Genomic DNA, 72,089 nt, shown 5'->3' with positions numbered 1-72,089 from the left:
CTATAACTCAACTGTGTGACCTCTCAAGCACCCGACACGTAATCTTCTTTTTGGGGGAAATATTTTGAAATGGAACCTAAAAAGATAAGAAAAATATGTGGAACATGTAGACATAACTGGTTAAGAGTTTAAAATAGTGTGCTCACTGTTAAATGGACAACTAGTGGATTAGGATGCCTGGAAGATTTACTCTCGTCTCCTACTCAAGTCTTTTAGTGCTTGTCCATGAAGGGGAATGGCTTCCATTATCCAGTTGGAATTTTTAAATGAGGGACCTGGGCGCTTATCTTTGGCTCAAATCTGCAAAGCCGGGGTCTCCTGTTCGTTCACCCTGCCTTCATAAACTAGGGCAATAACAGAGCTGTTAACCCCACCCACCCACACCAAGAGCAACACCTGGCCACGACTGGGGACAACTATTTTAAATAAAGAGTGGATGTATATGCCTTATATTTAGACCTGCAACATGCAGCGTAGTTCATCCCAATGTACATGATTTAATTTTGAACGGTTTAACAACATAGTGTATACCAATACATACAAGTAGGTATAGGGGGACAAGATGTGGAAAACAATCATTCACTAACTTAAAATCTTATTGCCTTACATGTATGCATAAATATGTACTTTACTGCTACAACATCAGTAGAACTAATTACACTATAAATAGGGCGCTGCACATTATGGGCTTTAATTTGAAGCGTTTCTAAAGCGTGCATCAAAAAGGGACTGAGGACTAAGTGGGAATGCAGAGGAAGCTTAAATACCGTGAAGGAGAAATGAAGGGAGGGTAAGTAAGACACAAGGGCATTGAAGTAGAGAAATGGAAGGTAGTGGAAAGGAAGAATGACTCTACCAAAGGTGGGTGAGAGAGAGTTAAGATTTTCTTTAAAGAATGTGTGCAAGGAGAGAGTTGGGTTGAGGTACAGGTTAGGGAGACACAGGGGGATTCAAAGAAAGGAATTGGGAAGTTGTGGTTTTCAAAACAATGGAGCTTTAGAAAACATGATCTTAATAGGGGTTGCTATTCATTACTTTTCACCTGTATTTATCCTTTACATGCTGTGACATACATTCCCCCAAAATAACCACCCTCATAAACGCTGAGAAGCTCTATGAGCAATGCAGTGGGGGGATAGGACAGTATTAAGACAGCCATGTTGGACACTGAACATGACTCTTTATTAACCAAAAATGATTGGTATTTGGAAAAAGAAAAGGAAATTACAAAAGCAGATGACAAAGAGATTACCATCACACGTTTGTCATTTCTCACAATGTTTCCTGAAATCAGTGTCTTAAACAGCAGTTAAATGTTGACATGCCTTCGCTGCCTGTACAGCCTACAAGTAGATCAACCATTATAAACACACACACACACACACACGCACACACACACACACACTTCATTTCTTGGAGAACTACCCTAGCTTCCACCCTCATCCTAACCCTCACACTGACTTTATCCTAAACATAAATTTACCAAAACCTTAAACCAAGTCTACACTGTAAAATGTAATAATAATAATAATAATGTGAGTTGCTACGATTTGAGTAAACACACACACACACACACACACACAAACACACAGTACATGTCCCAACAACATGCCTAATACATGCCAACATAAACACACCTACAGATACATACACAAGCAGAAATACAGTCTATTTAGTCACACGTGTGTCCTCTGGACTTTGAAAGTGACATGCGTGGAACAAATTTGCTCCCGACCTTCAAAGAAATTGGCTCTTTTCCACCTGGCCACCCCTTCTTATTTCCATTCAGCCATCTTCACATCCTATCAAGTTAAACGTTAAGATGTAATTACCTCTGAACTGGGTGAACTACCAAGTGTGTGTGTGTGTGTGTATGTGTGGGGCAGAGTTATAGGGACCCAATGAAAAAAAAACAGTAGCTTAGAATCATGACAGGTGTTTTCTCCTGGGCCAAACTGCAATGAACATGGAAATGAATGTTTGAAATGCCTTCAGCAGGAAGAGGGGAGAGAGAAAGGGAGCACGGAGAGAGAGGGAGCATCAGAGCAACAGAAGTAATTATTCTGTGACTCCTTCACCTGTGACAAGAGGCTTAGACAAGTGGGGGTGTTTTCAAAGGGAGGCATGGCAAGGCGGGGAGAGATGGGGTGGGTGGTTGCTGCTACCCAGAAAGCAATTGGCCCGAGACCTCTTGTGCTGTCCCAGCCGACTTCCACAATGACATAATAAGCATTTCAACTCTCTACCTCTCCCTCTCTCTCTCTTCAACTAGCTGATGAGGATTGTTTTTTTCTCCCCCCTGTCTTCACTTCCTTCTCTATATACAGCAAACAGTTTGGCCATTCCTCTCAATTTAAGTTTTATGTTTCTCTTTTGTTGCATGCCTTTTGTGCTATAGCCAGAGCTGCCCCCTCAGTCCAGGCTAGAAGTAACTCACTCAGGGATGGAAATGAAAGGTCAATTGTGGTTATTACAAATTGTAAGGTCTGCAATCTTGAGGCTTCACTTCTTCTTTGTCCACTTACTCCTTTTTTAAACAGCTCTGGAGCCTTGGTCTCGCTTTATGTGCATGGCTGCACATGAGCTGTAGAAGACAGAAAGCACACTAAGAAACTGGAAGAGTGAGGTGAAGGCAGCAAACACCAATCAGCCTTTTCTGGCAGAGTAGTGAGACAGTACAGAATCACATCTATTTTCCTGAAATGTCACAGGTCAATAATGTTCAGTCGGTTCTTCTTTATGAAATGATCTTTCTGAAGGAAAGATGGAGAGTGAGGGAATTAGGCAGGTGGAGAGTTATTGCGAAAAAGGGGACAGTTCTTTGAACTTGTGACCTATGACTCACGCTCCAGGCCATCTCATTCAATTAGAGAAGGACTCGGGTTGCGTTCCAAGACACAGAGGCAGAAGATCTCTTTGCACTCTGCGCAAACCTGAATTAAACATTTACGCGAACCCAACTCTGTTATTCTGGGTGATGGTCTAGCCTGCACACAATTTTATGTTCCATTTTTACTTCAAAAATGTGTCCACTAAAGACAGGAAAGTCTTGTGATGATTAAGAATTATAATATAGGGAAATGTACTTCCATAAATTTAATCAAGAGATGTAATGTGAAAAAAATCCATTATATAGATGCAAAGTCAAATTCTTAGGAGTGTTTTACTTTCATTAATAGAAATGCTGAGGCTTACAATAAGTTGAGTGGATTCATTTTACTGAAATTGTTAACAGTACGAACATAATTCAATTCCCCCCCCCCCCCCCAGTCCCTGTGCAGTACTCCATGCACAATAAAACTGATTCTCAGTCCTGCCCTGAGGCGGGCTGCAGATGATGTCATGATGCCATTATCAGACAATTACATTACAGGGCAATTGCCTCTGATATATTGGCTATTCAAAACAATCACCAACATCCACTGGGGCCATCAGGAACAATGGCATGAGCTCCCCTTGCTAAATAAATGCATAGTTTTACAGCCAAGCTTTGAGTGCATTTTTTGTATTAGATTTTTACTTGGTTTTTAGTTCATTTTAAGTAGAATGGCAATAAAGAAGCCCTGAGAGTAAAATCTAGACTGGTTTACAGTGAAATGTACCCATTCCTACTGCTGTGAATCCGAACAGTTAATCAAACGCTACACGTTGCTTTGGCTCTGAGATCATCGTGCATTATCCGCATAAATTACAGTGTCACCCTCATGTGCATCTTGTGTTACTACTGTCGCCATATGGAATGTGGTAAAATAATATAAGGCTGGATCCGAGACAGATGGACACACTAAGACGGAAAGACGGGAGTGTGATCGAATGTCCGCAGTGATTTGGAGAGTTTCTCAAAGAAGCAGGCTGGGGTGAAACTCAAACCAAAACCAAACAACAACCTCCTAGTTAGTCAGAGGATACAATTTAAGCAGATACAACAGGAGATGGCACTGCTGCTAGCAAAGAGTGCTTTTCATCCTTTCTTTCTTTGCCTTGTAGGAACAGTGTACAGTGGACTTGGAGGCAAACGAAGCTACTGAATACTGAAGGCCTCTGACCTCGTATGAAGGTCCACTTTAAAGAGTGAACCTAGTTCTATGCATCTGAGGAGTGTTAACATAACTCTGCACTTACGTGAGTGTGCCTGTGTTTGTATACACGTGTTCATGTTGCATGACCAAGTACTCGAGCCTCAGCTTGAGTGTGACACAGTGTCTGTTGTGAAGTGTGGGACCCTGTTGAACAAGACTTCAAAGAAAGTGGGAGCTTGTTTAAAATATGTGAATATTTGTCAATGTTGCAGACATCTGGAGATACTCATTTTGTCAGACAACTGTGTGAATAAAGCAAGCATGCAGAGTTTGTATAAATATGACATTTGTATGCAAAGTGTGTGAATTCCTGGCATATGTCTGGCTTTTTCCCATCCGTTTTTTTTGTTTGCTGCTTTTCGAACGCAGGCATCGGTGTGTGTGTGTGTTTCATTGGGTGGTTTTGATATTGGCCTTATAGTATCAGATAAAGACGACTCTCAGGGTGGCCTATTCTTGCCGATGTGAAAAATGTGAGCATATGATCCCATACTGATCATCCATTTTAATAACTACTTGTGTGAGGAAGAAATGTCTCGGAAACTCTCTCACAGTTACAAATCATACATCAATGAATTTGTTCTACATTAGTGATCAGGCACTGCTTCACTGACTGATAATGAAATGAAGTTGTGCATGAAGGTTAGTTCAATTAACAAGCATTCACAAGCATGCAAGCTCCATGTGACTTTAAAAAATCCTCTGAAAAATTCAATGGTTATATCTTTTTCTAGTTTTATGGATGAGCAGAATATGCTTATATACATGGCGAAATTGAATACTACATTTTAAATGAACTGCTTTCTTCATTAAGAGGTTGCCAACCTACAAAACTATTTCATTCTGGACTTTTTCTTCCAGGAATAAAATAATGAGCAAATATGTCTTTGTTTATAGAAAAAAAATTCTGAGTATTGATATTAGACCTTAAAGATCCATATCACCCGAGTATGCAGTTGGTCCAGTTCCCTCTCCTCAGAGTTGGACAGTTATTTTCATGGAAAAAAGCTTTCTTAATGAACCTCCTGGAACTTGCTGAAATCTCAAAACTGCCTTGAACTTCACAAAGGGCCTTCTGCCATCCCCCTGTGCCAGCAACTCCTCGCTGAGACTAAGGGAGGGAGAGAGAGAAAAAAGTAAAATAAGGAGCAGCCAGTGTTCAGAGGTAGAGGGGAGGGGAGGGAGGGCAGCATGAGACAGGACATTGAATGAAAGAAAGAAAGAAAGAAAGAAAGAAAGAAAGAAGAAAAGGAGAGAAAGAAAGAAGAAGTGGAAGAAGAAGAGAGGGAGCTGGAAGGCGCAACACAGACAGAAGAGATGACAGGAGCAGAAGAAGGAGTTTTTTTTTCCTTCTCCCTCTGTTGCCGTGTCTCCCAAGAGCAACAGAGGCTCTCGTCTAACCAGAATGAGGATGCTCTTAATCCCGCTTTGCTCGTCCCTGCTGTGGCCAACTCCACTGATTCATGGTGTTGGCTCTCTCTCACTCACACTCTCACACACACACACACACACACACAGAAAGTTCTGTACACACTCAGACATGTATCACATACATATATGGCCTTTGACACAAATGGAAATATATTCAAATAGACGGACACGCACACACAAATCCACAAGAGGCAGTGTCATTGTGCACAATAACACAATCATTTAAATGTACCCACATACTTTCCAAGCAGGAACACACACACAGACATGCACAACAGCCAGGTGTATGAATCAAAACCCATCCGATTCCATTAGGCTGAGCGGTTCGATGGCGATGATTACCTCTGATTGGGTATCACAACATTGGCAATGGGGAAGAACAACTGCTTCCCCATGACACACGACGCTGCCGACCATTCAATCGCAATTATATCCACCATATTAGCAGATTAGCAGACAAGCTGACCCCAGTGTGGATCGGAGCCAAGAGAGAGCCCAGGCGAGTTACGAGGCAGGTGTTATAATTCCTCCCCCCACCCGCTGCATCCTCCACCCACACACTTTGCCTGGGCTGCTGGCTTACAGCTGCAACAGAGGCGCGCCATGCGTTAACTCAGTAATGATACATGGCAGAAGGGCCCCAAGTCCCTTTATCAGCTAATAGTGATGTGAGATGACGGCACACTGTCTGTTCTCTGGCTTATTTCATGGAAATAGAGAGGAGGCGGCAATTACTTCTACCAAACACACAAATATACATACTGAAATTTACAGAATTTAGCACGTGCATGTTAACAAATGCAAATGTGGTCAAACCGCCAAAATCAGGGCTCTTTGTTTTCTAGAAATCTGCATACAGAGTTGATGTAGCGGTCATAGTGGGTGCAGTTTGTGTGTGTTATGTCTCTGGCAGATACTAGACAGTTGTTCATCTGCATATCTCCAATGATTACATGCCACAACCAATACCTTTGCTCCCGTCAGTTGTTTTCATATCACCAAAGCAACATTTAAACCTGAAATATAATATCTGCATCTGTTCTTTGGGAGTAAATATAACCAAAGTGTTACTATAAATAGATAGACAGCCACTTAAATGAAGAGTGTGTCAGGGTTCAGCTGACATTCTAGTCAGCAGACAGTGGTTGATTTGTATACGTACAAATCTTCTGCCGATTCAGTTACAGTGAAGTTTCATCACTGTACTGCCACTACGTTGACATAAATCATCACCTTTGTCTACATTATCATCACTTCCACTCTTGTCGTCATCATACCCATCATCTCGCCGTGAACAAAAACACTTTTCACCATAACATGTTGGTCCCCTATGTTAAGCAGTGAAATGTACTAATGTTCTAGCAGCTGGTACGACTACAAATGGGTTTCTGTATCTCAGTTTGATAATGGCTCCTATTCACAAACCTCCTGACTTGTCTCTCCTTGTGTGTCCATCTCGTCTTCCCTACCCACCTTAGGGTGCACCCAGGAATGTGACACACTGCTAATACAAGCGGCCACATAGACTAAGTGGGTGTACGTGCTGTCAGTGTCCCGACAAGTGACGGATGGGGGGAGTTTTTCCATATTCAGTTTTGTGTGTGAGAAACATGAGCCACATTGAATGGGGATAAAAGATGCGTTTTATGTGGAGAGCCTTCTTTGTCAAACATTTTCATTGAGGACTATTGCCTGATATTTTGAAGGCTGAATTTCATGCTTTTCTTGAAGAGTAGATGAAAAACAACTGACACACACAATGGAAGGCCCTACAGAGAGCTTACATTGTAAAGACTTATCAAGGTAAAATTGCGTCCTCATCTAAATGGACTAGGTGATTTAGATTTTTATTTATTTTAATTCAATCAACAGAAAAGGAAGTAAGGAAATAAAGGAGTAAAACACTGAATGCAGTGAAAAGCATGTCATGTCTATATTCTTGATTCATTTTCTAATAAGCAATGATTTGATATATGGCTGATACTATAAACTATTCACATAGGTCTTAGACACCTTGATATATGATGCATATTGTGTGAATATAATTCCATATACATACATAGTTTCATTGAGAGCTACACATGAGTAGATTTTGATGTTTTCCTTGTTTTTCACAGTTGTTTGTTGGAAGCCCTAAAGTCAAGTAATTAAGTGGTCTCTGATTAATTAAAAGCAACAATCTTTTTATTCTTTCCTGTAACTCAACAGAAATGTGTCGAGTTTCCCCAAGTGTAACGCCTGATAGAGAAAATAAGATAATGAACGGGTTCAATTTGCAATGCCAGTGTGTGCAAGGAAAGGGCAACATATTTAAATGACTTCTCTTCTCAAACTCTTTCAACTTCTAGAAAGCACCAAGACCAAAACTGTGTATGCATTGTAATTCCTTCTTAGATAAATAATGGTTATAACTGTATTGTACTATGCTTACACACACACACATATATATATATATATATATATATATATATATATATATATATATATATATATATATATATATATATATATATATATATACACACACACACACGTTTTTTCTCCCCGTGCCATACAAAGATACATCCAATTGTAAAAAGAAAAGTAGGTTGAGGCAAAGATCAGTAAGCACTCATTAACTCTTCAACCACCACAGCAGCCGTCTAAATTATCTGAATCTCCTTCTTTCCACAGCCATATAGGGACTCAGTCCAAGACTCAGATCCATGGGCTACTATTAAAATACTTTTCAAAAGAATCTCTAAGCAGAGTCTCATAGAGTCTCAGTTTTATGCAGAACTATTTTTCTTCAGAGCGTAAAAGGATCTTGGTCGCGATTGGTGGCACGGTTTGACACGTGAGCGTTCTACAGCAATGAGGTAGCTGCTTTTTGTCAACAGAATGGCAAGATGGCGGCTCCCATGGTTAGATACAACGTTACCGATAAAGAGGAAAACACACGTTTTTGAAGCGGCTGCGCTTTTAAAAGTCGCGTCTGGTGTGAACGGCCCCCAACTCTCGTTGTTACTTATTTCATGAACACCTGCCATGTAAGCACAGCCTCCATTGGGTGCATCCCAAGTATCTAAATTGCATCCCCGTTTCCCGCACTTGCGTCCGTTAAACTACTACTACTACTACTAAAAGACAGTTATCATCACTGTCAGAGTGGAGATGTATTCTCTGTAGTCTGCTACCTGTTAAACAAACTGCATTGAGTATTTACAGTGTGTGGTATTTATACTGTGTTCTGTGTCCTGCTCATACGCACAGGATCGATTTCTACCGACGGGTCTTATTTACGTCTGTATGGTTTGAAATTCTGATAGTCACATCATTATAAATAATGCACAATATGATTATTGTTTCTCTTCAACAATGGCATATCAAACCGACAGTCAGGAACGATCAGCCTCACGTGACTGAATGAAAGGACGATACATGTTGTAAAAAGTGTTGCAGTATCCAATCAAATAACAGGTGAACAGCGAGGGGGCGTGTCCAGTGTTAAAAGACTTCCTGGAAGCCTGCGCTCAGGGCTCCTCGATCCTCAGAGCAGAATAAGAGCTTTGGGACGGCCGACAAGATGGCGGCGCAGAACAAATTCCGGTTCAATCGAGAAAAGACAATTTAGAGACTTGGGATGCACCCATTGAGTGTTTTATTCCCCGCTAAATAATCTCACGTGAGACTACCACCATCTTGTTCCCTCTACCCCCCCCCCCCCTCCCCTCTTCTTGCACACACAGACACTCCCCTCACCATGTGATTGATAGTTGTTGTTTTTAATTTGTATTTATTTTTTAGGTAGTATGCTTGTAATTGTATAATAGAGGTTTGTTGATTTGTAATAATATAGATTTTAGATCATTATTCTCTGTTATAGTTTTATTTTGTGCATTTTTTACAAAAGTTTTTTGAAGTTGGTGCAGGCCATCATAGCATCCATGAAACATCAGCTGTTTCTAGTATTATTTGGTTGATGTGGCTGTCTTTTTTCCCCCAATTATGTCTCCCTTCAGATCCACTCTCTTGTGATTACTCCACTCAAAGGGATCCTTTGTAAATCAATGACTCACCCCTTGTTACCTTGAACAAAACTTTTTCTTGCATGCCTCCATGGTGAACGGAGAATCATATAATACTTTGGAATTACAGTTGGAATACTTCACACACAAAATGTGGGTGAAGTATTCTTGTGATCTGTTACCTGCACAAGGCCTAGAATCAAAGTGTACTCATTTAAAGAAACTGTAAGAAACCTTCTACTCAGTTTTCGCCGTTTGACCTTTTCGTAGAAGAGTCCATTTGTGTCGGCTCCCTGTGACTCCTCAGTGTGGACCCTTCGCTGCTAGTTTCATGGATCACAGCGTCTTGACAGACATAAAAAAATAACACTATTAGATAAAGCAAGCTGGCCATAACTTGCCCTGATGACAGAATCACTTATTTAGATGTCACTAATTAGAAACACAACTTGTTGTGGTGGGGAACTGTATCAGCTCATTGTTTTGAATGATAATGGTGCAAAGCTTTATAAATCATACATAGAATGCTTATAGCTGATACAGTACTGCAATAATTTTATGCTGACATCAGAACCCACAAAGTCAAGGCTACAGCTACAAAATGACATTACAGCTCATCACCAAAAACCTCAGTGTCAATCAATTCAGTTTCAGAAAATCCACTCGTCTGACGTTTGTTCTCTTCCAAATATCCCCACCATCACCACATAGGCCTCTTTAGATGAGAAAAGAAAGTGGGTGCAGTGAAGCATTTCGAGAGCAGGAAGCCTTGGGCTGGGCAGAAATCCCAGGCTGTATTCTCCAAAGCCCGCTGGCCATGAAAGATGTCGGCTCCCTTTATAGATGCCCACACTGAGCTGATGGGGCCTGACACCGGTTGGCTGCTGACCGCCTCTTTGACACCCACTAACCTCCACAAACCCAGTTGGGTAAGGGTGCCCCGTTTTGAGCCAATATGGCTGACGTGTGAAAGCAGCCAGATGCCTTAACAGAAAGAACCGTGGCATTGCTGAACTGGGCCTGCTCTGTTCACATACTGGGGGATCGGCAGGAGGGGATCATTGGGGCCAGCCAAGATCCCAGGTGACAGGCGGCTGGGACGATGTCCCAGTGGTGAGTTCATAAAAGACGATGGGTTGTTTTGTGGTTGCCGCCTACCCCAGGACATGAATGTAATTAGAACACAGTTGAAAGGTCAGGGATGCACTTTTAAGTGCCACTGAACACTGCAAGGGCTTAATGTACCATTCAGGGAAAGATTGACTGGTGCCCCATCCTACCCTCTCACCCATCACACTAGGGGAACCAACAAGTGTTCAAAAGTCTTTGTTAGCCTGTCACAACACTGGTTGAAAAGAAAAATGTGTTCAAAAGAGGTCTTTGATGATGTTACTGATGATATTGCTAATCTTTTCATTTATAAAGTTTCTGTAAGCAACAAAGCAGGCAAAAGTTGGCAATATAATTTGTCATTATACCATAAGAACATATCTATCGTACCCGACTCTTAACCTCATACATTACCCACGACTGTAGTATAAATATAGTCTTGCTAGCCTATTTGTTATATATCTGTGCCTACATGATGCTCCAGTTGCTAGGAAACGTGAACCTCTATAGTTAAATTCACCATAACAATAAAACACCTATCATTTGATTTATGTTGTAGGGCTACTACTTTAGTACTTTGAAACTACAACTTTAAAATAAATGTGATTAGCACAGTGTGGTTAATGTGCATTGCAGTTTGTGTTAAACCTATGCATTTGCATCCACTGGCAGCTTGACATGTAAACAATACACAATTTATCTCTTGGATGTGTTCCTATCATCAACACAGTCTGTTGCTGGACCTTGCCAGACAAGTAGCTCTGTTCTCCTTCATCCAGAATGCACCAGATTTGTCCTGTACTGTAGATCCATCTGGTCTGCAAAGGGATTGGGCAGAACTGTATTGGCTTTACTGTGCCGCAGCAACAACTCTGATAGTGGTTAGTGAGTGCTCGCTCATCACGCCCTTTATTGCAGAGACGCCTGTCAAACTGATCAGTCATGTTCTTTGATATTAGGCTTATTGTCACTGTTGCAGGAGTAGTGAAGCCATACTGGACAGCTTTTCATTGACTACAACAATCAAGTCAAAAAATACTATAGTGTTACCGGGGCAGAGGCAAGGTGGAGAAGTCTGAAGGAAAAGTGCTGGAGGGTCTGGCATAACACAGAGAACGTTTTGGCGGTGACTGTGAGTGAAGCTAGGGCTTCTACAACAGAGGGAGTAGGTGCAGCAGAGGGGACAGGTGAGAATGGTTGAGCTGACGAGGTTGGTCTGACTAACAGGTGCACTGAATGAACTGATTAGGTGAGCGTGAGGTATAAAGAGACCGGAAGCTGAACTATGACAGTTATTTAATAAATATTCAATAAAATATAAGTGTAAGTTTACAAACAGAATCTTAAAAATGCTTTGCGCTCGTGAGGGGGTACTTGGCTGAAAAAATATTTCACGGGGTATATCACTGAAAAAGGTTGACTAAAGGTATACTAATACACTGTGTGTGTGTGTGTGTGTGTGTGTGTGTGTGTGTGTGTGTGTGTGTGTTTCACCTTCCGTCTTTTCCTGAGGCTATATTGAATTATGTCTCTGTCAGGTCCCTAAGCCCCCTATATTTCCTCTTCTGTGCAGCAGCTCTAGATTTAGTATCAAATTCTCCTCATGCTGGCACTTTGTGCAACCCCCTGGCCCCTCAGATCTTTATCCCTGCATCCCCTTCCCTGGCCTGTGGACAATGCTGAATTCATGCTAGGGTCAGGTTTTAAAGGATTTTACCACAGACAGAACATGAAGAGACGTGCATGGACCCTGCACACATAATCAATCAAGATTTAGAAGTTCAGGGGTCAAATTGTTTCACTGCACCAACACAGCATAAACGGTCCAATCATTTTGCTGATGCCAAAAAAAGAAAAGGTGTACTTAACATTTATCTTCATGCTCAGTTAGCTTATTTAAAACCTATTTGAGTGCACTAGTGATTGGCTTTAATTACTGGAATGGCTAATTAGCACTGTAAATGTGTAGGATATATTTCCCATCATGCACTGATGAATTAGATTTTGAATCACACAGTCAATCTGATGGACCACAGACACTGGTGAATGAAAGTAGACAGAATGACGATAGAGAACCCATTCTTGCATTGCTCCATGGACCCCTGTCTGAATCATCAATGGTAGAGTAGCAGGGAAAATGGGCCCGATTGCTCCATTTTCTCAAATGAGGCAATTAAGAGGGCAGCCTGAATGGAGATCAGGCTCAGCTTCACAGTACCATGAGGAAATGAGTGAGGCAGAGAGAATCAGTGAGAGTAAGAGACACAAGGCTGTTTGCACCTGCATTGATTCCTTTTAGCCCAGAAGCATCAAGAGCTCCTGCGAAAATTGATCAAAGCAGGGAGCCACCTTTGATATCGATAAAGATAAACTGGGAGACTCCCCAACACCAAAAGTAAACAACATGGGAAAATGGCTGGATCTGTGAAGACAATCTGGCTGCCAATGCAGCTCTATAGCTAAAATGGTAACAGGCTGGTGAGAGGCGAGTACCGTACCTCACACCAGACTGTGTCCTCTAAGGAGTTTGCTTTTACTGCAAGGTCGGTCTCTCAAGTGATTGATAAAACTGAACAAAGGACTACATCTAAAAGCTGAGAAGAAAAAAAGTGTCATTGCAGCTCACACTGACAAGATGGATGATCAGAGATGTAGGAGCTCACATTAATGCTGCTAATTAACAGAGAACATATTTCAAACTACAAACAAAAGTGAGTGTGCCTGAAATTACAGGCTATAGTGTCACAGCTATAGTGTCACAGCCATGATACACTGCATTAAGAGTTGTGTTGTTATTGTACAAACTACATTTCGGGAGCATGATGATTATCATAGTGTAATATTGTAATTTTGCTATATCTTATCTTTTTATAGTGAGGTGTACATTTGCTCTTCACTTCTCATGCTAATGATTCATTGTTTTGAAACTGTTCATATTCCAAATATCCAAATATTATGGGTCTCTTTTTATTTGGTACAAATACTGAATCCTTTTTGGATTCTGGAATAGCCATGATTTGAATTGGTCATTATTTTAATTTCGACAGAAAGCCATCTCTTTGGCAGACAGATCTGGGTGGCTGGTCAGTGAAGCTCAACTGACAGATATTAGCAGTCACTCAGTCACTGACTGCTCATATGTACACTCAGAGCCAAGACTATATCAAATTGGACAAAAGCAGATTAATGTTGTCATAACCTTGATCGGTAGTATTTTTTTTTTTTTGCATAGATCCCTTTTGTGATTGTCTTCCAAAAGTGATCCAAAAAATATTTGGTTCAGAAAAATGGAAATAGAAAACCTGCATGTGCCAAACACAGGGGTCACTTCAAGACTGCAGAGAGCATCGGGAGTGATACAAACCGATGAGGCAAGTTGCTCAAGCGAGTCCAGCCTGTCTTGACTGCAGATGGGCCAATTAGGAGATGATGAAAAGCTCTGGGTATGCCGGCCTAAACTGTGTCTTTGTATCTGGCTGGGATTTCGTTGATGTAAGGGAACACCTGCTTTCCAATTTTACATCAGAGTAAATACCCTGCATCTCTAGAAGCAGGAAAGTCGTGGCGGCAGTTGGGACTATGACAGACCTTGTGGAAAACCAAATAACTAAATTCTAAACCAGACAGCTGATACACAATATCCAATCAGGTATTCCAATCTGTACTAAGTATATGTTAGTCTTTTCTTGAGAAATACATATTGAGGTACATTGGAGAAGCTTGAATAGTAAAATCACTTGAGGGCACTGACAACATGTCTGGCTCATAATGACCCACGAAAGCACTTTGACATTGGTAATAGCTTCATACTGATGAGCAGGAGTTTGAGAGGAAGCAGTTTCTTCTCCCCAATCTCGTCTTTTCTTTCCCTCTACAGTCAAGACTACAAGTTTTTTTTTCTTCTGGCAGGCCATCCTTCTCTCTCCATTTTCTCTATTTCTCACCTTCCAGAGCATCCTGCTATTTTTCATCCCTCTATCCAGCATGATGTTTTTTTTGTGGAGAAAAAGTGGGGAGCGTTTCAGCACTTCATAAATCCTTGTCTATGTTGTCTCATTTGTTATCCCTTTAGCTTTATGGTATTCCCTCTTTCTATGTGGGCAGACTAAGACCTGATCCCTGGAGGCCTCTTGGAGCTGGAGGTAACCCCTCTTGTAGTCTTCCTTAACAGTTACAGCATGCATGGCACTGAGCCATGGAAAGCCTCTACGTCCTTTATACATTTGCAGTCAAATGCATTCAAATATGAGCACTAGGTTGAGAGCAATATGTGGCTGACTTGTCTTTTTACCGTCTAACTTTATGTCCAATATATCCCCACAATGTGGTGCTGTCCATTTTATTAGTTTAGCTCAATTAATTGTCCTCTTTTCTCGCTCTAGTCAACTTTGCGATAAGCATTTTCCTTGCACATCAAACAATTAACTCCATAAATGTATCCAGGACCAGAGTCATCTGGAAATAGTTGAAACGGCTGACATATTGACAAACAATCAATCTAGATATTTCAGGCATCCTCTAACAGATGCATTAGGTTGCGCATGCTGGAGTATTGCACATTGCAGGTCAACAGCAGATTGTACGACACACTGAAAGGCTTGAAACCGCTTACTTGTCGATGATTTCTTATGATGAAAAAATCAGATGATGCCTGTATTGTGTTGCTGTGGACACATGAAATTAGATGTGCGCATATGTATGGTACGGCTCTACAGTATGCAGCAGATTTTCAGAGCAGAACATTTTGTCATATTGAAATATGACTTGGTCACAGAAACAAAATCCCACTGTTAACCATGACAGATGAAAATACTGTGCACATAACTGTTGGCTGACGGGTCAAAAAAAAGTTCAAATGGATGAGCAGGCTTATTTTTAGCGTAACTGTTTGAGTGCTTACAGTAAGTCTTATTTTCCTATAGATTACTGCCAATTCATTACTAATGCAAGTCACTTAATAAATCAAATGATTACTGCACTCATAATTATTCTGTTTGGAAAATGTTCATCCCACAATGACCTTACTGTGTTTGTTCAACTTTTATCCTTTGGACTAGACAAATTGAATTCAGAATTGAGTCTGTATCGGATTGGTTTCCAGGGATGCCACACAGGACTTTCTCACACCCCAGGACCTTGGAGGGCTGTCCAGCCATGGCGCTTGGCAGAGCCAGGCGTCTCCTCCCCTCCATGAGTTTGTCTGTCTGTAGTCAGTCCAGGACCACAGCCTGTCAATAATGACAGAGACTCTAGTGGAAAGGCTGGTAGGGCCCCATAACCGCGTGTCCGTGCATGACAATAGTGTATTTTTGCTGCTGTCAGAGTTTGAAACATTTGAAAAAGTCTCCCTGTGATTCACAGGTAGGATGTGGAGTGTAAAACCAAAATGCTCATTTAGTACTAAATTTGCCACCAGAGATCAATAAAAGAGTCTTGTGTATTTCTGGTTGCAAGTTAGAGTCTAGAACTGTCGTTAAGACTAGGTTGAGTTAATACTGCACAATATGATTTTAAAACAATGCAGTTGGCATACCAGTCTAAATCACAAACTGGCTCTGCAACTGAAAAAGTGTCCCATGCATTTCCCCGTTCTCCTAGAGAGAGAGAAATTAGAACGTGAGAGTTCTAAGCAAGTGCTTTATCCAAAAGATAGCTGCACTCACCAACACCTTCTGTTGTCCCTTTGGCTTAGACTGATTGTTGTTGTTATTATTGATGTTGTTGTTGTTATTATTGCTGTTAGTGCTGTTATTATCACTATTTTTTTGACTGATAATTATGAGGGAGGGTGCTGTTAGAAGGATCCTGTCTTTAAGTTTCATATACTGAAGTTTATGTTTTTCAATTAATTCAATTCAGTTTATTTTGTATAGCCCCAAATCACAAATTAGCCTCAGATGGCTTTACAGTCCTGTGCACATACGACATCCCTGTCCTGGGACCTCACATTGGATCATGTGTACAGAATGAACAATGTAACATAGTTACCTCCCACTTTAAACTGGTGTGCAAAGCATTCTGCAGGTTTGTAATAATTATCAAAAACATAAAGTAAATGGTGATATTTTCCAGTTTATCTGATGTATCCTCTCTAAAATGTCTCCTAAATTTTTTTCTCAATGTTATATTGGAAAGAAAGAAAATGTACCATGTCTGAGGTTTTGGTCTGTCAGCATGTATGTATGTGGAAGTCAGTGCTGACAAGTTGGGGAGAGAGAGCGTAAGACATTACAGTGAAAAAGTTAAAGAGGATGCCAACCAGGATAATGAGCCGACAAGAAAGGAAAAGCAAGGACAGAGCCTCGTAACATTCAATGTTAGAGTCTCATTCATATTCACAGTCATCTGGCTGACGGTGGCTGGGGCAACAAATTTAATCAAGGCCCTGGCATATGAGTATGAGTGTGAAGGCTCAAACACTGGGCAGAAGCTATGAGACGACATTAGCATCCCAGATATGCTATGTTTTGAGCATATGAAAAATAGGTACAAGCACAGATTCCTGGGGAGTGTGGTGCACACATTTTGCAATTTTTTTCATCTCAACCTTATAGAAATGGTTAATGACAACACAGTTTTTGATAAGCCTTTCAATTTACAACTTCTGTAATTGTGTTATTATCCAGCACACTAGCCGTCCTAGCTCCAGCAGATTATCCATCATGACTCAGCTCATGCTATTTCTCATCTCGCCTGCTTTTCCTACACCACACAAGCACATTGTATCAAGTGAAAACCAGTCGAAGCGCAACCTAAAAGAAGCAATAAGAAAATGAATAAACCCTGGATGAAATCTTGTCATGGTTTTAGAGAAACGTGGAAGTGCTACCTATAGAAACCAATTTACTGTGATATGTAAATAAATACCTTATCCTGGCTTTTGCAGTCTTTGTTGGTCCAGAACATGGCTAAGATGACGAGGCATCCAGGTACACCTAGATACTGTTATTGTCATCATGTATACAGGGATGTGAAAAATGGCATATCCAAAGTGACAAATTTGGAGGTAAAAAAAAGCAAGTGTACTGAAAAAAGAAGGCAGAAAAGTAGATTGAGAGAAGAAATATTGATTTGATCTGTGCAAAATTTAAATAGCAACCACTGTCTCATAAGTATTGGCAATTGTCTTTGTAATGATTACTTTCTTGAACATTTTGTTCCCAAACTTGGAATTGAATAATATTCAATATTAACTTCTTTTTTTAAAGCCTTTTGACAATGTCCTCATGTTATTTTTCATGAATTCATTATTTTGGGACATATGTGCACATTCCTCAAATATCTTAGACATGAGCAAATATGAACTTTTTAAACAAACCAAACTGAAGGCCATCTCCTGTAGTACGAAGAAGCCTCTCCTTTGTTGGACAGGGGGTGTAGAGAGTTTAGAGGTGTTTTAACAGGCATTGAGGGGAACATATCATAACCGATTAAGGTTCCATGGGGAATGCTAAGTGGTGCGTCTAGTATGAAGTATCGGTTACTTTAACCACTTGTCGCTAGCTAATCAGTTACACACATCTAATTGTACCGGGTATGTTCACAGATGTAATCAGCAACTCTTAAATGGGACTTTGTTGAGTAAGGAGATGGTGTTTTTTTTTGTTGCAGGAGCAGCAAAGAACTGCCTGATCTACAATCCTGATATCCCACATTCCTAACTTCTCCTATATCCCAAGCTGAGCTAAAGCATTATTTCATTGACTACATACTATATATATCCTCCACAAAATATACTTTTACCCTTATCATTCAAGTAACTAGAATTTGGGTTGAACAGTACTTGGTTAAAATAACTATAATAATGATGCTTGGTTTCTGGCCTCATTGTGGCACGGTTGCTCCTGATACTCCTATTTTGATTGCAATAGAATAGGAATATTTTAGAGGATACAAAAACAAAGGTTGTGTCCAGAGACAAAAGTGCAATAACTAAAATATATATTTTTTTTTCAAAGTTGTTTCACACCAACTGTAAGGAAATGTTTTGGATTATCGTGCTAGTTTGCAATTTATTTTTATCCCACATTTGTCTATTATTGTTAGTTTCTACTTTTCCCCAATGTTATATTGTTACAGACCAGTAGAACAGTGCTTTATTTGCCAAAAGTGAATTCTACCAGCATTTTGTTCTGAGCAGGCGTTCATTTTGGTCCTAGATGGCAGGAAATGAAAGCTGAATTATACCACAATGAGTTTGTGGCCAATAGCCAGGTTGCTTTGTGAATGTAAAAGTAGCCACTAAAATCATCATGAAAATCAGTTCTGTTTTTCAATTTTCTGGTCATGTATAGGAAACCAGGGGTGATTGTCATAGAACTGGAAACCATTCATCTTTAGCACTGGGGTTTGGTGCCGCCACCACAGCGGGGACTAGGGACATCTTCCTGTTCATCTGAACTGTACAGAGAGCAATCACAGTCATCTCGTCAATCCGTGTGCCCAGATGGCATCGAGCCCTCACGTCAACACACTTACTGCCCATTCCAGGGTTCTGGCTCGGTCTCCCCAACAGGCAGGAGCACCAACTGACCATGCCAGCGACCAGCCAGGATCTAGGGCCCAAAATAATAGATAGAATCCACTTCCAACTTCCCTCCTAAGTCCGCTTTTCCATCATCCATCAACAAAAGGAATCTACACCATGGGATGCCTTGGTTGGATTTATGACCAGTAAGGGTGTATTGTTGTTGTTAAACTTAGTGAGAGAACAAAATGAGAGAAATTGTTCCCGAAAGCAAATTTAATTTGTCCTAATAGATTCCCAGAATACAAAGAAGCTTTGGTCTGAAACGTAAATCTGTGTGTTTGAACCCAGCATATGTATATACAAGAAAGTGCAAATGAACAATAGAATGGAATAAATGTGTCATGAATTGTACATAATCAAAAAGTTAGAGGTTCTGATGAAACCACAAACTCCGTCAATCATTCTGATTAACCAGAATAGTGTTTCAGGATAGACCCATTTGTACAAAAAGTGTTGAATGCAACGTTTGAGAAACACACTCTAGATTCCACCCACCTCAATTGCATCTGGAGACTTCTGCTTTCGCCCCAGTACAGATATCTCAAAACCTGAGGAACTACTTGCATGCCATGATCGATCTTTATATTTGGCAATATAACCTTAAAGGTTTGAGAACAAAACATTTTCATCAATCTAATGGATGCCAACCCGCCCTTATCAATGCCATCTTTGCCAGTAGAATGTTTTTGTCGTTTTAACATGCAGACCAAAATAATGCAATTACTCGAATGGAAAACTAGATTTTGATAAGATAAAGACACCTTATCTTTGACAGAGCTATGGCATCACTCCCTTTTGCAAAGGTAACAGCTGCAGATTGACAGAAAACATTGTACATTCGGACATTAACAGTCCATAACATTTTACATAACAGATGGCTACTACTACAGAGCTAAGGGGTGATAGTGGGAAACCAAAATTGCATTCACTGTGTGTGTGTGTGTGTGTGTGTGTGTGTGTGTGTGTGTGTGTGTCTATGTCACAGGGGCAAGTGATGACAAACGATGGCAAATTGGAGTGAAGGCGTCCCGCTGCTCCCTCACCATGCCAACAGAGAATCGGAGGCAAAGAAGCAGCTGAGAAAATGGCTGTCAAAAACACACACATACAAACATAGACACACACCGGCAGGCACAGAGGCCGTGGTTTTACAAAGGAGAGTGAGTTGCAAAGGGTGAGGTGGAGAAGTGGAACGGTTCCAAAGAGACACTTTTCTAAAAGCACTCATATCTATATTTCCTTTAGGCTGATTGATTGCTTTTTTTTGTACTTATCAAAGCCTGAGACATCATTGTCAACTTAAACCTGGAACATACTCTGCATTTTGATTGCTACTGTATCTGGTAAGTCCTCCACATAGTTGAACAATCAAAAATCCCTTTCTTCAGGAGCAGAGATAAAAGAGCAGACAGGTTTTCCAACCAGCTAAATCGCTCAGCATGACCTAAATCCATTTCTTTGCTTTCTAAAAGATGCTAAAATCAAAGATGTACGTACACATCTCCATGGATGTGCCAGAGCACAATGCTTTGGTTGCTCTTCCTCCTTTGTGATGAGCATTGTCTCTCTAACTGGATTATTTCCTGACTCTATCCTCCCCCACAGTGAAATATATGTCACATCAGTGAGGCTCTAGGTCTCCACAGGAACCCAAAATCAGGATGCCTCTATCTAACAAAGACATGCAAGTGAGGAACTCTCCATTAAGTGTAATGAACATGCAATTCAACTATTGTTTTCTCAATGATGAATTGACACACAATAGAAGGGAATGTCAGTTGCACTCTTTATTATAATGCTAGACGCTGAGAACTGCCTGATGTGTTTCAAGACAAAGGAGATCATTTTCCAGAAAAATTAACTTGTGTTCTATTTTGTGAAGATTTTAGTGAAGATTTTAGGCAGGAGACTATTTTAAATGGCTTTGAGGACAACAAATACTATTGAACCAGCACTTTCACTCACAGCTTTTCTTTTCCTGACAAGCTGTTGACAAATTGCAACACAATCAAACGCACAACCACATCCCCACTATGTTGAACGTCTGACAAGCCTTAAAAAAAATGCTTCACCTCTGCAAACAGAAATACTATCAACTTCTGAAAAATAGAGAACTTCAAAAATCTATTGACTAGAGTCATTACATATTCCAAGCTGGGCCCATTCCATAACCCAGAGAAATCTATTTATTCAAGGAATCAATAGCAGATGCTCTATCTGGTGTTGCAGAAATCCTTTCCTTTGAGACCCGGAGCTCAATAGTCTCTTTTGGCTGCTCAGCTGCCCCCACTCTCATGGCTTAATGAGAGATGGTCGGCAAACATCCTTGAATGTGGCAGCCTCTTCTTGGCTACGAATCAGTCCATCATGCAATTTAGCACTCAACACTTCACCTCTTTGACAGGGAGGCAGCTACAAATCGAGTCTTGCTTTGGTGATTAGAAAGTATAAAGAAATGCTATGACACACAGCTGAACATTTATCACAAAAGCAGACAAAAAGCTTCAGAACATGTTGTGTCTTTGTGAAGATGAAATTAAATGTAAAAAATGGTATTTTGTTCTCTTGCAATCTAGAATTTGTATTTCAACAATTGGCGTGCACTTTTACACGGAGCTTATTGCTTTTGATTAAAAAATGTCATTACATTTATCTGTATTAAACTATGGGTTCTAACTTCAAGCAATTAGGTTTCCTCACAAAGCAAGGCCACAACTTATTGTTAATGAGGGGTTGCACCTCACCGAAAATGAATGCTTTCAGATTTCAAGGTAGGTTCAAGGCTATTTCAGGAGAGTTGACCTCCTCGGACGTTCTTGCTCACTTAAATGGCCACAAGGGAACGGTGAATCTATCTTCGCTTAATGGATATAGGAATCTCACTTCCCGCCTCTGTGATGAATGACTATGAATGGGTGGCTAAAGTATCACTCTCAGCGGGATCCACAGCTTCATTCATTCTGATAAGAATCATAAAGCCGGGCAGGCATGCTTTGCTTGGGTCAATATCCTGTTCGAGAAGCCATTAAGACACGTGGGACAATGGACGCTAATATCATCGAGGTGTACCGCTACTCTTCTGTCATTGCCTTCATCTCAAGGTGAATTATAAAGGACCCACAAGCTTCTAAGTTCTACACATTCTAGCCCACTAGGCAGATAGTGACGACGAAGTGAATCATGCTATCAATCAGTCTTCAAGACGAACATGTGTGGTGATCCTACAGTGAAAGTGGAACATTACCCATCACTCCTGACAGACACAAGAGGCAGCTCTTTACGTTTCCTATTCAGTCTGTAATAACACTACCTTTACATACAGCCAAAGGAGCTGTCACTGTGATGAAACACCGTCTGCCATGAGTTGTCAAGGAAATTGTGATATGGATTTTGGCGATACGGTCGGTTGTTGTCCTTTGCTGCTAAACTGTGCTGAACAAGCTATTTGATGCAACTAAAGAGCTGTACAGCCTCCTCTGACAAGCATATGAGTGTCTCCCAGCGAGAGTGAGTGTCCCTTTTGTGTTGTGACATTTCAGAAATGTTTGACATGAGCTCTCGGAACACAGAGGGATGATTGCAAACTGGTAAATCACTTAACAAAAGGAATTAGGTTGAGCGTTGTGACCTTTACTCTAAAAGGGACTGCCTGGACCCAAAGTAACATCCTGAAGAGTGAATGAGTCCAGGTCATTTCATTTATTCAAATGATTATTTCTACATGTTGTCACCAACAGTGAGGGACAACTCTGTTTAACCTGCAACAACGATAGCAGAGCTGTAGCGTGGAAACCTGCTGTTTACCTGCATTTGTTATTGAACTACCTGGCAGCTAGATAATTGATAGCACTGGGCCTCTGCTGTTGTTGACAACCATGTTGGTGTTGTCAACCAGGACAAGAGGGACCAACAAAATCCGGGGACTTTTTTCAAATAGAATATAGAAGTATCCAATCAATGTTGGTTACTGTGCTTTCCTTACTGTCCTCATGGTGCTGCAATATAAAAGGCCACGCTTTTTTATTTTTTTTACTGGCTTTACTGTTTGCTTTATGTGTGTGAATTGCAACACAGTGACAGATATTTTGACATGTCATGGATTAACTAAAATCTGGATTTGTTAGGTTACACTGTCGAAAGCAGATGAGAGTAGTGCACCTGGAGTGTGGGTGGGTGCACCTGTGTGGGAGCGGAGCAACGAAACAGGCCACTGTTTGTCTAGGTTTAGTCATTAACTCGGTCTATATTGCTTTGATGGTTAGTCTTGCATGGGACAGCTTTGGTTTAAGGGTAAATGGCTTGTGAGGGGAAACAGTAATAACAAGCATTTCTTTTCGATACAATTGAGTTATATCTAAAGAAAGGTCATGTTTGTGATGAACTTAAAAACAGGTTTTACGGGCTGACACCGAGGCTCAGTATGTTTAATTAGGAAAGTACAGGAAAGAATATATTTTACAAATACAGAAATGGTGTTTGTCTTTGGTAGCCATAGCCACCATGGGTAACCAGAAAAAGAATACCAACTAAGAACTACAGTTACACTGTACCAAGAGAAAATCTAAGCTAAAAAGCATGTCACAGTACTGGACTGACTGACACTTGATTTCTCAGAAGTCCAGTTTTGAGAGGTTACACTAGTTCACTAGTTCACTAGTTGTTAAGCTGTTCTAGTTGTCAAGCTTTATTTATTCAGGAAGTCTCATTTAAATCTAGATACTTTTTCGAGGAGAGAACGAGCCAAGGCAACCTGCTGGCCAAGAGGTTTAGGAAGCAGACCATGTAATTGCAATGTCCCTGGTTTGAGTCCGGGCCGGGGACCTTTGTTGTATGTCATTACCAATCTTTCTCCCCATGTTATCTGTCACTTTCTACTGTCTTAACAAAAGCAAAAACATGCCCAATAAAATACTTAAAATATCATAAGTCAGTCAAACACATTTAATGTGGCAAGTGGGAGATGAATGAGTAGTCTTTAACACCAATTTATAGTTTTGTCAAAAATGACAAATGCTTTAGTTTTCTTTTTACTTTACATTCTCATTAAATTATTCATCCAATTCAAATAATCATTATTATTATTATTATTATTATTATTTATTTTTTAAATACATAGTCTAAAAAAAATGTAAGTAACAAAGAGATTTATTTTTATATCCATAACTCACATGTACATGTGAAAGGTACTTGTGAATATGTATCTGGTGTGGTTTACCACCTGAGACGGGGCCTCTTCTGACCGTATCTGCCCATGCCATGCCCTATATCCAATTCAGGAAAACGCAGAGCAAGCACTTAAGCAAGAACTCACTGATGTGCTGCCCAACACCCATCCTTGGACTGATAAAACCTACATCCACAGGCTGTCTGGAGGAGACAGTAGCGGCAGCGGTGGGATTTTTCTCACGTGATGTCGAGGATTAAACTCGGTGGGATCAGCATCGAGGAGACAGTTTCCCCGAAAGGCTTGCTCCATTTATGCTGCTCTACCCCCATCCTAACCTCCACACCCAAACCCCCACCCTGATTCACTGGTACTTTAAATTCCACAGTATGATCTCCTTTGTCAAATTTATTCACCCTTAGAGCCCTTTCAACCAAGAAAAATGTCTTTCTCATCCAATGCTATAGTAGCTGCTACCTGGGCAGAGGTGGGCCTCAGGAAGAGGGAGCTGTCAAGATTGCAACTGTTTAGAAGAAATACTCAAAGCAGACTGCCCTCGCCTGCCTCCTCCGAGCACCTCCGAGCACCTCCTCCCCAGTACACCACCCTCAGCCGTCCTATAACTCCATTACATGGCACATTCCTCTGAAGCTCAAGAGATGAGAAGCCTCGGGCCGGAACTGAAGTTATGTATAAGTGTGCATTGGAGTTGCTTTGGTATTTCGCTTTCAATGGCTCTGTTTTCATCTGTAATTGTGGTTGTGTGTGTGGATGTGTAATTTCCACTCACTTAGTATGTATTGGTGATATTGGGAGTGTGGGTGCCATTAATGGGGAAAGAAAGAGGGTTAATCCTCCAACTACAAAGTAACATGATTATTAAGCCTTCGTTATAATCCTTCAGACCTGAGGAAGCTGTGGTATCTCGCCTCAAGGGCAGCTGGGGTGTGGTGCTAGCTGTGTGTGTGTGTGTGTGTGTGTGTGTGTGTGCGTCTACCATTCCTCATATGTGTGTGCATATTAGAAACCACAGGCTTTGACTTCATAGGCAATGCTCCCGTATGTAATATACGTCCGCATTGGGACTTAGTATGTTCTTTCAGGGTTAACATTACAACAATAAAAAAGCTTTCAAGATGAAGTGAGTAGTAAATCTCCAACCAAGTCCCCATGAATCTGGCTAGTAAATGCAGCAGAAGCATGAGACAAAGTCGGTTCCTTGGCTGCCAGGGTCTCACAGGGCCACGGGATGGAGTTCTGATCAAATCCCAGACCAAATAAAGCAGATATGGAGCGGTGATAGTGATCACTGTTAACAGGTATATGGGTTTTGAAGCTGCCCTGTAAAGTCTACATGTTACAAAGTGTCATTACTCTTACACTGGAATGAATTGTGTTTATATTAAAGCAGCAAATCTTGTTGAAACATGATCGCTGGGATGTCATTCTCAATAGAGTGGCCCTTCTCTCCCTTTTTCCCTTCATTTCCTGAGTCTTTTGTTGCAACATTCTTTCTTTCTTTTTTAAACGGATCCACACATTTCAGCAGTCTTGGGGCCATCAAGGGTTTTAATTGCCATTTAAAGATTGTGGTTGCAAAGCAACATGTTATGGTAGCCCTTTCACAGATTCTCAAGTTAAAAGCCTGTCACTCACACACACATAAGTGATTTGTTTTACACATTTATATACACACACACACACACACACACACACACACACACACACACACACACACACACACACACACACACAAATGCACACTGCGTCCTGAACAATGGACATTGTGTTCTGCTACAGCTGGATCTCTGACTTCATACATCCTAAATGTCCTGCTACCAGGGAGCTTATACAGTGGGCCGGGATGAACAAGCGGTTTGCTGAAGTCTGATTGTTACACATGTTAAGCAAGCTGCTGGTGTTGGTAGACATGGACCCCAGGTGGAGGCATCCAGACCCTTGTTGTGAAAGTTGTCAGACATTGTGTTCTGCTACAGCTGGATCTCTGACTTCATACATCCTAAATGTCCTGCTACCAGGGAGCTTATACAGTGGGCCGGGATGAACAAGCGGTTTGCTGAAGTCTGATTGTTACACATGTTAAGCAAGCTGCTGGTGTTGGTAGACATGGACCCCAGGTGGAGGCATCCAGACCCTTGTTGTGAAAGTTGTCAGCACCATTACAAGGGCCATGAATAGCCTTTGATTCAAACAACAAATATTGCAGGGTATTAATGGGGTTATTAATCAGTTCTACTGACTCAATGATTACTTCACCAGGTTTTGATTGATCTAGGTTCTCACAATATACTTTGGAATGAAACCTTGCTTCCTGCTGGCAAAATGCTATGTTCTCAAAACAAAAAGCGAAAGATGACATTTGGCCTTTTTGGTAGCTTCCAATCCAGTCAAGGAGAACAGTAAAGCAGAATACATCCAATTGTTACTGTTGCTGATACTGCTGTTCAATGATCAGCAGTCATCACGCCAGTACAATATATTTTTAAGACGTGACAAAAGATGAACTATAAATAAAATGTTTGTGACCATGTTGCACTATTATGTGGTTTCCTGTTTCCTTTGTAATACTGCACCTGCTTTTTGTTTGCATCCATCTACCGTAGCACAAGGGACGATAGAAGACACAAGACGAAGTTGTTTGTTCTGTTGTTCACCGATAGTGGCCAGTCAGGATCCCGGATGATCACTGTAGGCCACTGACAGATTACAACAGCATTACAAAGGACAAGCATTGGTTGTGGAGCAACTGTAGAATTTGTTCTCGAGCAGGAACGAGGGAATTTCCAGCACATGAGAGCGCCGTTCCGTTTGACACTGGAATGAGGGAATTAGGAGATTTATGATGGTCCGAGGTCACAGAGGGAAGCATCTGAGAACAGACCCACGCCTCCCCTGACTCCTCACAGTGCTTTACAGTCTGACAGACTGTGTCATCTCCACACACACACACACACACACACACACACACACACACACACACACACACACACACACACACACACACACACACACACACACACACAAAGACATAGTAACATCATAATAGTGGGACAAGCAATCGCAGTCGTCCAGGCAGACATACTTGAGGGAGATACGTACTCACAATTAGCCCTCAGTAGCATTACACTGTAAATTCCCAAGCTCCAAAACAAAAACTTAACCTTCACAATTCTGCCGAACTTCAACCTTTGCCCAAACCTTAACCTAAACAAAACTGTAATCTTGACCGAAAAACGAAGTATTAACCCTCAAACCGCTAAGGACCACCTTACATGTCCTCACTGTGTATGCTCTCTTGACATTTTAAATCTTGAGAGAGAGAGGATATTTGTTGCAAACTCACATTAACAGACACCTTTACTTATGTGCATATCACCATTTATTTTATTTTTAAAAGGATACTTATCACAAATAAATATGTTTGTGCACATGCAGGCATCAGCAGACGGGTCATGGTCTCTCTTTCCCACAAATGCTGCACAGACAAAGCCCGCGCCGCTCCGCTGGCCGGCAGACAGCCACTGAAGGAGCCTTTTGTCCTCAGAGCACAGACAAGTTCATAGGAAATAGTGGGAGGCCAAACAGAACGACAGTGACCGTCCTATGCCATTAGACACACACAGACACACACACACACACACACACACACACACACACACACACACACACACACACACACACACACACACATTGTGGCTTACTCAGTATGGTATTGTATGTCACAACACTTTCCTTTTACACACACATATTTCATTCTGTGACAGACTTAACCAAGTACACCCCCTCCCCTCAAACACTGCTCACCCACTTGCAACTGTTTCAGTTTTTCCTGAGGCCAGCTGAGGAAGGCTATGGAAATTAAACAGCTGCACGGAGGGGAGCTTCACACTTCTTTTCCAGGTGTACCTCAAAAGTACTGCCTAATGATGAATTTGTAAATAACAACAAGGGTCAACACTCATTACACACAGTAATTAAGCAATTAACTTGAAATAATTCCAATTTTTTAGCAGATTTTACTTATTTTCACATCAGTGTCATACTGTATGTCATATGTTAAAGGGTGAGTAAATCAGATTTTCTACCCTCCTCTCCATTACATCCTGTTAGTGAGTGAATTCCCCTGGGACCACCTCGCTCATAACGGTTCATACTGTAGCATCCTAGGAATGTTAATCTCCCCTTTTCCCTGGGAATGCAGTGTCCAGGCACCTTGCCTCTTCAGAGACAACCCACAGATACAGAAGTGGAAGTGTCAAGGGATTGGGCCGCTGATATTCCTCCTGCTCAACGGTCTTTTCCCAGCTTTGAATCCTTATTTTTCCTTTTTTCTTTTTTAACCCCACACTGTGTCCCGTTGTCTCTTCAGCTCCTCCTCGACCTCTTTTTTCTCTTGCACGTTCCTGGAGATTGTGTTACTCTTGCTGCCTTACTGACACAACTATGCAGTAATGCATCATACTCATTTACATTGCGGCATTGTTAGCAGACTTTGACATTATTATGTCCTTTGATTGATTGTTTGCTTCATTTGGAGTGAGGGACGTCTCAAATCAGTTTCCTGTGTGAATTTGGATAGCATGGGTCTACACTGTGAGCCTATAGAATAATTTAAACATCTGTTCACTTGAGTGACGTATCCCTGAGAAGGCAGATGGAAAACTCTGCACTTGGATGCTTTTGGTGAACAGCTATTGGCTTTGTTGCAACTGGTATAATAAATGTCAATCCAGTCAGAGACCTAAATGTAGCTCCCAGTCATTTTTGGGAAGAAATATTGAGGTGAGACATGTGGAAAAAGAAAAAAAGGGGGTCAAGAAGTGAAAGCTTGCATTGGCATATTTAAAATCCTCAAATCTATTGCTGTTCCTCAAAGTAGTGGTGATAGGAACACCTTGAAACACCTTGTCTGGAAGGCAACTATGGATCTATGAGGAACATGTGCATGAGGAGAAAGATTTCATAGACATCCGGTTTGGGCATATGTTCGATCAAATGGAATGATATGTTTATTATTTGTCTTTGAAATTACTAAACAAAAGTGTATCTCTTTCTAGCTCTGCAAATATGATACCAAATAAAGTCATGCTATTTAATTGTGAATGTTGTTTAAACATATATCATTTAGTTATTGACTTTTATTCTTCATCTGGTCCAAATCAAGCATGGAATTTAATGCAGTTGAAAAATCCCAGTCAGTGAGTCATAGCCTGCAAAACCACAGCCATGCCACCCACCATTAAAGTATGTTGTCCTTCTACTTGTACAGCACAGCCAAAACATCAGTCATTCATTTCAGCGAATGGCCAAAAACAACATATGCTTATGTTGTGTTTTAGTTTTTTAAAGCATGGCCACAATTATTGTTCCCTAACTAAATATGTATTGTTGCAACCATAATGGTGAAGGTCCCAAAAAACCCAAACCTTTCCATAAACCTAAACTTTATGAATTATTCAATATATTATCAAAGCCGATAGGTCAGAAAACACCTCTGTGTCGTTCTTGAGGGCACAAACAAACAACATATTTAGTTAGGCATTTAATTGAGAGGACTTGTATAAAAAGACACAAAAACAGTTTCCTGATGAAGCAAAAGGCCATGAAGATTCTGTATTTAAAAACTAAAATTAACAACCAAGGAGACCTTTTGCCACAACACGGATAGTTCTGTACAACTTTAATGTTACACCATTTATTTACATTTTGCAAGTATGCAGAGTTTTTCCAGGTCTAGCTTAAGGCGAGGCAGCATGACATGTTTCGAAGCTTTTACGGCACGTTTCTCTCACGTTTATATTTAATGTGTATAATCAGAGCAGGATTCAATTCAACAATGAATATCACTCCTGTTTTACATCTTTTTTGGCAAGTGCAATAACACATCTAGCCAGAGAATGGCCATGTGGAAGTTTGACATGAACAAGTAACAGCATTTGTGCTGAACTGTTGATGTACATGTAAACACCCAAATAGAGCACCAAACCTCTGCAAACACACGCTTACCCTGCAGATGACCTTTTTACATGGAGTCACGCATGCAGTTCTTGCAGTACATCCACACTATATTTATGCAATCACCCGTGTGCACACACACACACACACACACACACACACACACACACACACACACACACAGACAAACACGGCCAGAGATTTCACAGAGGCACAATTATTCAGTCTATCACACATGCATCTTCTCCTGGTATGTGTATGGCATCTGTGTGGGTCAGTGCACACCATCTGCAGAGATACTAAGTGACTGAGATTTAATGCTTCAAAGAAAGTGGTGCATTAAGAGGAAACATTGCATTTACTATGTATATTCAAATGGATGAATAATGTGCTTTGGTTTTGATCTTTCTTAATTAGAAAAAGTTGCTCTTTTTAATAAAACAATGTCAGTGTCAAGCTGTTGACTCCTTAGCAACTAATAGAGCTCTGTCTGTGACATTATTTAGCAAAGCCTGGAAACAGGCTCACTGAGCCCAGGTGCTCTCAGGTGTTCCAACATATAAACAAGCAAAACAAATATGTAATTCTTAAATAACACATTACAGATATTGTACAGATAATGATAGATTGTATTGAGTTCTGGTGGAGTGACGGAATACAATGTATTGAAGACTTGAAACAAGCAATTAAGACCATTAACTCATCTGTTTACATACATTATTATAAAATTGAAAAGTAGGGTCATTTTCTCAGAGACTTCTATACAATCAGACTTCTTTTTACAACCAGAGGAGTCGCCTACTGATGGCCATTTGAAGAATTCAAGATTAAGGCACTTTCAAATCAGACCTTTTCAGATTTGTTCACTGCTATTTAACTGCAGGGAAGGAGCTTGTGACTTAGCACACACATTTTACTATCCACAAAAACAATTAAAGTTGATGAAGCTGATATATCTAAATAATTAATTGTAATTCAATGCAAAATATTCAACACGCTAGACTGTGCACAGTGCGGCATTCCATAATAGCAGCAATTCATAGAGTTCACGACACACACATTTGCCTATAGGAACATAGGCATTAATTTTATTTTAGTTTGTGGTGTTTATTTGAATAAATCATATGAATCAATATCAATGAAATGTACTGTAAACCGTATCGTACTTTCTGAGCAACTGATGACCTAGTGCTGTTAGGACTTGCAGCAAAAATGGCCTGGATAGTACCTGCTAATCTGGCTGCCCTCGGCCTCAGGGAGGTGGGTGGTTTGTGAATACATAACCTGAGGCTGTGGAGCCTCTGCCTCAACGATTTCTGTTTAATCCATTTTAGGAGCGGTACCTGCAGCATGGCCAGCCTCAAGGGTTAACAGCCAACACTGTGCAGAGGCTGCTCTGTGTACAGAAAAGCTTTTATGGCTCAATATAAGAGGTTGTGTTTAAAGTTTTGGGGCTGACTAAAAGTGTAATCATAGGATCACTCAAGTCCCTGAGTGTTTTGTGGTCAAATGGCAAGCTAATCTCTCCGAGAAATGGTATATAACATATCCAACTTGGGAAATTTGAGGAACCTGCTGATTTATTTCTCACCTATTTAATTTGTTCTCACAAAAATGTACAATGTACGAGTAACATTTGATTAATTTGCGAGTTTCTGAACAGTGATGTATTTTATGAGTTTGTTTGTTAACCATTCACATAAATCAACCTAATTATGTGAGAAAGTAGACTGATTGTGGGAAGACTCCAGATGGTCTTTAGAAAGGATATGCTAAGGAGACTCCTCTGTTCATCTTATCTCAACGAGAGGCTGGAAATAGCAAAGCGTTGCCATTCCCTGTGAGTCTTCTCAGCTCCATGACGCGTCAACACTCGTCTAACACTGATGCTGCAACGCCTCTCCACCACTCTATTCTCTTTGTCTCCTTACCGTACCGCGAGCACTCTCTTCCACTGCTTCACAAGCTGTTTTCCCACAAGTCTGCTCTTTCAAAGTTTAGGATCAACAGTGTGCTTATTTGACAGTTTATTAGTGTGAATACAGAAGCTAAAAAGTGTTTAAAGCAAAGACTAGGTATCAGCAATGGCTAATTTGGCAGCAATTAAAACATTGGTTTCACTGTTTATTTCTTTGTACGTTCTCTTTTACTGACATTTTAATCAACAAATTAGCACCCAAAACTTTGTCCAGGACTGTACTCACCGGATTAGAACCAATAACGTCCAGTTTTACTAACGCCAGTGACTAATTCAGGTGCATCAATTTTTAGGAGTTAATGGAGAAATCATTAACAACATAAAAAAGTCAGTGTGATTTACCAATAATGCTGTTTCTCGTTCGTTTGACTGCCAAATAAATGCCATTAGTCAAGGCATCTGAGTCATCACTTTGAACAGAGCATGTAAAATGAAATGATTCTTTCCTGCCTCCTACACAAAATGTAATGGTCCACTCAAGCTTTTCAATTAAGATGGCCTTCAAACCCTCTGTGTGAGGAGGAATTGTGAGACTTGTTTATTTCTACACATCGGCAGAACAAAGGCTGACTAAACAGTACATTTCATCAGCGCTCATAGTTGTCTGATGTATTCTGCTTCTGCATGTGTGTTTTGTGTGTGTGTGTGTGTGTGTGTGTGTGTGTGTGTGTGTGTGTGTGTGTGTGTGTGTGTGTGCCCTTGCTTGTTGAATAGAGCAGTGAAGAAAACAGACATGTGGCTTTGAGAAGAGGTCAAGTCAACCAAAATCATTCAAATCACCAGAGTGATTTGATGGCCTTTAAAGTGTAGATAGTCTCTGTGTGATTATGCATGTCTCTTATTCATATCTACCAGTATGCATTGATTAAAGCTTTTAATAACGGTTATTTCATTCTTTCTTTTTTTCACTTTGACAGCATGAACGGATGGGAGTGAGTCATAATGTCAAATATCTGCTGAGAATGACTTGCATTTTAACATCCTGATGATTGCTTTTAACTTGCTTCGGGGTTACTTGTCAATTTGTGTTCATTACCTGCCGATATGGTTATAACAACTTAGTCCCCCTCAAACAATCATTAAATGTATCACTTTTCAAGCATTCATGCATAGTACAGTTTTACCTAAATGTAAACATGACAACCATGAGCTGCTCATTGTAAATACCCATTTCTTTACTACTTTACTCTTCTATTATTTATCAAACAAACTGCTGTTACTGACATTACAAATGTAAAACCCATTACTTAATGTGCAGAAGAAAAGAAAATATATATATATATTTTAAATACTGTCGTATGAGTTACGGTAAGCTAATGTTAATAGCACTATGGGTAACAGCGTTTGATTGTTTAAATTGGACTGCTCTGTAGTAAGCTCGTTAACAATTCAAAAACTATCCCTGTATTAAGGTTTGATGAGGTCAAGCCACAACTGGATTGTGCCAAATATCACATTTCTGAGGTAACTGCAAAGTCATTATAGAGGACATATTTCATCAGCGAACAGTCAACACACTTCAGCATGCTTATTGAACTCCATTAGTATAAAATACCATTACTCCCGCTGGCAAGTATGCATGTTTACTCTTTTAACGCTTGCTCTTTGAGATGCTTTAACACTTTCACTTTGAGATGTTGATTCAGAGGCATGTACCCCACCCCTTCATACCCCCTACAGTGATATCCTCACACATGCCCTCAGGGACATGATATGAATATGAATGTGAAGTGAATATAAGACTGTCGTGGTGGCATCCCTTAGATTTATGCAGATTCAGTCAATGTTGCTTATTCAGTATGTACAGTTGCAGGTGGACCGCAAGCTGTGTTTGCTGACTGTATGCCTCCTTAGGCTCAGCGGGAAAGGATGGTTCTTAGACATACATATATAGATGTTAATATATGTCTAAGACAAGTTAAAATCTTAAAATGGATGTTAGTGCAGTGTCTGTTGTCTGTGATATTACTTTGAATGTTTGTAGTAGAGCAAGTGCTGTATCAGTGAATATATTATTAGATTTTTAAACATACCAAGCAAGACCTTTGAAAAGTATCATGAGTGGCCACTGCAAGAGGCAAGAAAGAGCAGTCTTAGGAAGGGTATAAGTATATGGTATAAGAAGTCTGATTAATTCAATTTTAACATATGATGGTGCGTACATGTTATTTCTGTTGATTCAATGATGTTGCTTACTAACAACAATGTCCTTGAACTACAGGTACGTCATGTCCAGATAGTGTTATACCAAGTGTTGAATCACACTCAACAAGGGTGGAACCAGAACAGTTTCTCTGGCACCCACAGTTCCTCTTGATGGTATGGTGGCTTTATGCAAAAAAACTAATGCATTTGTAAAAGGCCACAAGGGCCTAATCCTTCCACCACCTGCTAGTTCCAATGTCAATGCCAAACATCTTTATTAAAATGACATATTGTTTGAGTTGGCGAAAGAGCCTGAAAGTAAAGGCAGAACAAAGCTTGGTTTTACAATGAGAATATGGACATAAACCCAAATAAATTATACATAGAATAGCATTTTCATCATGGTTATTTTTGTAATATCTCAAACCGCGTAATCATGTGGGCTCTTTGTACAAGTTTTAAATTAGATGGCAAAAAAGAAGGGGAAAAAGCTTCTGCACATATGTGACTAAACTCGAAGGTTTGTCTTTGCCAGTTTATAATTCCAGAGAACCGTGCAACTGAAAACACACTGAATAAAATACTAATATTAAAACGACATTCAATGGGCGCTAAAATTCACTTTAGCATAACACCTTGACAAAATGTTATATTATTTTAGTATTTTAAGATTCACTGTAATTTTTCTTTTTATGTATCCTCCATAGACAAACATATCAAATGCAGATTTAAAATCTTTACTTAGTGGGGATAATACATCCTACTATTTTTCAACAGTACTATATGATAGTAAAATAAAGATTAATAATTGGGGGATAAAAATGTTATTTGGCATGGAGGCTTGAAGCTGTAAATATAATGTCTCTAAATAAAATATAAATCTCTAATCTCTAAAGCGAGGAGCCAATGTGTCAGACTGGATATACCAGAGTGTCTCGCTGAGTTGTAGTGGTGAGCAGCTGACATTAATGGCAAGCTGGGCACCCAGGTGTGGAATACTGGGCTAAGTAACTAAATTGTGATAAATGACTCACAGGTTTTCTTTGCAATGTTTCCGTTTTTTATGAGAGAATGTCTGCTTGTGTTTGGCTCTTCTTTAATACTGTGCAAAAAAGACAAAGGTACAAAGGTTGGTATTCTCCCCATTTTCCCTGACAGTAAACGTTAAAGTCAGTACCTGACATAAGCATTAAAAAGGAATGCACTTGTTCTTTTATTATTGGGTTGCTTCTCCACCAAAACCCCATTTTGATTAGAGGGCACAAACTCTGCCTTTATTGCTTATTTGTACATTTACCTGTTTAACTTCCATTCATTTCCATTCAATGAGTCGGAAATCACCTAATGGAGCAAAAGTAGATAAAAAGGTTGAGGGGAAATAATGACTGAATTATAACACCATTTCAGAAGAAAACCTGGACACACGGAAAAGCACTGATGTTTATGAGAGCTGCATGTGATGGTGGATTTTTTTTCTTTAAGTATAAACAGGGAGGCTGGAGGCGACCCCAACTGACATTGGCAAGGTCGCTAGTTTATCACAGGGCACATATAGAGAAGAGACAACCATTCACACTCACGTTTACACCTAAGGACAATTTAGAGTCCAACTAACCTAAGCTGCATGTCTTTGGACTGACGGAGGAAGCCGGAGAACCCGGAGGGAACCCACGCTGCCACGGGGAGAACGTTCAAACTCCACACAGAAGGACCGCTCAATCGAGGATCGTGCTAGCCGCCACACCACCGTGCAGTCCCAATCAAAACATGTAACCTTCTAATTACAAGATACCTATATGATTGCATTGAAAACAGTTTAAGATAAAGCTCTATAAATAATGTACATCTAATACCGTAAAAATGAATAACTTCATTAATTTTCCATTCCCATCCGTAAATGAAATATCACATTGTGCATGATTTTGACTCATTGCTACCACCTTGTCTGTCATCTTTCGGTTATGAGTAGTGGTAGTTGTCAAGCTCAGCTTGAAAAACATCATGTTCAGACCAAAAAAAAAAGCAAGGTTGACCACGTTGTTTAAGAATGACTGGAATGAGAACGATGGTCTATTTTACCAAGGGACAAAATAGTGAGCTTAATTTGGAACGCAAGGTGGTAATGCAAAATGCCCTTAGAACATCAAACATGCCAATGTTTACATTTTGCTCTGAGTTTAGAAGCATACAATTTAACCAGTTGAAATGATCATAGGCATCATCAAGCTGTCAGCAGAATCATTGCATTTATTACATTTAATTGTAATATGAGAGTGAGCAACTATGATCAACAACTTTCATCTATAAATACAGTAATAGACTGACTATTGACGAAGTGCATAGGTTCAGTTTGACTCATCGGACGCATTATATTCGTAGTGACAACGACTGATAATGGCCTTTTAAATCAGCTGACAACATTCTAAATGGGCCATTGTACCTTTTTGTTTAAGGATTTGGCTACAAAACAAAGGAGTCACTTTTGCCATTATTAAAGAACTACTTAATATTCTGGCTCTTTGACACAGTCGTAATTTTGGTAAGTGAACATCTATCATTTCTTTTTTAGAGTAGACCATCCTAGGGCATAAGATATGTTTATTTAAGAGCTGGAACTCAGATGTATGAAGCCTTGTAAATGTGAGGTCCCAATCATTCAACAAAGAACTAATGAGTTGCTTGTACAGTATACCAAAACAGATTATTTGGAATTAAAGGCCTTTAATGGTCACAAATTAACATGCCATTTCAAATGATAGCTGATTATTTAAAAGCTTGCAGTGAGACATTCTTTCTTTGATGTCAATAAACCAAAGAGTACATGCCAAAGGCCATTTCAGTCAAAGTAAAAAATCAACTCGGCCTTTGTGAGACTGGGACTGGAGCTGGAACAATCAGATTGCTGAGGTACTCACTTGAACAGGTCCTTCCTCTCTAAGGAGCCGGTCCCGCAGGACAAAGGCGGATTAGCTGGCATACCATCCCACCCTGTCTGGCCTCCGCATCAGGACCAGACCCTGAGGTCCACAGATCCCGCCAATTAACTTGTCATTCACTCTGCTCTTTTTTTTTCTTCACTGAGACTTCATGGCTTCATTGGTGAAATGGCTTAAGCCCCTGTCACCCTCCCACCCCATCCCAGTCTAATATGTCATTACCTTTACCCAGAATTCCCATGAGAGATATCGGTGAAAAGAAAGAACTACAAGTGTGCCTGCTGAATGCCTTGGTTCAATCAATTACAAAGGTTATTTCCTAATAATACTTTGATTCATCTATAATACACAATACTGATGATTGTTTTGATATGACTAGCTACATTTCAAACGTTACAATACAAGGAGACAAACATGTTTCCATCGAGACCATTTGAGTCTTTCTTGAGCCTTAATAATGTCTAGTAGAGGATGTAATTAATTCAGAATGAATTCCCACTGTAATTAATCATCTATCATCAAGGTCTTTCACAGGAGCTCGATGTTGGATATCATAATTTTGATAAGCAGGTATAAGTCATCTGCCGGGGGCATGCTTTTCCTGACTCGTATTTCAGTTCCTCACAAGCCAACTAAACCATACGTCCCACGGTTACAGCATCAGCTTTGATAAATCTCATTAACCCTTACTCTGCACGCTCATCTGCATAAACATGTCTGGTGTTCAGCAGCCTGGGGTTGCAGTACATTCATAAATGCATCTATGTGGCGATGACCTGATAAGTTGTTTCTCAACGGCATAGGGCTATTTATGTCACAATGTTCCGCTTGTTAATACTCTCATGCTGCTCTTATGTGTTTTGCAGAGACTAAAACATATGGCAAATATATAATGCAGTTATTGTTTCTACATCCTCAAACAGACAAAATGCAAAACTAAACTAAACCATAATATACTTTATACAAAAGCGGCGGGCTGCAGAGTTTCCCTCTGGAATACACTGCTTTGGCACTCATCCACAATAATGTGTGTTGTTGTGTCTACACCATTCTCTGATCAAACCAAACACTCCATTATTCATCCTTTTCAATAGTAAGTTAAAGTGCCTTGCAACCAAATCTGTGCATTGGAAGGACGTATATGGAATGTAGGGCATCAATAAATTATACAGTAGTGTTTAATGATACAGTGCAGGAGCTGTAGTAGATGAAACTCTGCAATAGAAAACTGGATATGAACTCCGATAGTACGAGAACATTTTTTTACCGAATAGAAAGACCTGGAGCGAGACATTTTAAAGAGGTCAGACATCCTATTTCAAATGACATTTTATCAGTGATATGAGTATTAACACCCATGTGGGGGTGATGATTATATTAACGATCAGGGTTTCCCCTTGCTTGCCATGTACAGCAGTGTAGTGTGGGGGAGGGAGGCAGGATTTGAATATATTTTCATACTGGCTTTGTGCTCAATTGGGAACCGTAAATGTACTTTGTGTTGTTTGGTAGTCAGCTGTTATTCCTGCTACATCTATTTTCGCTTGAGCATATCAGGTGGTTGTCTTTTAGCTTGTCTCTGATTGAAAGCCATATCCCACTACATGTATGACAACGTTGACTCTTTTAATCTGAGCCAAATCTACTTTTCGATCCTGCTACTCCTTATCGATTCATTGGTGTATTTTATCGTATACTTTTTACCCTACCAAACAAATGTGAAAGAATATGCAAGGGTTGATATATAAATGAAGATTGAATTATTTTATTATTATACTCTGTACTAATGCTTTTCTATTATCCTAATATATACATAATTCATATAATCTTGGCAGCCCTAATTGTAAACCATTATGTTTATAATTTTTATACAGCCCACAATGTTCTATGTTGTTTAACTGCACACCGTGCAGGGCATTGACACAGGAGACATGGATTTGCATTCCAAATTTGCAAAAAAAAGATATACTAATTAATAGCACAAGGGAGTACATTTTAGGGCAAAGGGTTGGGGTAGTGTGAATTAGTTTAAAACTTCAATGTTGACCCTGACAGTATGTATTGTTGGCTATTAAATCAACAAAGAACCCTTTGTGGAAAACCCTTTCCCTGACGAAGGTATTTAAGATCCACTGTCTCTTTATGGTACCCTTTGTCAAAATGTATTTGTCTTTACATGTTTTAGCATTTTATGTTATTGTTGTTGTAACATCTTCCATTGTTCCTTTTTTCACACTTTAGTCAGCGAGCACAGTGAACAGAAGGAGACTCTTACAATGGTCATAGTTTCTTTGGTCTGCAGTCAGCCTTGTAATGACAGACAAGGCCTTGGTTAATCCTCACTTCTTTCATTACCTACGCCATGTTCCACTCCCACAAGAAATCCCTGCAGGAAAATCCTTGCCTTCTTTTCCACGCGTGTGTTGGCAGTGGTGCGTGCTAGCCGGTCTTACCCCAGCCAGTCGAAGCTGTAATATAATTTCATATTGATTTCTTGTTGACCTCCCATGAAGCAGTCATTATTCTGTAATGTGCTCCACACGTCGTCTTAATGAAATCAATAGCCCCCCTGCCAACCAGAAGTCCAATAGGACTATCTGGGAACTCAATGCTATTACAGAGTGAGTATGAGTACAGTAGGCTGTTCCTGCATTCAAGAGTACAGGTTTTCACACAAAGTTTCATCTACTGTTCACCACTTAGTTCGACACATGGCAGGTCAAATGTGTTTCTATTTTGGTGTCAAATGTTTTGGTGATTGTGGTTGAGCTGTTTATGCAGTCAAACTTCAATTTGTGGTCGTGCTTAAATTGTTCAAAAATGCTTTCAGCTTCATAATCCAGATATCTAACCAATTCAGCAAGATGAAGTCTATGAAGTCACTCGAAGTCTATGACAGCTCATATACACAGATTATGATTTATGCAACAAAACTGCTTCTGAGAAATTGTAAATAATGAAATTTCAGATTGTCAGTTGAGGATCATTCATCACAGATGCTGTCACAGTTGTCTGTTCAATCCTACTTAATATGACAGGGAACTTTTACAAGGAACAATAAAGTGCATATTATGATGAGAAATCCTGTTGGCATGAGTCACTAAATCTGTCAGCTCGACATATGAATTGAATTGTATTATGGAGGTAAACCACTAATCCCCCATTGTGCAGAGATATGGTGCATATCAAGTCGGGTGGTGGGGAGTTGACTTAAGAGGTTTCGGCGGAAACCAATGTTGTTCAATTTATACTTGTGCAGGAAACCTATCTCTCAATACATTGGATCTTACCATACATGCATACCACATTTAGAGTCACAGAGTGCATAAACACAATGATATTCCCCATGGCTATTGCAATAACAGGTATAACACTAAGTCGCCTCTCTTTTTCGTGTTCTGTTTCAACATTTGCAGTGTCTCCTCTGGACTGTGTGCGATGTCCTTCAACACGCTTAACACCCACCATTTATTTGGATGACATCGCTGTCTACCAACGACAGCACTGTTGTGGAAACTGTCAAGGTGACTTTTGCACATCCGACCCGATTTGCCAGTGGCACTAGCTAAGCCAATGTTGACTGTGGGGCTTTTCCACAGTTTAATTTTGAAGAGCCGCTTTGGACCTCCACCAACACAGCAAAACACACAACGCTGCCCTCAAACTTGAAGTGGGCACACTATAACAGTGTCAGAGTGGGGGTTACGTGCTGTTCTCTGCAACTTTTAAGTGTTTAACTTCAGGCACTTTTATGATATTGTCACTCGGGTGATGATGATAACATCTACATATTCATGAGCTCTTAGTCAGAAGCAATACAACTTACATATTTAAACTTGTGGTTTAAATAGAAGACAAGCTTTACAGAATGATACCGGCTCACCAGTCTAGGTCACAAACTGGGGCTGCAGCAGGGTATTGAATCCCCAATAAGTGACACATCCCTACTCTCTGATTGAAAGAAATCAGTGCAAACTAATTCAAATCAGAGCTGTAGCTACTATTGAGGACACTGGGGTCATGTTTTCGGCAACTAAATGATTGCATGGTCGGTATTGTACAGGCTGATAACAGAGCGGAAAGAGAGGCCATGTGTGATGGGGCTCATCAGATAAAGACAGACCTGTACTCCCCATGGGATGAGACAGTTTAATGGCCAAAGACATTGTTTTCCTACGTTTGGTCTGCTTTTGTAATAATGCATGTATCCTAATGTCAAATGAATGTATAAATAGTTATATGAACATAAAGACAAGAAATAAAAAACTTTATTAAAACCACACAGGGAACAATAAGAGGGATTATTTTGGCTTTTTGAAAAATATTTCCGAAGTCCAGGCAATCAGCGGGAAAATAAACATTCCGACCAAAAACGTTTCTATAAAAGATATTTTCCAGTCCTGGTGTTTTCTACACAAAGTTTACTGCGCCCTGCTAGGTTGGGGGGCTGACATGTTGCCTTTCAGCCTTTCTGTAATTTTTTTTTTTTAAATCATTAGCAATGACGAAGGTTTCAGATATCAGACCAGTGAGGTTTTATTGTTTCATAATTCACACAGATATGGGGACAAAGGCTGAGATTTGTTATAATCCCCTGCCCCTACTGAAACTTGGAGTGTATATCCACAGGTTGCTTTAGAGTGGACAATTGTTTGAAATATCATCTGACACATCTCTCCCAAATTATCGATATATATAAATATATTTTTCCCAAATATAATAAAAATAAATAGGTCACTTACATATCCTCTGCTGGATCAATTTCGTTTTAATAAATCATCTCTTCATCTGTGAGAAAAAGCTGCTCCTGTTTCTCCTTCACTTTTCAGAATAAGTGCTTCTTCTATATTTGTGCCTTGATACAAATTTTGTAGTGAAAAAAGGAACAACTATGTAAATATGTATTGCTCAGTGAGCCCTGGACGCACACCTTACAATTCAATCCCAGAGCACAAATGATATTCTACACTATTTATTATCCTAACGATGTTCTACTCATGGTTTTGGTTGCTTCCCAAACAGCATGGATCAGCATGATGATAATGTCATGTTATTCCATTACGCATGGCCTCTGAACTCAGCACTCAGCCGTGTTACGCACACATGCCCCGTCAGCAACACAACCTCGACAGATTCGACCCCATGCATCATGTAATACATCTTGCAGGTCCGTAGGCTTCAGCGAAGGCAATTCCTTTCAAGTAAATAGAAAACTAATCCCAGAAGGATTCATTTGTTTTTCTTAAGTATTCAAAAAACACTTCTGTTCCATGCTGCATTACAAAGCATCTAAAAGGGACACAATATATATATATATATATATATATATATATATATAATGGGTGTGTATTGAGCAACTCAGAACGCATGATGTCATCGCCAGAGTGGAGAGGAGCTTCAGAATCTTGTTGAAAAAAAAAAGTGTATTTTGCCACAAATTCCACAATTTTCACTCGTCAGGCATCATTTGTAGATGAAAATGTAGCTGTATGAAAAATGACCAGGAGATCACTGGTCTACACAACTGGGTACAGTTCATGGTTCATGACCATGTTGATTACAAAGGCTACAAAGCAGGAGACAAGAAAGATACAGTAAGACCACCATCATCTTCCTCATGTTGACTCAGATGATGACGTCTGTGGTGGTGAAAGTGGACGAGTATGCACACTCCCGCCCGCCCTCTCGTCCTCGCCTCCTCCCACTTGGGAAAAAAATGCTATAGCAACTAACTGGGCTACCGAGGGAATTGTCTACTGTACGTCTTGTTTTGCCATTTAGCCTCCAACTAGGCTAATACATTAACATGTAAACCAAATGGCCGTGTGTGTGTGTGTGTGTGTGTGTGTAATAATTATTATTATTACGAAGTGGTCTAACAGCAGAATGTTGCCCTGAGGCGACGAGAAAAAAAACACAATTTTAGTAAGTAAATAAATACAAAATAAGTCTTTTGACAATTAAATCATACCTCTTTACATAGTAATGTGCATGCATACATATTTTATATAAAGATATTTCAATATAAAAATGTTAAAATGCCATAGTACACTTTTGGTGGCACTGTGTCCTGTGTAACTTTGCTTCATGGAAAGAGTGCTTCACTCCCAGGCAAAAGGTCACACCCACTTCAGCCCCTCATTGCATTGGACACAGACTTGTCTGGTGATAGTATATACTTTTTTAAAGTTAAAAAATACTTAAAAGCGAGGTCCAAAAAGGTAGGTTGTTGCCATATGCCATATTAATAGCAGTATATATACGTAGATCTGACATCTAGGCTGAAGCGCTAAATTTCGATTATCAGCTAAATACCTTGAATGTATATGTAAAATGTGTTTCATATTCATGTGCAGTAGTGTGTCAACACCTGAAAAATTAGAGTCATGATACAGAAAAGAGCCACTGTAGGTCTCCACCACACAAGGTTCTGACACATTAAATAGCTTTGTATTTAAACAACAGCAGAGAGCTGGCATGTCTGACAGAGTCTGATAGCATTATACACGTCCGTCACAGTCATGGGTGCTTGAAACATAAATGTATGTGTTACTTGGCTTCAGATATATCAGCCCTTGCAACAGAATGCCCTAGATTTGTACTGGGCCAAGACGAGGAGATAGAGAACAAGAAGGGAAGGGGGCGGAGGGGAAAACTGCGAGAGGCGTGTTGGGGTTGACGGGGGACACGGAGTGATGCAGAGGGAGTGGAGTGAAAGAGCGGGCGTGAAAAATGAAATGCACAAATGGTGTTGACGGAGTAAGCTCCAACCCGAGAATGGGGCGAACGCCTGCACACCTAATGAGTTCCCTCCAAAGACAAAGAGACTGTCCTTCACAGCAGATTCCTGCAGCCAATTGTCAGACATGCAAATGCAGTGACGTACCATAACAGTACAGAAACACAAAAATCCCCCTGTAAACCATTTTTAGGCTCTTTTACAAAAGCAATAAAGCACGACCCATGCAAACAGATGGAGACATGTCTGACATCTTCAACACATGTATGTGCATATTGTGACCATACATTCAGTCAGTGATGTGTTTTTTGGAGTTTGTTTCCACCAACAAAAAGCAATTACAACACATTGCCTACAAATTGGGTGTCAGCCAAGAATCCCCTGCACACCACATGAGAGAGAAAAAGAGAGGGAGAGAGATTGAAGGGGCAAAGCAAGAAAAGCAAGGGAGCTGATCTTACCCTTAGTAACAGAAGACAAAGAGAAACGGATAGAGAAGAAGAAAAAGAGAGGGAGGACATGAGAGAATCAGAGCGACAGAGAGTGGAGAAGATGGACAATGTAAAAATCCTTGAAACATTTTTAAGTAACCAGCTTTCAAGATACACTCCAGAGGGAAGTGGTTCTCTGAAATCTCTTTGGAGATAATTTTGTAGATGTGCAACAACAGAGTCAATCTTCAGCAATGAGGCAAATACAATTACCTATTTAACTGCTCAACACATCTACAGACAATAGATTTTCACCAGTCTACAGGTGTACTGAATATTCTAATCATTTGTTACATTGGAATAAAGGAGCAGGGAACCATTAGTCTGTAGCCCTACTATAAACTTCATAACACTAACATTAATAAACTATTTTGATTTACAAAAAAGAAATGTACCGTAATAACGTGATTTCATAGATGTGACCACATTTTTTGTGCACTGATTGAACTCATTATTTACATGAAGAAAGGACGCAACACATTGTCTCCCTTTCATTAATTATTTGAGGCAGAGAAAGAGAGAGAGAGAGAGAGACTTGGATAGTTAAAAAAGAGTGTAGGGAAGCCTAGTGAGAGATTACGCTCTTTGCTGCTAACAAGGCGGTGTGTAGGAACCAATTTAAAAATAGGCTAGCTTTTAAAATGGGCCAGATAGTAGATAAAGCAGCCCCTCTCTGCCAGAGTAATGAGCTAGGACCCACTCGCTCTAGTAGCGGAGAGAAAGACACTCTCACAGCTGTGGCAATTAGACGATGGCAATCATCAGATTATTATTTTTACACAATACGTTAGGACAAATCATCAATATTTGCCTGGTCAAATGGATGCATGCAAATGTGATATGCTAATAAGTACACATGAGCGTATGTGTTTGCACCTGCACGTGAGTATGATTAAATGTGTGTTAGTGGCGTTTGTGTTGGTGCATATTCAGATAATAATGAGTGTGACTATGTGGATTTACAATTATTAGTCTGTGGTCAAAATGGGGTGAAGTAATATACCCATGTTGCATTGGATGTGATGTGAGCAGATGGGTCACAGAGTCTTCACTTCCTTTGTTGCCCACAGTGATGCAGTCCAGTACGAGCTGGTGGGCATATTGTCCATTTTCTGTGTAAAGATCCCAACCCCCATTTTAGTCTCCGACACAGGTTGTGTACATGTCTGTGGGTGCACATTGTGTGTGTCTCTGTGAAATTAATCAACAAGTAAAATGTTTAATTTACTTTCAAATGAAAATTGTATCCATGATGGATGATAAAGTACATCACAGTTTATCTAAGTGTCAGCAGTCAGCCCCACTGCAGGCATTAGTGTTGTCCATGTCGCAAAGTGGATATATGGATGTGGATGGCTACATAACGTCTTCTATTATGTTATGCTCTTTGGGCACCTTTTTATTAACTTTGACCAGGACCTTTGCTTAACCTTATCCTCAATAGTTTTAACTGCCTAATCTTAACATGTCATCACCTGTTTATTTGTCACAATTATTGTTTTAACTATAGTTGCCATGCGCAGATGTTGTAGACATCGACAATTAAACAAATGTCATATTGGATGTAAAAAACACAACTAAACATAACCGTGTTTTGCATACTCATCGAAAACTGCCCTTCTTGCCTGGTATTTAATGACAAAGCATTGATCATATTTTTCAAAGAGTGGCCCAGGTCTCCGTTATATTGTAATAGCATAAGAGTTGCATAAAAGTTGGCATGAACATGAACTCCAGCACAAGGTTGCACAGTAGTCTCACAACATTTGCACAGGGACCTTTTCCATGGTTAGTATGTCACACCACCATGTTTATATACTGTAAAAATAGTACTGCCTGATTAATTAATTCTGAAGACGCCTCTGTATTATGTAGACTGCACCACTGTCGGCCCAGCTGAGAGATGGTTGTCCAGCCCAGGATAATGTGTTGTGATGTTTATGGACTGCTTTGTACAGCTGACCCCAGGCCCAAGAGAATAAACGAAAGTGTAGCATCAAAGACATGCAGATGTATATTTTGCCTCAGGCCAAACTGTTTCTCTTGCATGAAGGTCTGCAAACAACCAATATCCTGCCAATAGCATTATGTCACCCAGGCCATGAAGCACATCACTCCACAGGCATGTGTAATCTCTTGGTGAGGCCAAACATCAAAATCCTTTTTTTTCTCTCTCTCTCCAGATTTAACACATCTGTGTTCAAGCCACACTTATCTCTTGAAAACAGAGATCCATTGAATAACCCCTTCTATATTTTCTAAATTATTCACATAGCATGATGTATTTGCCCTGCAGCTCAAACAGGGTCAGAGGATGTTCAATGGCATTCACCCTTATGTTACTTACTTGTGCACCGTGCACACTTAGAAATTGTCTCTCTTCAGTGCTCAAGTACTGAACAAGTCTGCAATGCAAATGAATTATTAATTGTCCACCAAGTGTTCTATTGCTTCTTCGAATTAAAAAGTTATTTAAACTAATTAATTTAAATTTCATGAGGTTACAATATATTCTAAGTGTACTATAAAAGCTGTAAACTACATTCATTAACTTCTCTCTCATGAAACAAACCTCAGGAATTAGCATCTGGAAATCAACAACAGTATGTATTATTTGTTTGTATATATTTGATTATTTTACAGAATTGTAACATTTGTATTGAACCCTTCATAGAAATTGTCACAATTGACATGCAGGATTATGGGCAAACACACTCTTGAGATATTGTTCATGCCTGCCCCGTGTCCAACTACAGTGCAATGCCACATACTTTAGTTTACACTGAAGCCCATTCTGCTGGCAAAAGCACATCAATCGTGTATCATTCATTACCTGCTATGTTGCTGTCCGTCCCATCATGTCACTGTGCAAGATGCATTGCACTTGATCAAAGTAGATTCTGTTTCTGATACATTCACGGGGCTGGGGCCAAGGCTGAGCCTGAAGTTGTTTTTAGGTACCACACTGGAAGCGATAAGAAACGGAACAGCAGAAGAGCTGGAACAGAGGAAGGAGTAGGACAGCAGGAACGTGAGGTCATGGCTCCCCCTATAGGGCAGTAGGTGCAGAGCAAACTGTACACACAGGGAAGAGAGACTTTTCCTTTACTCTTCAACCCTCTCGAAGGAATACTTTTGACATTGTATCTGCGCTAGTGAGCCCAAACAGACATTTGGAACTTAATAAAACCAAGAATTAACAATCAGGAAATAAACAACTAATTAAAGAGCTTGTATTTCCCTGACATTGTGAGCATAAAGAGGAAGGATGCTCATGATGGGATTAAATTAAAAGATGCCTTATTCATGGGAAGCAAAGGTTTGCTTGATCCACCATCAGTTAGAGTCTGGCTGCTGAGATAAAGTTCCAAGGCTGTAGGGCATGTTGGACGGAGATCAGAGTGTTTCTATTCTGCTCAGAGCCTCAGTTTCCGGCCTTACCAGGAGTAATGATCTCATCGCCCACCTGCCCCAACTGCCTTAGATTAACAACTGTGTACATCAAATTCATAAGTGCTTGCGTCAGCTGCAAGACATATAAGGAAATAGATGGCCACACTAGAAAAAGATAAAGAATGAGAGCTCTGCATGGGATCTTAATAATATGATATTTCTGGACACTAAGCATTCCTCAAAATACACACCATGAGGAAAGTCGAGGACTTACATGCAGTAACCATGATGGCAACATCTGTTGATTAGGACTTAGACAATATTGTGCTTCTTTGAAAACATGTGACAAGAGCCTTCACCAAGTCCTTGTAAAGATGGGAGGAATTTAAACCACATGTCGGATATCCAAGCTTTGTGCTTTTATTATTCCTGAATGGAGCCTTAGTAAGGTACCCCTGGTTCCTCCCGTCCAACAAAGTAGGGTCAGAAGGTTAGGCAGGTTGCCATTAAGCCCTCTTTATGCTTTTACCCTGCCTCCGCATTCACAGTGGAGAAGTAAGAGATCCAGGCTTTGTGCTTGCTTCATCACCTCCATACCTTTAAGACTCTGGAGACTTTATCATGTCTCAAGTAACAGCCCAAGGGAGAGGCATTTTCAGTCCCAGTCAGGTGTGCAGTGCCCCTGCAGAATCATAAAAGACTCTGAGAAGAGCTTTATGTTTGTCACCAGCACCGGATTGAAGCCCGACAGGCATCCATTCCACAGTATAGTTATAGTATAGTTATAATGACTCAGCAGGGAAACTAACAAATTATTTCAGAATACTGTTTTAAATTAGTAAAATCCATATTTATAGTAGTGCCAAGGTGCTATTGCTTCTAAATATATATATATATATATATATATATATATATATATATATATATATATATATATATATATATATATATATATATATATATAATGTTGGCAGGAAGAAGAATAAAGACTGAGCAAATAAGACAGCATTGATGATAAAAGCAGATGAGTCCAAACCGAGAGCATTAAAAGTTATTAAAGGAACTTGAGAGGAGACTGATAGGGATATGAATCTGACTACGAGGAGAACAACCCTGCCATTTAAGCTATGATGAGTATCAAATATTCGTTGGAGTGAAAATTCAGTTACGCAAGGAAGCTTCTCAGAGGGCTAGATGGAGTCTTGCTGAGCTCCTGACAGATCGGCGCTAACATTAAGGGATGTAAATGAGAAATTTTGCAATTTCTGTGAAGTATTAGATGTACAGCAAATGTGCAAAAAAAACAGTAATATGAACAGAAACACAGAGAGGAACAAGTCCTAGCTGATTAAGATCAGCCACATTTGCTAGTTATTCCGTCGAAAGGAAATATTTCAAGGGTGTTACATCAATACATGAGAGAGATAGAGAGGAGCATTTTCTATGAAGGGAGCAGAATTTACTGCTCTTATGCTTCATCAGTGTGCTGCAGTGGTGGCTGTAAATCTGCAGATTGATCAAACTGCAGAGCCAAAGGGATCCGAAGCCTTATCTCAGAGTAAGGGCTCAGCAAAGTCGAAGACGCACTGTTGCTGTGAGTGATGGCGGTGGCTATCTGACTTCTACTTGGGTCCTTCCGCTTAAAAACACGCATTGTGAACATACCAGCATAATCTCTCTCTTCCAAACACATATGTATACATAAAGCCTCATATATACTTTAGGAAAAGATGGAACATGAGACTGATAAAACTGGGAGAGATGGTTTATACTTGTATGGTCATGTAGGGAAATGTCTCCATTAGAGTTCTATCTTGCAGCACAACACTACTTCATTACAACCTCTGCAGGTAAACAATGACCTCATCGTGGTCAAATCCATACCTTCCTGTCAGCCCGCCATCCACATCTGCCAAAAGACACTAAACCATCCACTCAACCATGTGTGCTGTTCCAGGGAGGTTACCTTTATTGGACATCTAGAGCCTGAAGGCTGAAGAGACAGACAGACCCAGTGTGCCTGCTAGGCTCAGAGAGGGCATGTCTCTTGTTAATAGAAGCCTTTGCCTTCAGTAACACACAAGGTACTGATCCCACATGGTGGATGCTAGGGGAGGAACGAGGGCCACATGCTTGGAGAAAAGAAAGCAGCCTGCTAACCCCCACGGCTATCCTATTGCTGCTTCTTTCTCTTCATTGCAAATCTGAAGGTGTTGCATTTGAAGCGTTGGCCTCCTGAGCTGGCAAAGACCCCAAAATAGCTCAAAAGGGTGGAAGTTAGAAACTGTTGATTTCTATTTTAGGGGCACAATACAAGATTGTCTGGATGTATATACGTGTGTGAAGGGTAGGGTGTGAATATACATTAGTGTCTTAAGGTTTTTATAATCCGAAAACTTTGTATAAAGTCTTAAATACCAACTTCAGGAGATAGTCGTTATAGATTGAATATGTTCACCCCCTGCCACCACTATCACACCAACATTTGAAACAAAAATTCCATCCCGATATTATTTCCTTGAACACAAGAGGCTCAGATGCTCCTAATCTTTGTGATATACAGTCTTCGTCAGAGTTTCCAATTAATGCTGGACTAATCCAGTAATCGTTTTGCTGGATCTTAATTAATTTCATACTGCAATTGTGTTTCTTTTATCATCTGGTAGGGATCTCTAAAGGAAAAAAAGGCCTCCCTGTGGATAAGTGTCATTTCTCCGGTCTACCCTCGGTTTTACTACATCATACCTCCACTTCTGCATTAAGTCATCATTAAACACCGTGCTATTCTATATTCTATTGCAATGTCTTGCACAGAGAAAGATATTCAAAGCTCACATAATAATAATGATTATTATCATGGTTGACTGGGCTTTATTAGACATAAACTGAACTTTGTACTAAAGCAGCTAAAGCAGCTATACAAATATTGTATGTCATTATCTATTTATATTGTAACAGGTAATACTATATTCAACTAATTTAGTTTTTCCCAAGCATCAAACTTTGGCTTCACTTTTCAGAAAATCAAAACATCAATGTGGAAGTGCCTCTTGCATCCTCTCATGGCCATCAAGAGGGAACTGCCCTAGCTGCAAAAATTTGTCAAATTGAATTAGAGATGCACCAATTGCATGGATTCAGATATCCAGTGTTTTAACCTTATAAACCCAAGGTGCCCCCAAACATGGGGACAGAATTATTCATCAGGAGCTCTTCCTCACTCTCCAAGTCCTCCCCTGAATCGATACCAAAGCCACTGATGTGACATAGCAAATAAAACTGCAAAGTCTGGACTTACAAGAGCATATACATCCATTGTACATGTTTCTAACACAATTCAACCATAAATATTAACATAAACCATAAATATAACTCAAAGGACTCAAGTGACTCGAGAGAGCTCTCCAAGTTATGAAAATATAATTTTTCCTATCCCTAGCTTGATGCCACACATGATTGGTGCACCTTTCTGGAAAGCTTACGACCTACGAAATCCACCAATTGTGCCAAAACCACTATCAGACAAAGCTTCAGCAATATATCAACCACATTGCATTTTTTCCCAGGCAAAAAACTGAAATAACTTACTTATGGAAGAAACAATACTTGCTTGGTATGTATTGGTGCATCTGCTTGTGGAACCAGAGGCGTCCAAGGTCCAGGAAGAAAGCCAGGGCATTTTTGCTTTCAGGGACCTAAACCTACGGTTCACGAAATCTGCACTAAATTCATTACTAAACATTTTTTACTTCACTTAATCAAAGTCAAACTTTGCAGAGATGCTATTTTATAGTAGAACAATAAGCGATGATATGCATAATTAAAAAGAGGAAATACATCCTGTAATTTTTTTTTTCATCAACCAATAAACCAGTAAAACATATATGAATATCCTCTTAACTGGTCTCACAAGCGTTTTCTGTATATTATACCTTTTTAAATGATTCAAATAACCCTTGTGTATTTAGTATGGGTATGCAAACTATTCGGATTTTTTTAGATTAATGGCTGGGGGGCTAAACAAGAAGTCTGACCTGCCAATTCAGATATTGGCCAAATCTTTTTGGCAACAGGATTTATTTTTTATTTTTTATCAGAACCCTTGAACCATCCTGAGGGCGGTTTAAACCGTGAGCAATCTTCAATGTTATCATTTGTTATTGTCCTCTAAGTTGGCTATTGACATAACACTTACAATTCAAATGATTAGGATACAACTATTTCATGATCTATAATTCATTTGTATTTAAATACTTGCTTTGATTTTTTTTTTTTTAAACATTAGTTTTAAAACCTTTTGCGGTTCTGGGGTTCCCTGCACCCATTCTTCAAGTAGTCTTATGAACCCCAAATGAGTACTAATACCCGTGTTCATTTATATTGATTGTTTTCAGAATTTTATTTTTAATAAAATGTATATTTCTACAAATTACACTTTTATACCACATTTTGATCATAACTATAAAAATCTTGCATGATCTGAGCATAATTTGATCAAGATTCCCCAAAAATGCCTTCTCGAGCCGCCCCCGAGTTTTTCCAACTCCATGCTTCAAGGCCTAAACAACAACCTACAGAGTTGTAAGATAATGACCTAAATAATCAGAATCTGCTGAAGACGTGTGACGCAGTCTAATGCTGCGTTCACACCGGGCGTTTACAGCTTCAGTTTACTCGCGCGAGTGAAACGAGGGTGTTCACACCAAACGCAAAGGGGGCGTGGCTTTCATTTCCGCTATCGACCATGGAATAAATAACTACTAGTTCTTCTTTATACTTGTTGTGGAAGTCCCAAACATGTCGGAACATGAAACGCCCTTGTGTTTGGGTTCATAACACCATACGTCGCCGCACACAGCTCGGTGAATTTCACCGACTCCTCCAGGAACTGCGTCTCGCGTATCTCCGTAAAACGATACCGATTATGCCATCCACCATGGAAATAACCACCAGTTCTGCTTTATACTTTTTGAGTAAACTCCACATATGTCGGAACATCAAACTCCATGGTGTCTGGGTTCATAATACTATCCGTAGTCCCACAACAGCGTCTCAATGAAGCCGCTGTCAGCGCTGGTTCTTTCGGAGCAGCAGCAGTTTCATTCAGAAACGGGGAGACGGCGGTGGTGACAGGCGGAGCTTCTCAACGCTGATTCTCAACGCTGATTGGCTGCCGCAACTTTGCGTCACGCAATTTCTCCGCCGGAGTTGGGAGAATTCAACTCACGCGAATTTGCGCCGCGTCCTTCACTTTGTTCGCCCCAGGTCAAACGTTCTGTTCGCGTCTATCTTGCCGCGGCGCGAATAAATCGCCAATTCGCGTCGCAGCGCATCTGTGGATTGATTTTACATGGAATCTGGTCGCGCCGCAAATTCGCGCCGCGTCCGGTGTGAACACAGCATAAGAAACCTCCCCCGCCCAAGGAAGACACCACAGTTGAAAAACGAAACAAGGAAGTAGGAAAAAACAGTCCAGCCACAACAAAGAGGTGTCTTTTATTGACATCCGACTTTGTAAAGTGTACTTATGAACGATCTAGTGAAACATTACGGCCGCCACCCTGAAGTGACATCGAGGCTACGGGGTTTTCTGTTCGGCTAGAACTCTTCTTACAAGGCTTTACTGTATTCAGCCATTTAAATGAAGTTAATCAACGTTGTGGTTCCGGTGATCTTTTAGGTAACGTCACTTGACTTATTCGTCTCTTTTCTATACTCTTTGCTCCGTTGTAGGAGGACTGTACCAGGTGGAGACCGCATTTACTGTGAGCAGCCTGCATTGTGATTTACAGATTGCTACTGCTACCAGAGCTGTAAATAGCGTCTCTGTCACCCTTTCGCAGTCCAAATATGGTCACATATTTTAAACAGTTGCAATAAGCCAACTTGAACCCTATCACAGTGTGTTTTCTTTTCATGAAATTTAATTTGACCACTTTGGTCACCTATTGAAGTTATGCTTTGTACTACCCTCTCTTGTCACTTCTGGTTGCAAGACACTAATATGCCAAACTCAAAGCTTCAAAACAGCATTCCAGAAACCAATAGATGTCCCGTAGTCAGTTGTATAAAGTCTATTGATTTTCCTCCAGAATTATCTCAGGAAAATATGTGAAGGGAAACAATATTATATCAATAATGAACTACAATGATCAAATAATTTCATATTAAAAACATGTAAATATACAAATAAATACATGACATGATTGAAATATCCATTCTGTCATTATAATATTATGCTTTTTTTCCCCCCTGTACCAATGTGAGGGTCCCGGGAGAGAGGATGTTGTATGTTTACAGATTGTAAAGCCTTCTGAGGCAAATTTGTGATTTTGGGCTATACAAAATAAATTGAAAATTGAGTCATGATATAGTTATTTTTTTGTGGATAGAGAGTATTTAGTACTTTCTTTCCATTAACGGTATGGACACAATACTTATCGACACTTTCTCCAAATCATCTTTCCAGATGCTTCACTGTAAGACATGGATAGGTGGTTGAATAGGGCAAGCAAGAGAAAGTGAGCAAGAAGGAAGAACCAATAGGGGGAGGATGAGCTCACTTTTTATTTGTGCTGGCTATAAATTAGGAACACATGCTATCTGTTTGATTCTCTTTCTATATCCACAAAGCCATAAATCAGGCCAAGGTCTGCACAGATACTTATACATCCCTAGCAGGCGGGAAAAAATCAGGGAAGAGAGTGACTGGAAATCGAGAGGAGAAAGCCCAGGCCTGGATTTTCTGACAGATAAGATATTGCACCATTTATGCTCCTCTTCCATTCCATCCCTCTATAAGGTGGCCTGCTGGGAGCCTGTGGACTCCCACTCTTCATATTTCTTCCTATATATTTTCTGTTTACTCTTAAGCACAGAGACAGATAACTAGGAAGTCACAGTTAGACTTGTACGTGGTTTAAATGTCTAGTGATGGTCATCTAGATAAATGTGCATATCATGCCAAAAGATTAAACTTTCTCAAGACCCTTCACCCCATTGCTATGATGCACGGAGGTCTACTTGCATGAGAGCAAACTCAGTTCAAGCTCTCCAAAAGGCCTCTGGGCCAGCATGACAAAGTCCAGGAAATGTAGTGAGAGTGGAAAAAATACTTACGTTTGGATTGAGTAAAGATCTGTATGCAATTTTCACTTGTGTTTCTTGGGGTTGACATGTTCTCTATGATCTTTGGTGAAAACAACTCAATGCCTGATAAACTGAGCATACATCACTGTTACGTTCCTTTATGTTGTCTCTTCCACTCTGTTCTATGATGTTGTTCTTTTCAAAAGAATATTTCAGTGAGCCATTTGTCAAATCAGAACCTGTCTTAACGCTTAACATTCATTTGTAACATTCTGACATGTGAGGGTGAAAAGAAGGGAAAGAACACAGACAAAATAAACAAAGGACAATTAAAGGATAAATCGTATGATTGATGGTTTCCTTTGATGTGCGCCTGCGTAACTTTTAAATATTACTGTTTGGTTGTATAGGTGTTTTAAGACCTGGTATTTTGTCTCAACACACTGAGTGTGCCTCCTATTTTAGTTTCTCATATGTGTCGTTGCTAAAGGGTTTGTGTGTACCCAGCAAGCATTTTTCTCTTGAAAAGACGACTATAGCCACCTTTTGAAAAGACTGTTTGAAGTCGTTGATTGAACGTTCATGTTTAGACCATATTTCAACGGGATTTTGAATACATTTTTTCATTCTCTACATTGTGCAAAAATAGTACATCGTCATTTTAGAGGCTTAGTAAAAAAAACACATCCATATTTCTCAGTTGAAAGCCAAATTGCAAATCCCGGTGAAATATGGTCTAAACATTTAATCAACGTCTTCAAACAGTCTTTTCAAAGTGGCTATAGTCGTCTTTTAAAAGTCTTTTCAAGAGAAAAATGCTTGCCAACCAAAAAAACTTCCCTTTTGAACACTTTTAAACACGTTGAACATCTTTTGACCCTCTTCTTATTTGTACATCATTTTGTTGTACTTACTTCCTCCCCATTTAAACTGTGTACAGCCCCACTTGATTTCTGTCATGTATTTTAGATGTGAAATGGTCTAAAATTATACTTTTATAAATGTTGGGACAGTCTCAAATATGAATTTACACATATGTTTATCTTTACTGTTAGTTCATGTTGATGAAACTACAAGCGAATATGCTAACGCTACAAGCTAGCAGCCTCGCCTTCATCGTAGAGTCAAACAATTATACTGATTGTGCTAATTTCACTTTGCATTATTGGAATAAAGTAGTTCAAGTACTTACAAAGTATGTAGTCAAGTCTCCAGACTAGTGCAACTTTCAAAGTAGTTGTAGAAGCAGTATGAGCCAAAGTACCTGCACATGTGTGTTCCAGCAGTAAACACACACTCGTATTTTACATGAATGTACAGACAGAATGAACACTGCTCTCATTACGATGTCCTGGGAGCATCTTGTTGACAGCAACAGTCGATAGTTCCATATTCATGACATTTTATATGAAACTCTAAATGCGTTGAAAACACGTCTTCATGTCCACCACATTTCACCGAACAGTGAATTCTGACTTTGGAGAAGTACGTTCACAGTAATTAATACCATCTCTCTACAACTGAACAAATCGTCAACATTTTTAAACATATTGGTGTTTTGTGACACGTTGATGTTGTCACCGCATTTAAGCCGATTGAAAAGACGGCAGAAATAGTTCTTAGACGTTTAGTGCTCACTGGGTATATTTGTTTTGTAGACCTTTTTAACCTTTTTTTTGTAGTTTAGGACAGTAGTTAGGACAGAGACAGAAATGTATAAAAAGACGGATTGTCAAAGGGGTCAAAGGGGGACAAAATAATGTTTCAGTCTGTAGTTAAATAATGAACACAGTCTTGCTGGTTCATACTGTTCAAGAGTTATTGTTCACAACAAAATTGCATTCTGTGAGGACAATGGAGGTGTGCAGGCCGGACTATCCCTCATTCAGAGACTGAAATTACAGAGAAACTAGTCCTAAAACCTGCATGCACGCTATCTTGTTGTCATTGCTCTGCTGTGGAAAAGACTATTTCTTTACCGCTCACACACTGTTGGTATTTCACTGACAGCTCCTAAGCAGAAGCTCTGTAAATGTCACAAAGTAGGATTGCATACATATTGGTGCTTTGTTGCAGATGACAATGTGTTTGTGAAGTCATTAAATAGTACACGGTGTTAGTGTATGGGGTGAAATCACTGTCAATATCCACAAGCACAAATGAGATCCATGCACGTGCCTGTGTAGAGGTCCCGCACGTGCAACTCAAACAGCAAATTACTTTTGCGAGCGCGTTCCAATAACTCCGTGCTGAATATCTCTGCTAGCGTGAGCAAAATAGAAGCGGGTGAGAAGAAAAAAAGGCATTTCGTTCACTTCTTTCTGCAAGTCCGGTGACGAGTCTCCAGACCAGTGCTACCTTCAAAGTTGTAGAAGCAGTCTGAGTTTAAGTACCTGCACATGCATGTTCTGGCAGAAATCACACACTCGTATTTTACATTAATGTATACTGCTCCTGTTACGATGTCATGGGCGCTTCTTGTTGACAGCATACAGTCTATATAGTTCCATATTTATGATGTTTTATATGAAACATAAAATGCATTAAAATTACTTATTTTTGGAGATCACATTTTGCTGACCAGTATAAAATGACTTTAGAGAAAAACGTTCACAGTAACCAATATTAGATTTCTTTTAACCTACAACTTTACAAACAAATGGGGGTTTTGTGATACGTTGAAGTTGTCACCGTATTTTAGGTCTTAGACATCCCGGACCCAATATCACCCAGTTTCCAACTAGAAATCACGGTTGGTGCTTACTGGGCTGTATGTGCAACTGCATTTTATCTTACAAATGGGATAGGAACCATGTTAAGGAGATACTGCATGTGTAGCCTAGTTTTGGAATGCGGTACTTGATAGTATAGAGTAGGACCTTGGTCAGAAGAAGTGTACTCTTTGTTTTATAACTGTGGGTTTGGTAAAGGTACTTTGTAATGTTAAAAATATGCACATTTTGTGACAAACTGTGTTTGGAAATACATGTTGACTAATGATATATAAATTAATTAAATACTGTGTACATGATTAATAGTGACTATAGAGTAGAGAGAATTATGTGTTCATAATTTATCCAAGAAGTTAAGATCTCAGTTGAAATCTGATGTCTCAGTGTTGAAACTGGACTGGTATATTTGGCATGACATGGAGAAAAAAAATTACTATTATTGTCATCAAATTGATGAAACATCGGGAGAGTTAAAAAGGGCAAGGAAAGTTATATTTGAAATGCAATTTATACAGCAATAGGCTGTAAAAGGCAGTGTGACATGAATATTGTGCGTTCATGCCATCGTTAGAGTTTGCAGTTAGTATTTGCACGCTTCACATATTAACAATGTTTTCATTACATGTTGGATTAGTGACCAAGTGTGAAAAAGAACATAATAAACTGTCATTCAAATCCCTCTCTGAAACTCTCTGAAACAAGAGGTGTAATCTTTTTCGACTACAGCTTGAATAAGGAAGGCAGCGCCGTAGTAGCACTTAAATGGGACTTACTGATAGCACTTTGTGGTTTAACTTTATTGAAGAAATTGTACTTTCTTGATTCTTGTTGTTCTGAGTTTTTACTCATGGTTGAATTGCACTTATTGTAAGTCACTTTGGATAAAAGCGTCAGCTAAATTAAATGTAATGTAATGTAAAACAAAGGCCTCAAAGAAAAATTTACGCAGGCCACACACCAAAAAAAATAACCATGTCCAGGTTATTTGTTGGATGTCATTGTGAGTTTATTGGACTATGTCAGAATAGGTGAGGGAGGTGAGAGGCTACTCAACTGAAGTTGTGACGAGTCTGACAGAGGGGACGTTAGTGTCACGCAGGCCAAGTCACTGATACATAGTGGCCCCCAGCTGATGCTACGGCGAATTACATTAGTGACCAAAATAAACCTTCGGCTTGACACGCTTTTGGGAGATGAAAACAAATGGAAGGTTCAGCAGGAGTTTACACAAAAAGTACGACAATGCATCTCTCATGTACATATTTGGATGATGTTCGAGTCCTTGATGGGTTTCTGTAGCAGTTGACACTAGCACTGACCTTTTTTTTAACAGAGAACAAAGACAAAAATAGAAGACATTTGTTGAAAATTGGACTAATACATAACTGGTTTCACTTTCTTTTTTTTAATCTGTCTGCGTGGAAGGTATTTCTGTAATTTCCTGAGAGAAAATTTCAATGAAATCCATCTTCTCCAGCCAGATGGCTCTGTGGCTACCTCCCTGTTCTCTCACTCCCAGCACATCCCTTCATCTGCCCACTCTGCTTCTCTGCTCTCTTTCAAATGTCACTTTGTTTGATACACAGGGGTGAGGGCCGGGGAGGAGCCCAGACAGAGACATGGCCTAGTGGGATGTTTGCTTTATCATACATTTGTTTAATCCAAAACCTCTCCTCAGATGAAAATGTGCCAGACTCCCCCGGATTGGTTCTGTCTGGAGGCATTTTACCAGTTCATTCCAACAAGTAGTGCATAGGGGCCTGCAGCCAGTGGGACCTACTATGAGAACATTTGCAAACATTTAAGAACACACATTTGACTGATAAAAGCTCATGAATCAGTATGCAACTGAAATGTGCGGTATATGGTGTGGTATATGATGTGCTTCGTTTCAGTCCGGACTTAAATCACATATGAGGTGAACAGCAGTTTGTTGCTGTTTGTTGTTTGTAATTGAATCCATCCATATCTCCCAGGAAAGCCATTAATCATTCACCTAATTGAATCACGGACCAGTAATTTGCGTTGATTGGGAGCACGACGGTTGAAGTGATTCCCTTTGATTCGATACTCTTTAACTTCAGTACGGAAGCCGTTGGGGAGCACATCCCCAGGAGCCTGTGTTGAGGCTGACAGCTCCCTTAGATCATTAATTCTCCTTTGTGATCAAAGCCAAGAACCTCTGCATTTGCCACATGTAATCTTATTTGTTCATCAGAGGTACACCCCCACACGCCTTTGTGATCCACACATGACCCCATGGAGGTTGGTGGACAAAAATACAAAGAGGAAACAACGACACACACAATGCCTTCTGGATGAAGCTCAATTCAAAGATATTTGCCAAAATAAATAAAGGAAAGAGGATATTCTGGACAAAAAACATCTTGTTATTATCTTAAAAAAAAAAGATAATTAAAAAGATTAGTTACCTAACTTAGCAAAGCTCAGTGGCCACACAATTAACAATAGTTTTGCTCCTTATGCAGTTAAGTGCACAGAGATAACCTCAGGGTGTCAAATACAATATAATATTAACTGTTCACTTGAGGTGCCCTCTGTATGATTCATGTCAAACGAACAAACAAACACAGAATTTTAATCTCGGAGACCGCTGTGCAAAACCAAATGTCAATGTTGGTATTTTGTCTCTTCAGTTGTTAGTTATGTAAGTCGTTCATGTTGTTAGGTAGTCATGTACCTAGTAAAGTTAACGTCAACTGACTATTTACCTAAACCTAACTGTTGCCTTAACCTAACTTTGCATGTAGCCCAGTAGCGGCCGGCCAATAGAGGGCCACAGGGCCTGGCCCCACCGACCTTCAGCCACCAAAGAAAAAAATGATGTTTATAATATTATTAATTATACAAATTATAATAATATTAATAAAGTATACAAATTGTCAATATGTATGTTTTTGAGCTATGGAATATACCCAGTAATATTTGTAAAATGGGATATCTGCGCAAAATATATGATTTTCATGCTTGTCCCCTCTGCTAGTGCACCTCTCAGCTGCCCAGTGCACGTCTCTGCTGCGCCGTGCATGTGGTGGGGCCAAATCGATTTGGCCCAAGAAAGACGGATCTAATACGCAGTTTAGCCAATCACTGATTAAAGATATAAATGAATGACATACAATTTATCCAATCAGCGCCCTAAAAAGTACTTCCGGGAGCGCCAAAGTCAGTTGGTCCAAGACTGCGCGGTCCCGTGTCTCTGTCTCATCAGGGCAGACGAGGCGCGCGCCAACCATTTTAACAACATTAGAGTGGCGATTGTGAGCACGACTCGACCAAACGCTAACTCGGTATAATCTCTTCTCCAACACCGGTTTGAGAGAAGACCTTTGTTGGAGAAACTACAGATAAAACACCTGGTCGAGGTTCCACAACAAGTATAAAGCCGAACTAGTGGTTATTTATTTCATGGTTGATAGCGGAAATGATAGCTCCGTTGCTTGTCTCTCACGGAGCTAAGCCACGGCCCCTTCGTGACGCGATCTTTCGCGTCTGGTGTGAACAGCCTCGTTTCACTCACGCGAGTAAACTGCCGCGGTGAACGGTCCGGTGTGAACACGGCATTAGACTCCCACAGTCTCGTAGGTTACAAGGATGTGTCTGAAATCCGCCGTTGTATGGGGGACTTGTGAATGATTCAGTAAAAAGTTATAATCGCTTTGTCATTTTAAGCCGTTTACAGAATTATTCAAATTTAACAATCTTTAAAAAAAGATGTAAACCGACAGGTCTCTTCTCACACGGGTTACGGTACTTTAGCAATTTAAATGAATTCAATCGGGAATGATGAGGAGGAGATAGCAGTTTTAGTTTTGAAATAAACACAATTCTCCTGGCAATTTCCTTAAAAAATACACAGTTATTACAAGTTTAACTAAACTTGTGCCTCTTCCGCGGAGTGCTAATATGGTTACTGTTTCTAATTTGTATACAAAACTGACCATATTTTCAGTAGGTTTTGACATTCACTCCGCGCATATTGCGACTTCCTTTGCGAGCCGCCTTCAAAATAAAAGTATCAAATCTTACAGGAAACAAGATAAATATAGTTTAACGCAGGCAACAAAAACAACAACATTGATTGACAAACTGTTTCTAAAGCCAGGACACAAATTGGGTTACTTACATATTATATAATAACCGACAGCATGCCGTCCAACAGCACGCAAGGCAAAAGCCCCACAAAACTTCACACAATCAATTATTTTGGATAAAATGTGCCCGTTTTTATCCACCTCATTGTGTTTCTTCACCGTAGTCCTGTGTCCGTGGGTAGCGATGTTGACTTAGCATGATATGCTAGCTAAGTAGCTCGACGGAGTCATCCATGTGTGTCCTCCTGGTGTTCTCCTGTTTTCTTAATTTTTCCGACTTGTGCTTCATGTGCTTCATGTCCCTTACTCGGTATAATCTCTCCTCCAACACCCGTTTGAGAGAAGAACTTTGGCGGAGAGACTATAGGTAAAACACCTGGTCGAGGATCAACCGGACCTCACCATAAGACAACAGACTGGCGTGAAAGGGAAGCAGCTTCTGTGGAGACGGATAAGCTACACCAGGACGGTTTGGCTAAGCTAGCTACTGGATACAGTCGTGCTAACGGCGTATTTTACTTTCCATGCTTGCTTTTTAAATCAACGTGGACCGATCCAGCATGGACAGCTATGGGAGTTAGTGTTTGGTCTCCTTTGAAGAGCAGTGCTCGCACTCGCCGCTGTCATGTTTTTATAATGGCAGCACGGACGGAGAGGACAAGCAGTGACCAGGCCCTCTATTGGCCGGCCGCCACTGCTTTGCAGGTTGCCTATACTCACAGATAGTTGGAGGCAACAATACCACTTAGGTTTAGGGAAAGACCATGGTTAACATTAACTTGACTGACTAACGTGTCATGTCACTTGCGGCTAACAAGGCTATCGACTTATGTGACTAACAAACGGTGGTCTCCTGGAGAAAACTCCAGTGTTTGTTTGAACAATGCACCGCCTCTCCGGTGCACTTTATACTATGGCAGTTTCTCTGAGCATCTGAAAATGACACGGATGTGTCTACATCTCATTTAGTTGAAAGTGCAGTGCGTCACCTACTAACGCCCCCATGCATCGATATTACTGCACTGACCAAGCGTCTGTCTTTTACAAATTGGGATTGAAAACGGATTGGTCTAAAAGCCTGGTAAAAGAAAGAAAACAGACAGAAAACATAAAGGTACATATAGAACATAACTATGTGGCTTTTGATCATGTGATGACACCTAACCAGTGCCATGCACTGATAAGGAAATAGAGCTTCATTTTATATTATATTATCATATTTCCCATGACTGGTCACGAAAACATAAACATGGGTCGCTGTAATGCTGTCATGTGTCATGAAAACATTACCTAGAATACATCCGGCCTCTGTGAAAGTACAGAAAGGTTTTTAATCTAAATGTCGATATGTAACACTGCATATAGTAAATATCAGCAATGTTAGAAGCAGCAGTGCAGTGTTGGCAAACAAACATACAACAGAAGATAAATGGTAAACACACGCGCACACACACACACACACACACAGATGCAGAAGGGTAATCTGGGAGTTGACCTGGTGAGCACTGCTCGGCTAGATAAAGGAGATTATCCGCATTGTGGGGAGCTGAGGCAGAGGTTGTTTGTGTGTGTGTGTGTGTGTGTGTGTGTAGACTAGTTTTCTGTGTGGATGTACACATGCATTACTGTGTGTTTACTGCTGTTGTGTCTGTGTACCGTTGTGTGTACATGTTTGTGTACCGAGTTGTGCTACAGCCTTCCAAGCAACAGAGATGAAGGATTATCTGGATTTGCAGAGTGGGACTTTCAGCAGGGTAGCAGAGAAATACAACTAAATCGCCTTCCACCTCTGACCTCCAGGGCCAAAGGCAGCCTCCCAGGCCTCCCAGCCTCTTGACGCATGGCTTACTGATCCCAGCTGAGGTTTTTATGGACAGACTGCCCCTACCTGGGCATCCATGACACTGAGGTCAAAGTCAAGGGGTGGAGGGAGTTAGCATCTTGTGGGAATCTATTAAGCCTCACAAAAAAATTCTCATTAGAGCGAATGGCTTTCATACACGCTATGTTTTGGAACTGCATGTCACATGACACCCGCAATTGTTGCCATTGGCATCCATTAGAAAATGAATTAACATTCATCTAAGAAAAACTGGGGTTTATTTGTGTTGTTATTTGTGTGATTCACCAACGTGAGGAAGAGCAAAACAACTGGAGACTGACAGTGAATACGTGGAGTGTAGAGGAAGAGCTGAAATGAGTCTAGGGCTTTATTAAGAAGACTCTCAGATTGATTTCCTGTCAGCCAACATCCATGCTGATGAGATCGATGCAGACAGGATGGAAGGTAAAGCTAGAGGAAGCAGGAGAACAGAATAAGAGATCTTTCCATTCTTGGAGTTGCCTATCGGCTCAGACAGGCTGATCAGAAAACTAAGCAAAGCTGTCCTCTTCTTAAGTAATTAAGACATTACTGGGAGGTCTCTCTATCTATATTTGATGAAGACCCAAGCTACAATTAAGATGAGCCCTTCTGTGGAAGCCTTATTGATAGTTCCTACACATCGAGACTGATAGGTGGTGGGCCAGTGAGCTGGCTGCTTCCTCTGCAGAATACCCTTTAACCCCTGCCTAGGTTGGTGAGTCCCCATTGGGAGCTGAATATGGATGTTCTACATCTGCTTGTTAATGAATTAAAAGAGCAATTTGAGTCTGCTCAACTCCCAGTGGAGTTGATTTCATCTTCTTAACGACTGGCCCCTGTGAACTTTGCTCAGCATTACTGTATTTTATCATAAGTTATACCATCAGGGAAGCTTAACAAGCTTGAACTGTAAGATGGTGCTAGGTGGAGAAAGGAAAATGCCGCAGGTTAGAGTTAGCCTAATTGTTCGGATGAAACTCAATGCTGACGGTTTGAAAGCTAATTGGGATATTGTCATTGGCCTCTGCCCCTTAAATTGTGAGTGTTTTTAATTTTGTATCTTTTTATTTGATACAAGAGAAACCTTATGTTTTATTGAGTTTTACTTGGCACATAGAAGTGATTCTAAGCAGAAAAGGAGCTCCAAATGGCAAGGCAGGAACTTGAAAATTCATCTTTAATAGAGATGAAAATACAAAGCTTCGGAGCGGGTAATTAAAAACCTTGCTGCATGTAGAGCTTTTCAGGCCTTACTTCATTTTATGATAATGAGAATTGAAAGATGGGGGAGGAAGGACTAAATTACAGAGCTTGATTAACAAAATGCCCATGCCGGGTGCTAAATTCACTCTCGTTACACTTGTGCAATACCGGTTCACAGCACCAAGCCTCTGGTTATAGCACACTGACTCGATTACCACCCTCTTAATCAAATTCTTCCTCCTCAATTGCATTTGCAGCGGTTTAAAATGCGTTTCTCTTCTCGCACTAATAAAACTCTTCCCTTAGGTCAGGATACGCTTCAGCTCTAGAACAAAGTACCTTTAGTTTTTGAGGCCAAAGGAAAAATTCCTAAGTATCCTCATGTTTATGAGCTCAAAAATGTGTCTTTTTCAATATGGTACCGCATAAATTCTTTTCACTCTCATTAGTGGTATGTAGTTCTCCCCATGACTTCAATGTGAGGTTTGTGTGTGGTAACTGGCACAACCTGTACAGCGGTGGGGTTGAGTCGGGAATGGTCAACCATTTAACTAAGTTGAGAAATGAAGAACTACAATGAATTTACACTGGAGCCAGGCATTATGAGATTAAAAAGAAAAAAAATCAGTAATGTCTTTACACAGGATATAGGCAATTGCATATGTCTTGTAGCAGCCATTTTGGTCTTCAGCAGATAAATACAGTGTATGTTCTTTAACAATTTATTCATTTAGAATAGTTCAGATATGATACATTTAATATTTAAATAACACTTTTTATCTAAAGGATAAATGAGCTGAGCTGATTAGAACCGGAGATAGATTTAAAGCAGAGATAGATTCCCGTTAACCAGTAACCTACATTTTGAGACAAAGTCATCCTATCAAGTATTTACTTTGATCTATAATCTTACTCGAGGGGTGTTAGACTGCACTGTCATTTTTTCTTTTCTAGTTGTTGTTGAACATGTGCTTGATTGAAAGCAGGATTCAGTATTATGACCGGTCTGCAAATCTTCAAATGTATTTAATAAATATAATTATGACAGTACATTTATCTGTAAAACATCAGCAATAATAGAAAATAACTCAATATGACAGCATTGGGACCATGTGTGCAAAGCCTACAGCTGGAGCTGATGTCGTCATGGAGGAATCAAGGACAATCTGAGAAGTTCCTTTTGTGTGGAACATGCTGAGTGAGGAGCTCTCGGTCTCTTCTCCCCAAGATTTCCAGGTTGAACTTGTGTTCTATTTTGAATAAGGCTGACCCAAATGCATCAAAGCTTCAACCTTCAGGCCTAAATGTTTGTTAACACTATTTTGTATATTTATTCAATCATTTATTTCTAGACCTGCCCCAGTAAGCACCAACCGGTATTCACATTTTTAGTTAAACATTTGATTATTTACGCCGTCTTTTAAACCAGCTAAAATTCGGTGACATCAACTTGTTACAAATCACCAACTTGTTTGAAAATGTTTTATTTATTCAGTTGTAGATTGAAAGAGAGACAATATTAGTTGATATCAATGTATTTCTCCAAAGTCATATTACACTGGTCGGTGGATATTTTTTGCTAACACTTGAACATATGGCAGACCATCTGAAACCAGGTGTTTTTTTAACAACATCTATAGAAGAAAAAGGAGATTTGTGTATTTTCAATGTAGTTGTTTTAAAGAACATTGTTCATGGCATCAATTATGATTAAGCAACAATATAAATATTCCTGTATCACATGGTCTTCTTTGGATGTTGAAACGGTATATGACTAATTATTTAATTGCTTTATATTTTATTGTTTGCATTTAAAATACCTTTAAAAGTTGTTCAAAAGTGAAAACATTTTTACAGGCTGTTTGAAGATGTTATATACAGTACATTTTACCGTAATGAAAACATTTTTGTTTTGCAAATCTCATTTAAATCTGGTGTAAACGTGAACGTTCATTCAACGTCTTCAAATATGCTGAGGCGTATGAGTAAATTCATTTTATGGGCTATTGTCGTAATTTATTTGTTTGTATTATTGCACATTGTGTAGCTGTTTTTGTCTCATTAAAATATTAGACAATGATAGCAAAATAAAGTAATATATAAATAATTACCTAAAGTTTGAGGGAAGTTTGACAGCTTTTGTTAATGTTGTTTTCTCTCTTCCCTCTTAGATGCACAGGTTTACTGGGTCTTAAGCCCTAATTTTGAACCAGTAAATTGGCGAGCGGCCTGGCTAAGGTACTTTTTGATTTTCGAGTTATAGTACTAGGACTCCTCAAGGAGTTAGATGTAATGTACTCTATCAGCTGACTGTGGGCATTCACTTTAAGTTAACCAACCAGAAGCTGCTGAATGTTATGCTGAAGTTTCCTGAAGCCAATCACATTGTTGCTGTCAAACTTTTAAAAAGTTATCCTCTCTACTTCTGTCAATTGTCATTGCAGCACAATCAGATGTGACCCTCCTCCACCCCAGTCACCTCCAGTCAGCATCACAGCCATGCTCCTCATTCATCATCAGATTTCATCACCACCACCACCACCACCAACGTCTAGACTCCAGGGGGATTATGCTTCATCTGACTTTACGATCACTACCCCTTTATTATACTACATAACGATCAAGTCCAATCGCCAAAGACTCTTCATTATTCATTGAATATGCATGTGTAATAAATGTGTGCTCATTCTCATGAAGTCTTTCCTGATTGAAATATAAACCTTGTTGATGAAGCTGTCTCTGTCTTGGATTGCTGTACTACCACTATTTTCTCTCTCCTCCATGCACTAATTGTACAAGAACAAGAGGAAGTGTTCAGAGGCTCTGCACATGTGGCGTCTTCAAAAAACTGTCCAAGAAGTAAATGTATATTCAAAAATATATATACAACTGCACTGCTTGAGTTATGACTGCTGCCACCGACCTCTGTCTCTAAGTGTCAGCCATCATCTGCGTAAAAGGACCTGTCTGTATATCTGGTCTGGACATCTGCCATGCCATGCATGTGACAACATTAAGGGGCCCTGCAGAGAGTTGTTCTTGCTAAGTGTTACTGCTTTGTTGTGGCGCTTGTATGCTCACTGACCTGAACCAAAAGGTCTCACTCAGAAGAAAGCGAGCCCAGCATCAAGCCCCATGTCAGACACCCACTGGCCTCTGCAATCATAGACAAATATAGAATCATAGACAAAACAACTCTATCACATGGCATTCCTTACAATGCTAGATTGAAATATGACTACAAGTGAAAAAAAATTGGTTTGGGTGAAAATTACATGCATAAACTTAAATGAAGATACTAAGGTATGAGTAATTGATCATACAGATACTAGTTAATACAATGTAAATCAGAAAAACAACATTTCTGTAGATTGGCCATCATCCCCTTGATAATGATGACTTTGTGCTCACCACATTGGTGAGAGCTGGAAACTTTGCTTGAAACAATTCATGCTGCATCACATGAGCAGTTGGACAAGCAAACATATCTTAAACAAACTACCAGGTTAGCTACATTGATTTATTATGCAATTAGCAACATTATGAGTGTTTTAATCTCTATACAAAGTGTTTTGGATTATCTAACTAAACTAGCTCATTTACAAACAGTCTGTTTGTCTGACTGTTCGTACTTCTTTCCCCATTGGACAGAACGAGGCAACACATATGTTTAAGTAACTTGTGTGTATTTTCAGTTTGTTTGTGCCCATGTATAAATGTTTCTTGGCTGTCTCATTTTATTATATAACTTATGTTCTTGACTACAAGTGGGATATGGATATATAGTAAATGGACTTGCCTATCTACTCAAAGCACCCATTCACACAATTTCATACACTGATGGCAAAGGCTGCTAAGCAAGGTGCAACCTGCCAATCGGGACCTTTACCAATCGACCCGCTTTAGTCAAGATTTCACTGGGAGACATTTACACATGGACATACACTCTGACAAACATACACAGCATTGAACATGTACACAGTCTTCCACTGTGAGGCTCTCTGCAAAATGAATAACACAACTTCCTGGTCTAGACGGTGTAGATAGTGTTTCCTCCTCTCTTTGTGTGGGTTGGTGCTGGGAGAGAAGATGGGTCCACAGAGAACACGCTGGCAGATCGAGCTCTTTCAATCTGAGAATATCTAAAAGACAAGAGCAAGCGGGAGAAAGAAGTGGAGAGACAGAAAGGATTGGGCAGCTATAAGGCTTGAGTGCCAGATGATTTAGAGGTCTAATATCAGCCGTTATTGCTACTCCTATTCTTGAGTTTCCTAATTTTCCCTTAATGGAATCCTCACCCATCACTGAGCATACTGATCGCCTGTTAAACAGAGCCTCTCTCGACCAGCCATTACAAGGCGCAAAGCTGTCAACCGCCAGTCAGATATGAGGAAAATGGGAATATCTGAGCATGACAAATCACATAGGGGTGTTTAAGAAAAGTTCACAAGTTGAAAAATGCCCTCAGAGGGTCCAAGGATTTTAAATTGGGGGGAAAGTACACACATTTACTTGGTTCAAGCTATTTTAAAGTGCTTATCTGGAAACAGGAAAAACTTACTGTAATATATTTGCCAAAGACACTTAAAGGTATTTGTACTATAACTTCATATGAGTCTCTTATGATGTGACAGATTGATAGCACTGAGTTGCCAGTTTATTAGCTATATCCAGTGCAATTTAAGACTGCAACGCCCATCAACATACAGCTTTTGTTGACAGTGTGCCAGAGAGGTGATAATTCAGCTCGAAGAGGCTGTATTTTGTCTTGCTGTTGAATTGCAATTATGTAATAATGAAAAATGGGAATTTTTGTGTAATGCTCTTGATAAAAGCATTAAACAAAAAAGACGTCATCTACAAACATCACACAGTTCCAGGCAGGACTGAACAAACACAAATATGTGTAAATACTGACATGTGATACACGACTAAGTATATCACCAGCTTCAGTATTCATGTATTTAACCTAAGCCATTTAATCAACTCCTAACGACAAGGCTCTTGCAATGAAAGATGAGCTAATGCAAGGTGCTTGTTTACACAAATACTCCGCCTCCTTCCTTGTTGTGTGGGATCATCCGGGCAAGCTCTTAACGTGATTATGAATCCATACTTAATGTGCACATAAAAAAGGCAGGGATTATCAACATGTAACCAGGGCTTCAATTGTTGGCTGCCAAGGAACACAGGGCCACTTGTTTCTAAGTGGGTTCAGAATTTTGGGCCAAAGCCACGCCACTTTCTGTCATTTTTCCTTCCCGCCACAGTTTAGAGGCAGCAGGCCTCCTTTAGTGTAATGTAATGTTAAAATGATCTGCCATGCTGTAAACCTGTTAGGAAGTTTTAAAAGGCCCATACGGGACCAGTGGGGTGAAAGAGACACAGAAGCAAGGCATGGAAGGAGAATAGTGAAAGAGACTCTCTTTTTCTCCTTGCCAACTCCAGATCCATAGCATCCAGCTGATGATGTGTGTTTCATTGCTGTCAGCTTCACCTGGCATGGGTCAGTGGCATTCACTTGGTTGTGGAAAGAAAAGGGGTACATGGAGAAAAAGCAAAGGGTGGAGAAGTGCAGGGTTGGTAACTGAAGAGCGGAACGAAACAGGAAACATGTCCAGACCTTGGTGCAAAGCAGAGTGGGAGCCTCAGGCGGTGTGCTAGTCCAGCTTGACCAAATGTCCTCTTTGTAGGCTGGTCACGGTCATCTTTCACAGGCTTTACACAGGTGTTTAGTTTCAGGTGAAGATGGAGAGAAAGCCTGGTAGTCATAGTTACTAAGTATAGAGGTTTTCAGCAAAGGGTCGGTTACATCTAAATACCCAAAGCATATGTTGTTGCTCAAAACTGTGGTTAAAGCCAAAGTAGAGTGGATTTGTATATCATCTTTAGGTGGCAATAAACCAACCAGAGGAAGTAGTTAGAGAGGGCCTTAAATTACCGCTTTACAAATTGACTGTAAGTGTGTGGCAACCTACTTTGTTTATATTGCTTTCTGCAAGTATATGGACCCCCACGGTAACTTTATCTGCACGTCTTAATTGAGCAGTTGTTTGCGAGACACTAATCTCCAAGGCTTGTGTACACAACAGTCCTAAAAGATGCTGCAAATTAAGGACTTATCTTAATCCTCTCGTTCCCAAAACGTTAGCCTTTCAGATCGAGACAATGTGAGCCGAATGCTTTTGTGTCTGTGTGGAAGAAGTGTAAACGTACTTTAAAACAAACATGAATTGGCTTGTGTTAAAATCATGCACGTGAGACAAAACTCACCAAATGTATTGTTGGAATACAGGTGGATACATGTATGAGGATGCTTAAGGCATATAAGATTGCCTCTAAGTGCATCTGCGAGCGCTTCCTGAGAAACACAATAGCGCTTAATGTAGCAATTGCATGCTACGCTGAAACGCCCGTCAATACCTGTGTCTCAAGCGTAACTTGTTCCCCCGACCAGCCATGAACACCTGTCTCTCTAATCCTACCAATTAACCTGCAGACTAGCGACTAGCTTGGGTTACATCCAACACGGCTTGTCCATCTTTTATCCCTGCGCGTCAGCCTGTGCAATCTTCTAATCAGAGTAACCAAATACCCAACGTCTATCCCGTCGAGCTGAAAAAGGGACAGACGTGACAGTGAGGGAGACCTATATGTCTGCCAGCACTCTGTCTCTCCCCCAACCCCCCACACCCCGAACCATCCTTCTCCTTCACTTTCTTTTCCTTTAGATGCAGTGCACATTCTGGTTTATAACCCGTCCAAGCCTTTATTCCAGTCACAGATGTAGTGGAGGAATTATATGGGACAGGTATTAAGCTGTGATTTATTTATCTGAGATTGAAACCAGACCAGCGCCTGAAGCCTGCCATGGGGTTTGACGGCCCATAGCTCAGCCCATAGTCTTACACAGCTGTGCACTTGTTCCAAATAGGGCCATGTCCCCAATGACCACACTCATTCATATCGATCTCCAGAATATCATCTTTAAAAGACACCCTGAGGTTCAGACCAAACATGAAAAAGCTCCCTGGAGACAGGAGCACAACAACAGGAGAACAATATAAGTACATACAAGGCCAGTGGTAACATGTCGGATAAAGTGTC

This window comes from Taurulus bubalis, assembly GCF_910589615.1.
Source record: "Taurulus bubalis genome assembly, chromosome: 7".
NCBI classification, from domain to species: domain Eukaryota; kingdom Metazoa; phylum Chordata; class Actinopteri; order Perciformes; family Cottidae; genus Taurulus; species Taurulus bubalis.
The sequence above is the reverse complement of the archived record's forward strand: the minus strand, read 5'-3'. Positions refer to the sequence as shown.